A 63,785-nucleotide genomic window follows, 5' to 3' on the forward strand; every position below is an offset into this window, starting at 1 on the left:
AAGACAAGAATGTCATTTTCAGGGCTGGAGAGATGGCATTGACTGCTCTTCCAGCGGGCAGAGGTTCTATTCCCAGCACCTGCATGGCAGCTCACAACTGTCTGTTATTCCAGTCCCAGGACCTCCAAGGGCACTAGGCACACATGTGGCACACAGACATGCATGCAGAGAAAAGATCCACACATATGAAATAACTTTGAAGTACCATTGCATTTTAGTCTTGTCAAGGGTAACGATTCCAAGATGTCTCCCAAATGTGTCAGGTGAGAGAATAATTTACACAAAGACTCCTCTTCCTTTTGTTCTTCTCAAAGGGCTCTGTGTCATGGCCTTTTCCTGAGAGCCTGGAGTCATGCTGGTTTATAACAGGCCTCTAGCCCCTGACATATGTCTTTAGAGGGCTTCTCCTTTGAGTGTAGAAAGGCAGTTTCATGCAGAAGTCTCCCACATAGAGAACCTCTTTCTAGCAGGGACCCTGCAGTGTTGCCCAAGTTGGTTGGACCAAAAGTTCACGTTGGCTGCCCTAGGCTGCTGCAGAGGGATGACACCTTGGGCAGGGTGCTTGCTGGACTCAGGATATGCACAGGACCCTTCTTCACCTCGATGACCTTCCCCACCCCAAGTTTTTTCTTTTTTTTTTTCATCTTAGATTAGTTGCTGTGGGTTGTAGTCCTCATGGAGAAATCTTTACTGCCTGCATAGAGACTCACTGCTGTGGGTTTATGGCACGTGGAATTTGGTTCCTTGTTGAGTGTCCTTTGTATACATAGATGCCAGTCCAGGGGCAGACTGGCCCCTCTTGGTACCAGGGAGGCTGGGAGGTGGAAATGTTGCTAGACAGTTGAAGATCTGGACCAGGAGGGCAAGTAGTAGACCGTATCAGAACATCAGCTAGGGGACTCTGTCTTATGCTTTGTAGGACACCATTGCTTGTCTGTGTGAATTTTCTGATGGTCAAGCAAGCTGGAGGTCAAACTGTATAAAGGCGTGTGTTTCTCACCCACGGGTGCCCCATGCCCAGCTCTAGTCGTCACCACGCACTCTGTAGCGTGCTCTATGTAGACGCTCCCTAGTGATGAATCACAGAGCAAAGGTTTCAGGGCAGAGCATTGCTATAGGCGAGAAGCATGGTGAAGCATAAGATCTTGTGATTACATCCACAAGCTTCTGATGATCTTTCTACAGTGTTTGCTCCCCCCCCCCCCCACAGGTTGGTCTGGAGCTTGGGCTCCTTCTGCCTCAGCCTGCCAATTGCTGGAATTTCGGTCCTTTGCCACCATGTCCCCATCCCTGGGATCTCTCTACTTGGCATTTGCCAAATGACTATTTCCATCTCTTTTTCAAGAGAAAGGAAAACACCATTTTTCCTTCCAGTTTCTTCCCCTGGTTTGTTTAGTTACACAAGAAAACATATAATCCATGGCTGCTGCATCATGTGAACAGGAGAATCTGGCTCATTAGCCGTCAAGAATGCTACTGAACTTGTTTTAGCAGAAGAGTAGAAAGTGATTAGATTGTATGTTATCATATCCCCAGGGTCACATTCTCCGGCATTCAAAGCTACACCTGGGCTGTTTTCTGGCTCCCTTCTGTATGAACTGAAGGTATGACTGCTCCGTAGTATCGTTAGGGGAAAGTTTTTTTTTATTGTAGATAGGAGAGAGAGAGAGAGAGAGAGAGAGAGAGAGAGAGAGAGAGAGAGAGAGAGAGAATAGCAGAGGCATCTGGAAGAGTGTCCAGAGCAGAGAGAGAAAGCAGACTGAACATGGTCAGGGCTGTCTGCAAGAGAGAGGAGAATAGCAGGGGGCAGAGAATAAACAGTGAGAAGCAGGAGCAGGAAGAGAGGTGGAGGGGGGAGGGGGAAGGAGAGAGAGAACAAACAGTGAGAATAGCGGGGGTTATAAGGAGAATGTGTAGCTGGGGGGGAGGAAGCCAGTGAACTGGATGGAATTTAGGGTACGGAGGTGATACTAGCATGGACTTTGAAATGTGTAACGGGTACTTGTGATACCAGTGCTTTGATATGCTTTTGATAGGTGCCACAGCTATGTCCCTGCCAGAGGTAAGGGACATGACTCCTTTTGGTAGAGAGGCACCAGCTTCACAAAGCCCCCGAGGAACGCCAGCTTTTATCTAACTGCCAGAAATCCTCCTATAATACATGTTGAGCTCATTTCTGGATATTTGGATCGTGTTTTGTGTTTGGGGTGCTGGAGTTTCCTTTGAACTCGATACCTTCCTTCCTTTACAAGCCTCCATGCGAGGCTTAGAAGTTGAATCCTTTCTATCGGATTCCCTTCGGGAAATCTTCAGTGTCACCCTCACCTCTGAACAATCCTTTCATGCTTCTGAGAAAACCGGGCTTTAAACTGAACTCATTATTTGGGAAGGTGAGAAATTAAACATCGTCCTGTGTTAGCATCTCTGGACTAGCCTCTCAGCACCGGTAAAACCCGAGGGCAGACGGAGTGTGGAGCAGGAAGGGGGTCTAGCCTGAGTCCTAGGCTTCCATTCTTCATAACAGAGGACAAATGGCGCGGGGGAAAGTTCTGAAAGCACAGACCCAGCTCGCGGGAAGACACCTGACACCTCCCTCTCTCATTCCCGCTGGCATTTCAGGCCGACAGGAGTCGGAAAGGCCTGAGCGCTCTCAGCTCAATTAGACCAGCAGCCCCGGTGACCGGCGGCCCTTATAAGGAGGTGGGAAGTGGCGGCAAGAATGCCAGCCGCAGCGGCCAATCGTCGGCGGAGTAGGCGGCGCCTCGCAGCGCGGAGGCGGGGCTGTCGCCCTGGCAACGAGCCCGCCGCGCGGAGGGGGAGGGTAGGCCGTGGGAGGAGGAGTGGGTGCGGGTGCCACTGCCGTAGTTTGGCTGGCTGGCGGGTTCTGGGCTTCGGGGCCTGGAGATGCGGTCAGACTGGCGGCCGTCCACATTCCCGGGCCAGCCCGAGTGAACCCCGAGGCCGAGAGGAGCTAGCCGCCTCCCCCGCTGGCGCTAGGAAGCGTCGCTCCTTCTCGCTGACCTTGGTCTCGCTTGTCCCCTCGCCCTTGGCCACCCTCAGTGACCGGCACATGGTCCGAGAGGTCTGCAGACAGGTCCTCTTACAGGCAGAGACTCGCGATGTAGCCACACAAACTGCTGTCGTCCTCCCCTCCGGCTCTGGGGCGTCGGGTCGCCCCCGCCCCAACGCCCGGGCGATCCAGTCCAGGGTTAATGCCAACGAGTTTCCACCTCCAGCCGCTCCTAGAGAGGCCGCGGCGCAAGCCAGCGGGGGAAACTGGCCAGGGACGGACACTTCCTGTGTGGGGGGAGGGGGCGGGAGAGCAGTGGCCCAGCCGGGGCTGGGGGCCAGGGCGAGGGGGTCTCGGGCCGGCGGTAGTGGCTGGGGACGGCCGGAGGCGTAGAGTAGCCCCTCGCCTCCGAGGCCACGGCGCGCGAGGGCCGGTGAGGGCCACAGGACAATCGGAGACCTTGGCAGGGGGCGGGGCCGCGGGCAGGGGCGGGGCCGGGGAGGCCCAGGGTCAAGACGTCCGGCCTTCGCGGCCCAAGCCAGGCCGCCGGGTCTCCTGGGCGGCTCTGAACCGGGGGGTGGCGAGGGCTCGGGGCTCCGGGCACTCGAACTGGGTCGCAGGATCGTCCGCTATCGCCACCGCCGCTGCACTGGGAGCTGGCAGGGATGGAGCGGGAGGCGTCGTCGTGGGGCCTCGAGCCCGGGGATGTGCACGGTCCTGACGACATGGGCAGCCCCGAAGGGTCTCTCAAAGGTGAGGGAAGGACCGCGCCTCCTAGGAGTGTGCCAGGAAGCCGGGCTGTGGCCTGTGGGAGGAAAATAAGGCCGGAAGCTCAGACACTTGGGAGTGGGGTTGGGGGTGGAGACTTGGGTGTCCCGGGTCTTTGGAGAGGAGGTGGGAAATTTCAGCACCTTGGTTTAGGGCCAGCGACCCCGCCTGGGGAGTGGGGGAGAGAAGTGTGTGGCAATCACTGGACCAGATGACCTTCCAGACCCCCCAGTCAATGTGGATTTTCTGTACTCTGATCCTGCAGGCAACACCAGTGAGAACGAAGGAGGGGAACTTTCTCAGCAAGAAGGCAATGGGAACTATGAAGTTGAAGAAATACCTTTTGGGCTTGAACCCCAAAGCCATGAGTTTGAGCCACAAAGCCCAGAGTTTGAATCCCAGAGCCCCAGGTTTGAGCCTGAAAGCCCAGGGTTTGAATCCCGAAGCCCTGGGTTTGGGCCCCCAAGCCCCGAGTTCGCACCCAGAAGTCCTGAATCAGATCCTCAGAGCCCCGAGTTTGAATCCCAGAGTCCTAGGTATGAGCCCCAAAGCCCTGGCTATGATCCCAAGAGTCCAGGCTATGAACCCAAAAGCCCTGGATACGGTTCGAAGAGCCCCGAATTTGAATCTCAAAGCCCCGGGTATGAATCCCAGAGTCCCGGGTATGCACCGCAGAACTCTGGAGATGAAGCTCGGAATCCTGAGTTCAAAACCCATAGCCCTGAATTTGAAACGCAAAGTTCCAAATTCCAGGAAGGTGCAGAGATGCTTCTGAACCCTGAGGAAAAGAATCCATTGAGCATCCCCTTGGGAGTTCACCCCCTGGACTCCTTTACTCAGGGGTTTGGGGAGCAGCCCACGGGAGCATTGCCTCTAGGGGCACCATTTGATATGCCTGCAGGGGCCCTGCTGGCCACACCCCAGTTTGAGATGCTCCAGAATCCCCTGAATCTGACAGGGACCCTTCGTGGTCCAGGCCGTAGGGGTGGCCGGGCCAGGGGTGGGCAAGGCCCTCGGCCTAACATCTGTGGCATCTGCGGGAAGAGCTTTGGGCGAGGCTCTACCCTGATCCAGCACCAGCGCATCCATACCGGCGAGAAGCCTTACAAATGTGAGGTGTGCAGCAAGGCCTTTTCCCAGAGCTCTGACCTCATCAAACACCAGCGCACCCACACCGGCGAGCGGCCCTACAAGTGTCCCAGGTGCGGCAAGGCCTTCGCCGATAGCTCCTACCTACTTCGCCACCAGCGCACCCACTCTGGCCAGAAGCCCTACAAGTGCCCACACTGTGGGAAGGCCTTTGGCGACAGCTCCTACCTCCTGCGACACCAGCGCACCCACAGCCACGAGCGGCCCTACAGCTGCCCCGAGTGTGGCAAGTGCTATAGCCAGAACTCGTCCCTGCGCAGCCACCAGAGGGTGCACACTGGGCAGCGACCTTTCAGCTGCGGCATCTGTGGCAAGAGCTTCTCCCAGCGGTCAGCACTTATCCCCCATGCCCGCAGCCACGCCCGTGAAAAGCCCTTCAAGTGCCCGGAGTGCGGCAAGCGCTTTGGCCAGAGCTCGGTTCTGGCCATCCATGCCCGCACCCATCTGCCAGGTCGCACGTACAGCTGCCCCGACTGTGGCAAGACCTTCAACCGCTCCTCCACACTCATCCAGCACCAGCGCTCCCACACAGGCGAGAGGCCGTACCGCTGCGCTGTGTGTGGCAAGGGCTTCTGTCGCTCCTCCACGCTGCTGCAGCACCATCGCGTGCACAGCGGGGAGCGACCCTATAAGTGTGATGACTGTGGAAAGGCCTTCTCGCAGAGCTCCGACCTCATCCGCCACCAGCGGACCCACGCAGCCGGCCGGCGCTGACCAGTCGAGGGTGGGGAGGTGATGGGCAGAAGAGAAGGAGTCAGGGAACTAGAGAAACAGCTTGAGAGAATAATGGAAAAAGCTGGAGGAGAATAGAAGGGTAGAATATTCTAGAAGGTGGGTCAGGGTGCAGGAAGTCACATGCCCTCGACAAGTGGGCTACGGAGAGGGGTTGGAGGGAGGCCCGACAGGCAACAGGAAGCACCAGGAGAGGTCCATGCTGCTTACCTCAACAGCAGCACCCTCCTTAGCTGGGAGGCCTGTCCTGGCAAAGTACTAGATGGGGAGGGGGGAGGGCAAGGGAGTGTCGGTTAGAGTAGGGTAGCTTAGACTGGTAGCTGCTGAGACCCCTGTGAAACCAGGAAGAGGGCAAAGGGTAGGTCGGTGGGGAGTGGGGCCCAAGGGTGGGGCCTGGACCTCTCAGAGCAAACCTACCTTGTCTTCCTCAGGCTTTGGAGCCGTTTGAGTTCAATAAAACTTTTATGTGGTAAGAGACCTGTCCCTGAGGTGTGTATGTGGCCGCTTCCCTGAGCAGTGGGAGACGCCAGTCAGAACTGCAGCTGTGGATCTTGCCTGGGAAATGCTTTTGTGCTCAGTGGTTCAGTGGACTCTCTGCACCCAGAGTTCAGGGCATGGTGTATTCGCCCATGGACCTGAAGTTCATGTCCCATGGTTTTGCATGCTGCACACATTCAAAGGGACTGATGGTGGGAGGTGTGAGAAAGTCAACTCTTCCTAAACAAAGGGTCTGTGCTCAGGCCAGAAAGCAGAACTGATGCTCATACCTAGGTACAGCTGTTCCCTATCACACGTGGCTTAACCCCACCCTGCATCCCCAGTGGACACTGTAGATCTTTTCTTGGCTCCTGAGACTGGAGCAGGCAGCTACATTTCGGCCCCACCCAAAGAGGGGGTACCTGTTTGACCAAGTATGAAGGAGTCACTTCTCAGCCCCTCCCCTCCAGGGCCTGACCAGCTGGGGTTGGTCGGTCACAGCTCTGCTTTCTCTGTACCCCTGTATCAACTGAAGGGACCACCTTGCCCTACCTGCTTTCCCATCCAAGTTCCAGACTCACGGACTGATGTAGACTTAATATCAGTGAGACTGGAGGATTCTGGAGTACAGACTTGTGACCTTAGCAGAGGAGAGCAGGCCACACCTTGGGGAATCTTTGCTGTTGGCACATTTTGAGACAAGGCTTACTGGGAGGACCTGATGGAGCCCTCTAAAGGTTTGCTCCTTTCACAGAAGAAGAAACAGCCACAGAGGTCAGTGGTTGTTCAGTCACTGTGCAGCTAAGACCAGATTTGGCATTCGAACTACATTTACCTGGCTCCACCTCTGCCTAGAGCTTGGCTACATGGGCGCATTTGAGTGTCTTTGGGTCCGGGTGTCATTCCCATCCTTAGGACCTTCAAACTCATAAAGAACAAGTAACTTCGAAGACCATTTCCATCCAGCTGGTCATGATCTGCAACTCTGGAAGGGACCATATGGTTCAATTCCATTTGCTGAGTTTTCAAAATTAAAAGTACTCTTGAAAGTAGACGATTATTGTTCAAGTGAAATCTTGCAGTAATTGAAAGACCTTTATGAACTTAATCACTACTTAGCTGCCCCCGCCCCCGCCCCTTTCCCTTCCCCCTCCCCGCTGAAATGGAATGTCACTCGATAACCCAGGCTGGCCCCAAACTCAAGATCTTACTGTTGAAGTCTGTTGGGGGTTAGGAGTACAGGTGTGCAGCACACACCTGGTTTCTTTACTGCTGGGGCTTGAACTCAGGGCAAGAGAGTGTCACTTAGAGTAGCACCCTGCTTACATGCTGAGGTGCAGTTACTGAGACCTTCAGCACTGGACCAATGGAGCTGTATCCAAAGACTTCGTACCTGGCTTTTTTTTTTTTTTTTTTTTTTTTTTTTTTTTTTTTTTTTTTTTTTTTTTTGAGACTTGGTCTTTCTATGTAGCCCCGGCTGTCCTGGTATATTTTATGTAGATTAAGCTGGCCTCAAATGCACAGAGATTGACCTACCTCTGCCTCCCCCAAAAAAAGGCACATGTCATTATGCCTGGCTTCATACCTGGATTTTAAACATAATTCTATCATTTTATCTTATATTTGGATTTATTTATTATAGTAATGAAGTTTTTGAGTGCAGGGCCTTGTATTTCTTAGGCAAGTGTTCCAACACTGAGCTACATCTCTAGTTTCAAATATGTATTTTTTAATTTATTTTTTGAGACAGTCTCACTCTGTGGTCCTTTTTAACTTGTAACTCCCAATGTAGACCAAGCAGGCCTCAAACTCACAAGAGTTTCCATCTGTCCTGGTGAAAAATGCATTTATTTATTTATTTATTTATTTATTTATTTATTTATTTATTTATGAGGCAGGGCCTTACTCTGTACCTTAGGCTAGCCTGGATTCACTATGTTGCCCAGGTTACCCTTGAACTCATGCCAATCCTCTTGCCTTTGCTTCCCAGTGCTGGGGTTACAGGCTGAGCTTTGGGGTTACAGGCTGAGCTTTACTTGGAGTCAATTTTTATTCTATAGATTTTATTTTTTTTAATGTGAATGAGTGTTTTGCCTGCATGCGAGGATGAATAATAAGAATGTACCTGGTGCCAGAAGAAGGGATTGGCTTCTCTGGAACTGGGATGACAGATAGTCGGAAGCCACCATATGGGTGCTGAGAACTGACTCTGGGTCCTCTGTAAGCAAGAAATGCTTTTGTTTTTCAAGCCAGATGTTTCTCCCTAATGGTTAATGTAACAAGTGTTCTTGACCACTGAGCCATTTCTTCAGCACCTAGATTTTTATTTTCAAATCCACTGTTTACTTTGTGTGTGTGTGAGAGAGAGTGTGTATATATATAGGCATGGACATGCCATGGCTCACTTGTGGAGGTCCGAGGACAACTTGCAGGAGTCTGTTCTCTCCCTCCTCTGTGTGGTTCCAGGGGGTAACTCAGGTTGTCAGGCTGGGCAGCAGGTGCCTTGGACATGATTATACCCTGAGCCAAACAGTTTCCATCTTCAGAAGTTCAGCTGAGCCCACTTTCAAAAAAGCATCCCAGCTTGAGTTGCCTGATCACACCGGGGCAGGAAGGGCCGGGGGACCCCACCTGAGTGTCCAGCTGTGCCATACTACTGTTGTATGTAACTGTCACAATTGCACGTGGCCTCAGAGAGAGGCTGGACTATCTAGGCTGGGGAAGTCTGGAACAGGTGATGCTCTGTGTATATAACTACGGGGAAGACCCTCCCTGCTAGGTTAAGACTTTCCTTGCAAACTCGTTTTCAGGAGGAGCACCCACATTCCTCTAAGTAACCCTCATCTATGCTCTGTAAGTCCACTAAACTCATTGCTTCCCCAGACTGACCTTTGTGGAATAGTGCCTGAGTTTGTGGTTGGGGCCTTAGGAGGAGGAAGGGTACGTGTTTACATCTCCCTTGAGAAGGAGTTCAGTAACACATCTTTACCTTCTGGGCTGTTTTGATGGCTCCTGGAGCAGGTGGTTTTTTTGTGTTTTTGTTTTGTTTTGTCAAGACAGGATTTCTCTGTGTAGCCCTGACTGTCCTGTAACTCGCTCTGTAGCCCAGGCTGGCCTCAAACTCACAGAGATACACCTGCCTCTGCCTCCCGAGTGCTGAGATTAAAGGCGTGCACCACCATGCCTGGCAAGGGGCAAGTTTTTTAAATTTATTTTTCTTTTTTTAATGAAATTTTTAAATTTTTTATTTACTTTTATTTTATGCGCATTGGTGTTTTGCCTGCAGGTCAAATCTTTGAGTTACAGACAGTTGTTAGCTGCCATGTGGGTGCTTGGATTTGAACCCGGGTCCTTTGGGAGAGCAGGCAGTGCCCTTAACCACGGAGCCATCTTTCCAGCCCCTTTAAATGAATTTTATACGTTTTATTTTTAACAATATTTTGTTTTGGTTTTTATGTGTCTGAGATTTCGCTTTCATGCATGTGGACCTCATGTGGACCTGGTACCTCAAGGGGCCAAGAGAGGACACTGGATCCTTTGGAACTGTTACAGGTGGTTGTGAGCCACCGTGTGTGTGTGTGTGTGTGTGTGTGTGTGTGTGTGTGTGTGTGTGTGTGTGTGTGTGGTGGGAGTGCTTGCTTGAAAAGCAATGGCTTTGTGTGCACAGGTCCTTTGTATTATTTGTCTCTCAGTATGTGGGAGTGGGATTGATTCCAGATCCACCCTAAGACACCCAAATCACAGGATGCTCAAGTCCCTTATAACAGTGGCATAGTACTTGTGGGTGACTCAGGCATGCCCTCCCTCACACTGTTTGATTGTGGGTGACTTAGGCATGCCCTCCCTCACACTGTTTGATTGTGGGTGACTTAGGCATGCCTTCCCTTACACTGTTCGATTGTTTGTGGTATTGGGAATGGAACCCATGCCTCTTGTAAGCTGGACAAGTGCTCTGTCTGCTACTAAGTTATGTCCCCACCCCCTTACACTTTACCCTATTTCTAGATTCTTCTAAAAACCAGTGTAGTATAAATGCTACGTAGCTGTTGTATTAAGGAATAATGACAAGGGAAGAGACATTCAGTATAAATTTAGTACAAATGCAAATTTTTGATGGTGCTGAAGATAAAACCCAGGGCTCTCAAGTGTGCTAGACACTCACCTACCACTAACCTCTGTCCCTAGGGTCCTGCACATTTAACTTGTGGGTGGTTGAGTTGGCAGATATGAAACCTGAGGACGGAGGTCAGACTGTGTCTAAAAACAGATCAGACAGGTGAGTGTGGGGAGAAGCCGGTCAGACTCCGCTTCCTTCTTTCCTGCAGCTCCGGGGGCCTCCGGAGTCCATCTGGAGTAGAACAACCCAGCCAGGGCACATTTCCCAAGATTCCGCAGCAAGGTCATGAAAGAACTCTGAGTACTCTAGCTCCAGCACTAGGTCTAAACCGTTTAAGGTCCCACATGCTGCCCTGGGGCACAGTGTCCTACACAAGGAAATGGTTGTTTGGTACTGTTGGCAAGTACAGGCTAGCGGCGTGCTAACAGTTTGCGGCTGCCATCTTGTTCAGTGTCCACAGCACTGGGTAAAGCTTTTTCTTTTCTTTCTCTTCCTTTCTTCCTTCTCCTTTCTTTCTTTCTTTCTTTCTTTCTTTCTTTCTTTCTTTCTTTCTTTCTTTCTTTCTTTCTTCCTTCCTTTTTCTTTTCTTTCTTTCTTTCTTTCTTTCTTTCTTTCTTTCTTTCTTTCTTTCTTTCTTTCTTTCTTTCTTTCTTTCTTTCTTTCTTTCTTTCTTTCTTTCTTTCTGTGTCAGGGTTTCACTATGTAGTCCTAGCTGGGCAGGAACTGACTATATAGACAAGGGTGACCTCAAACTCACAGAGATCTGCCCACCTTTTCCTCCTGAGTGCTGAGATTAGAGGAATCAACCACCATGGCCAGCTTGGCTGACTTTCCCCTGGGACTTTCTGTTCAAAACAGGAAGGACTTGAACTCACTCTCCTCCTGCCCTGCTCTCCCACATCGCTGGGATCACAGGCACACACCACTGTGCCACATCGCTGGGATCACAGGCACACACCACTGTGCCACCCCAGTCTTTATCCTCTTCATTCTCTCTTTCTTTCAAGTGGAGGATTGTCTAGGGCGCACGTGACACGTGCTGACATATGTCGTTATTCTGATGGCTCACAAATCAGGGCTGGGTGGTTGACATGGTTAGGGTTTCTGTTGCTGTAATAAAACACCATGACCAAAGCAGCTTTTGGAGGAGAGGGTCATTTCATCTTACAGCCTGGGAAGTCAGGGCAGGAACTGACTGATACAGGGGCCGTAGAGGAGTGCGGCTTACTGGCGTGCTCACCTTGGCTTGCTTGGTTTGCTTGTTGGTAGCGTCCAGGACACCAGTCCGGGGTGGCACTGCCCACAGTGACTAGGCTCTCCTGCACCAATCACCAATCAAGCTTGCGCGCTGCAGCTTCGTCCACAGGCCAATCCGGTAGGGGCATTTTCTCAACTGAGGTTCCTGTTCCAAAATACCTCTAGCTTGGGTCAGGTTGACATAAAACTAGCCAGCACAATGGTGTATTATTTTATTTCTATTTTAAGTTCTAACTTAATAAAGACAATAGATCTAACGCATGTCGAAAAGCTTTTGGGGTTCCTCAATATCCTTAAAAACTTACGTCTTTGTGCGTTTTTGCGCATGTGAATGTAGGTGCCCGGGGGCCAGGGTGTTGGATCTCCCTGGAGCTGGATTTATGAGCAGTTGAGAACTGCCTGATGTGGGTGCTGGACCCTCTGCAGGAGCAGTGTGCTCTCCTCACTGCTAAGCATCTCTTCAGCTTTTTACAGAGTATAAAGGTAGAAGGAAAAATGTCACTGGACCACTTCCAAGAATGTACTGTGGTACACACACACACACACACACACACACACACACACACACACACACACTAGAACATAATTAAAATACATTATCTCTTCTTCTTCAATGCTAGTGTCTTGTTAATGAACCCTTCCCATGGTTCCTTGGGGTCATATCAAGCGAAGGCTGGTATAGGTGGAGAGGCTGTTGGGCTCTGTATGATGGTCAAGTATTGCCAAGACAGCTGGGGCAAAAGCTGGAACATTGGCAGGGACCAGGGAGGAGCATGCTGGGCCAGGGAGTCTAAGAGTGAGAACAGACCTCAGCTTACCCCGTCTTTCTACAGATAAGGCTATAGAACTGGTAGGCTCAGACAGACTGACAGTCTTGTGTCTTTCATGACAGGCTTGGAAATGTTCATATTCCCCCTTGAGGCAGAAGAGGACCATCAAAGTCACTGCCTAGGGAATCTCTCACTGCTTGCCTTATCCATATGGGTGCAGTGTTCTCCTTTCCAGTGCTGAGGTCCATTCTCTGGGAGTCCTACTGACCACAGACGAGGATTAGTGACTGGCTCCTTTTATGACTTCTAGAACTCTATGGCTTCCATCCTTGCTTTAAATAAAAGACCGGAGTCGCCTTACCTCTCTTGCCCTTGACAGAGCCAGGGCCTCATGAGTATCAGGCAAGCTCTCTACTCCTGAGCTGTGCCGTCAGCCCTTAGGACCCATCCATCATTTTAGTTTGATCAGATAACCCAGGCTGGCCCAGAATTCTAGATCTTCCTGCCTCCCTCTCGCAGAGCTGTGATTACTGGCGGAACCATAATTCCCAGCTTATATTTCCCACATCCTAACAAACTGCCAGACTGCTTAGTCTCTTCTTCTGTTTAGTTTCTTTTTCTGCGCTTCTGTTTGGAATTAACCCACAATGTTAGGGGCAGGTCAAGGGCAGCAGCCTGAAGGTCATGATGGCAAAGGGGGGGAGGGGTATTGAGAAAAGACATCCCTGAAGGCTCATCTATTTGAACACTTGGTGATGATGTTGTTTGGGAAGGACGTGGGACCTTCAGGAGGCGGAGCCTCACTGGAGGAAGTGGGTCGGGTGGGTTTTGAGTTTTTATATCCTTCTCCACATCCTGTCCACTCTCTGCTTCCGAACTGCCCATGGAGTGGGACAACATTTCATGCTCTCAGCATGCGCCTCCCCTACCATGGTGGTTTACAGCCCTTCAGGAAGTGTAAGGCAAAAGAAACCTTTCTCGTGGAAGTTGCTTTTGTTAGGGTGCTTTAATTGCAACAGTGGCCACAGAAAAACAAACAAAGAAACAAAATAAAACCTAATACCGGAGAAAAGAAGCGGGGGCTTATTATTTTGGTTCTACTTGCTACAATTTTGAGGGGGATATATTCATTTAAATGAGCCAGGCTGGAATGCTGCACTTGGACATAATTCCCCACGTACTGGATAAAGAGATGCAGGCATGTTGTGTTCCTTTTCTGTCGCTGTGATAAACTTGCACACTCAAGGCAACTTATGGAAGACAGTTTATTTGGGCTCATGGTTCCAGAAGAACAAGGGTCATTTGGGCTCATGGTTCCAGAGGAACAAGGGTCCATCACGGTGGGGTGGGGAGGCTCGGCAGCCAGACGCTGGCAGGAGAGCAGGAGACTGAGAGATCACATCAACTGCAAGCACAAAGCAGAGCTAAACTGCAAATGGGGCGTGGCTTTACCCCTCACAGCCCTCCTGCAAATGGGGCGTGGCTTTACCCCTCACAGATCCTCCTGCAAATGGGGCGTGGCTTTCCCCCTCACAGCCCTCCTGCAAATGGGGCATGGCTTTAACCCCTCACAGCCCTCCTGCAAATGGGGCGTGGCTTTTCCCCCTCACAGCCCTCCTGCAAATGGGGCATGGCTTTAACCCCTCACAGCCCTCCCTAGCCACATCTTAAAACAAGGCTGCACTTCCCCACAACCTCTCTGAACAGAGACCAAGTGTTCAGATGCCTGAGACTACATGGGGCACTTCTCATTCAAACCACCATACATGTGCTTTGTATCGGGGCTCCTGAAGCTCCTTCTGGGTGGGAATTGGGGGGCTGAACAGGGTGTGAAGGAGCCTGGAAAGGCTGAGGTTGCAGGATGCAATGCCCGGGGCTCATCTATACTATTTCTCTATCTTCCCGCAGCCTTCATCATCAGTCACTGAAACGGTATCAAGCACCTTCTGTATCCCTACCCTGTGGTATCACCACGTAGTGCCATGGTGAACAGGATAGGTATGTATGCCCTAACCTCAAGGCGCTCACTAGAGGCAGGAATCCAATCATCAAAGAGAGAACAAACACAGCCGGGGGACCAGAGACAAGTGCGGGCTGGTGTGAAGTGCACCGTGTGGAATCCTCCCTGAGCCAGGACAGGAGGAGGCAGGAAGGTTCCAGGCAGGAGAGGACAGGGGTGAAATGCAGCAACACAGGAAGGGGAATGCCTCGGGGAAGGGCTGGAGAAGCTGCAGCCCCGGAAAGAGAGGCAGGAAAGACAAGTAGGAAGAGGCGGGTTTTCTCCAGCAGAGGCTGGGAAGGCCACGGGGGGGGGGGGGGGGGGGGGGGGGGGGGGGGGGGGGGGGGGGGGGCTGGTTTGGCAATGCCTTCTAAGGCTCATCAGGAATTTTGTCCTCGACTCAAGAAGAAGGCGTCTGCAGCGGCAATGCAATGCCACAGGTGGGATTTGCAGTCTGTCAGCAGCGTGCAGGCTGGAGTCCAGGCAGGGGAGAGTGTGGGGCAGATCCAGACGGCTGGGACGTCGAGGGCAGCAGGGAGGACTGGAGTATAATGGGGTCCTGAGATGACAGTTTCTCCAAGTTTACACCAAAGATTCTCTCTGGGGGACAGCAAGGCAGGCTAACAGAAGACAGGGCTTCACCTCTGGCCCCACTGGCCTCCCTCAGCAGAGTCACATCACGCACCTGTCGATAAGGTAGGAACGAGCTTTATGCTCACGATAGGGAAACTTAGGACTAGGAACAGCCATGACTAAGGGACGCAGTGGCATGTGGCTGAAGCTGGTCAGTGCCAGTGCTCGAACGTCTAGTCCTGGACCGTCGGTGTATCAGGCCTAGGCCTTAGTCCTTGTCATTCTCCTGGAGGGGCTCTAGGCAGCCCGGATCTTTGGTTTCTTCTCCAGATACTGCCAGAGGGTCAGCGCCTTCACCAGGGCTTCCGTTAAGGACACCTCCATCAGCCTCCATCTTCTCCTTCAGGTTCCGTTTGAAGAAGCCAACCTGTCGGAAGCACACATTGAATGGACACACGTCCAGAGACCGGCCACCCCCGAAAGACCTGAAGACGTCCAGAGACCGGCTGCCCCTGAAAGACGTGATGTCTTATGCTGACAGATAGGATACAATGGCACCTGCTTGGAGGATGGGGGATATCTGCATGTTTGCTTCTCAGAGATATTTATTTATTTATTTATTTATTTATTTATTTATTTATTTATGTTTTTCGAGACAGGGTTTCTCTGTGCAGCTTTGGAGACTATCCTGGATCTCACTCTGTAGCCCAGGCTGACCTCAAACTCACAGAGATCCACCTGCCTCTGCCTCCTGAGTGCTGGGATTAAAGGTGTGCGCCACCACTGCCTGGCAGAAATATTTATTTATTTATTTATTTATTTATTTATTTATTTATTTATTTATTTATTTATTTTTTTGGTTTTTCGAGACAGGGTTTCTCTGTGTAGCTTTGCGCCTTTCCTGGGACTCACTTGGTAGCCCAGGCTGGCCTCGAACTCACAGAGATCCACCTGGCTCTGCCTCCCGAGTGCTGGGACTAAAGGTGTGCGCCACCACCGCCCGGCTAGAAATATTTATTTTTAAGGGGCAGTGAGCTGGCTCCAGGTAAAAACATTTGCCGCACAAGTCTGACTACTAGAATTTAGTCCCCAGAGCCACAGTGGAAGGAGAGAACAGACTCCTGAAAGTTGTCCTCTGACCTCCACCTGGGGCTATGGCATGCTTCCCCCGCCCCCATCAATAAGAGGGAAAATTTAAAAAAATTTTTAGATTTATTTTTATTATTTTGCATGTATGAGTGTTTTGCATGTCTGGTGTGTGAGGAGGTGGTGAGTCTCCATTTGGGTGCTAGGAATCGAACCAGGGGCATTTGAAAGAACACAAGTGCTCTTAACCACTGAGCCAACTTTCCAACCCACAAATAAAAAAACGTTTAGGCCAGGTGTAGTAGTGCATGCCTTTAATGCTAGCACTCTGGAGTCAGAAGAAGGAGCATTTCTGTGAGTGTAAGGCAGCTTGACCTACATCAGAAGTTCTAGGCAGCCAGGGCTGCATAGTGAGACTGTGCCCCCTCCATCCCCCACAAAAAAGAATAAAATTAAAGAAATAGATGTTTTTGAAATCTTGTGACTACTTTAAAACGCTTTAAGTTTGGTAATTTCCTTTTTAGACTCCTTAGAATGCCATGCATCAGACAGGCATGGTGGCCCGAGATCACAGTCCCAGAATTCAGAAGGAAGGACAGGAGGATCTTGAATTTTCGCCATCTGGGCTACAGACTGATACTCTCTTTAAAAACGTCATGTGGGCTCATGCTGTAGCTCAGCTGATAGAGTGCTTGCCTAGTGTGCACGCTGACTCCCACACTGCAGAGCCCAGTGTGGGGGCCGGCCTGTGTTCCTAGCACTAGGGAGGTGGAGGCAGGAGGTTCAGGGATTCAAGATTATTTTCGGTGACTTAGTAATTTGTCAGGTCAAGGCCAGCCGAAGCCTGTCTCAAAAAACAAAACAAAACACAGAATAGGGGTTGGAGAGAAGGTACAGGAGTAAGGAGTACTTAATGCTTTTGTGGGGGGCCTGGGTTCCATCCCCAACACCTCCTGTAACTCCAGGAGATCTGACTCTCTCTTCTAACCTCCCTCTGTGGGCTCCTGTATATATAAGGTGTACACACACACACACACACACACACACACACACACACACACACACACACACGTCACATATAAATCTGTTAAGTAGGTGGTTTTCTTTCCAGGGCTAAGACTAGGACCCAGGGCCTTCTGCATGCTTGCCAATTGCTCCACCACTGGCAGATACTCTTAGATATCAGGTGGGTAATCTGACAATACCTTCTAACAGGAAGAATCTATAGTGTAGTGCTTAAATATGTGCTGTGCACACTCTCCTGAAAGCTTAACATTGTGTGTGCACACGTGCGTGTTCCAGTGTCTCCATCTCTGAGAATTAATTCTAAGAATATTTGGATAAGTGTGGAGAGTGGATAACAACGGCTGTTTTTGCCCCCACGGTTTAGATAGATGCAAATGAGAAACCGTCTACAGTACAGATGTTATATGATCCATAATAGGGCAGTTGTTAAATAAAGATGGAGCACTGGGGCAGCAGGAAATTAGACAAGTTCAGGAGGAGGTGGAGGAGGAGGAAGAGCTGACGGTGGCCATGGAGAGGGAGACATCAGGATAAGGCATTGTGTGGGAAACACAAGCCAACAGGCTGTGCAGCTCTACCCCATTTTTGCCTGTCTCCTGCTGTGGGGTGTCCCATATGCTGTCAATATATGCTGCTATGATTGATTGATAAATAAAACGCTGATTGGCCAGTAGCCAGGCAGGAAGGATAAGGTAGGCGGGACAAGGAGAAGAAGAATTCTGGGAGGTAGAAGGCTGAGGCAGAGAGACACTGGCCGCCATGACAAGTGAGATGTAAGGTACTGGTAAAGCCACAAGCCACATGGCAACTTATAGACTAATAGAAATGGGCTAATTTGAGATATAGGAACTAGATAGCAAGAAGCTGAGCCATTAGGCCAAACAGTTTAAATAATATAATATGTACATTGGTGTTTTGCCTGCATGTATGTCTGTGTGAGGGGGTCAGATCCCCTGGAACTTACAGACCGTTGTGAGCTGTTATGTCGGTGCTGGGAATTGAACCTGGGTCCTTTGGAAGAGCAGCCCGTGCTCTTAACCATTGAGCATCTCTCCAGCCCCTTTCTATTAACTTTTGAGACAGGGTCTCCACAGACACCTTGTGCTGGCCTTAAACTTTCAGAGAGTCTACTCTGACTGTCGGTGAGCACCATTGCACCCAGCTTCATTTCTGAAACTCTGGAGCCTTTCTCATGGAACACCTGTCCTCTGTCCCTCTTTGTCCCTAATTTTTACTTCTCGTCCAGACTTCAGTTCAAATGCCACCTCTTCTCGGTGGCCTTCCCAGGTCCTCCAGCCTGCGTCAGGTGCCTCCATTACAGGTTCCAGAGTACACAGGCCCGGCACAGCCTTCATTAGCTCACTCCTGTCTGTGTCCTGCATTCGACTGTGAACTTCATATGAGTGGGGGCCACGTTTATATTGTATGGCTCTGTTTCATGGGGCCTTGTACAGTACCTGGCACCAGAAGGTCCCCAGTATATGGGGACCTCCTTTCTCTCCTCTCTCAACCTGGTCCTGGCTGGCCCAGTGCTGAACTGAGTGATGGTGAAGTCTCTCCCACTTGTTCTTTGAGGTTTACAGCCCGAGCCGTAGAAGGATGGGGTGAGCTGAGGCTTGCTCTGTCTCTTCTCCTCCCTGGCCTGGCATGCTCCGCCCTGGTCCCTGCCAGTGTCCCCACACCCCCTTTGCCCCAGCTGTCTTGGCAGTTCTTAACCACCCGGAAGCTCCTACCTTGTAGAGCGCTAGGAAAATCAGCACCAGCAGCACTAGACCCCCAATGCCGCTGAGTACATAGAGGTGCAGCATCTCCTTCTCGAAGACCACATCAACCTTCGTGAGGACCTGGGGAGGAGAGCTAGGTGAGGGCAGGAAAAGGCCACCCACCCTAAACGCCCCTGTGTGCCCAGTCCGCCCCCAGTCTTATTTCTTAGGTGTGGGTTGCATCACAGCGTTGGGCTCTGGCCACACAGCCTTGTCCATAAATGTTGTCACCCTCTGCCCGAACCAGCCACTTGGCCACATGTACCACAGGCTGCCCTGAGACTTACGTGGTTTGTTTGCCGTTGGCCCCAGTAAGAAGCACCTCAGCTGAGCACTCAAAGCCCAGAAGAACCTGCTCTCTGGGTTTAGGTCCATCTTCTGGCCACACTGAATTGCCTAATCCTCGAACCCTGGGCCTCCGTGCTCACTGCTGGGCTGGTGGCCCTTTGCTAAGTACCATTGCGCTGATCTTTAGCAGACACCTGGGTCTATGACATCTCAGACAAGTGACCCTGCGGTTGACCTGCTTCCCAGTGAGGCGGGACCGCCCACTTCACAAGGATTTGGATCAGAGGAGGCTCTGACGGGGGCCAAGCTTCCCTTCTCCCATGGGACCCCTCCCATGAGCTCTGCACGGGCTCCCGAACCTCTCTGAGGTCTGTACCTGGGCCATGGAGGCTTTGCTGCCATACAGATGGAAATGCTTGCCGCTGTTGAAGGAGATGGAGAGCGAGCTGCAGAGGCTGAGCGTGGAGGAGGCCTGTGGAGGAAGGAGGGTGTCTTCAGAACAGGCCTGAGACCCTGGACTTCCGCCCATGTGCACAGGGTAGGAAAGGGCCCAGTCTTCTGCCTCATCTTATTTCTCTACTGTGATGGTCTAACATATCACTCTCTCCCCAGTGTCGGAGTGGCGTTTCCCAGAAGGAACATGTAACTACCCTTGGCAACCGTGGGGCATGGCTCTCCTCCCAGTGCTTGGGAGGAACGGTTGGAAGATCATAAGTTGCAGGCTAGTCTGGCTACACAGTGAGACCCTAACTTAAAAGCGAGCAAAGCTGGGTGTGGTGATGCATGTCTTTAATCCCAGCAATCAGAGACAGAGGCAGGTCCATCTCTGTGAGTTGCAGGCCAGCCTGGTCTACATAGAGACTTCCAGAGTGACATAGAAATCCTGTCTCAAAAAACCAGAACCAAAAAAATAAATAAATAAAAATAAACAACCTCCCCCCAAAAAAACAATCCCATAAATTTCAAACAAATCCCGGTGGTTCATTGTGGTTTGTTTGCACCTGTGAGAACCGGGGTGTTATTCAAGAAGAGACCAGTTGAGGGAGCCCAGGTGGGAAGCCCATCCCCATGACTCCTAAGGCAAATGGATCCTCAACATGGCCAGCTACAAGCAGGCAGTACCTTGATCTCCTCCGAGAGTTCCACTGTCCCGTTCACTTGGATGAGGGTCTCCCACCTGAAGACGACTGGGCATCGGAACAGAATTCCAGGTAGACAAGGCTGCTGTGGTCAAGAACACCAGTCAGAGAGGTCCACCATTCCCAGCTTATGCCCACCTCCAGCCTCATTCCACAGCTCACACCCCCATACCTCAGCCTCACTAGAGGGCATCTTCAGGTCCTCACGGTGGCAAGTGACAGGAGGATCCTAGGAATTGGAGGTGGGGTCTTCAGTAGGTTTGAGGCCTCTTCCTCCCCCACAGAACTCAGGCACCCCAAAAGATAATTTTGTCTAATTCAGACATCACTGAGTCCACGGAACTGGGGTCCATCTGTCCACGCTCCCCTTCCTACATCTAGCAGTTTTATGTTGTTCTTTCCCACCATGCACCAGCAGCTCCCTTTGCCCTCTTCTGAGTGGTACTCACCATCTGCACACTCCATGTGTGTGTGATGGGGCTCCCGCTGTGAGGCTGTGGCACCCCAACCAGGGCCTCCAGTGCGGGCATGCTGTGGTCATAGGCAGAAGGCTGAATCCTCACCTGGGAAAGGGCAGAGACTGCAAAGCTAGAGTGGCGACCACTCCGACTACCACCCACCCTGTGCGACCCGAGGCACTGCCTGGGTGAGTCATCCTTGTGTACTGCCTGGGGCCTGTCATCTTCCAGGCCGTACACAAGGATGGACCATACCTGGCCCTGCTACTGTGCCTTCTTGCCAGTGTGGTTAAGAGCACTGACTGCTCTTCCAAAGGACCCAGGTTCAGTTCCAAGCACCCACATGGCAGTTTGCATCCACCTATACCTCCAGTGCCAGAGGACCCCACACCTTCTTCTGGTCTCTGGAGGTACCAGGCATGTAAGTGGTACACAGACATACATGCAGGCAAAACACCCACACACATAAAAAATAAAAATAAAAAATAAGGAGGCTGGAGAGATGGCTCAGAGGTTAAGAGCACTGACTGCTCTTCCAGAGGTCCTGAGTTCAATTCCCAGCAACCACATGGTGGCTCACAACCATCTGTAATGAGATCTGGTGCCCTCTTCTGGCCTGCAGTCATACATTCTGTATACATAATAAACAAACAAACAAACAAACAAACAAATACATCTTAAAATAAATAAATAAATAAATAAACCTTAAAATAAATAAATAAATAAATAAATAAATAAATAAATAAATAAATAAAAATAGAAGAAAGCGAGGCTTCGAGGACCCTTCCCCGTGGAAGTTTGTACCTGGTATATATGCTGGACTTGTTGGGTCTTGGGACCTTTAGGGGTGAAACTGGTGTACAGTGTGGAGTTCTTCTGGCTGTGGAGAGAGATGTGCGGGGATGGAGGGAAGGAAAGCAGTCCAGACCCCAGAAGCCTCTGCGCCTCCAGCCCTGTGCTGGGGACTTCACAGGCATCTTGTCATGTGGTCCTACTATGACCAGGAGAGGCAGAACTGAAGCTTTGGAAGTAAGGTCCTACCTGGGGAGCCATGTCTCACTCCCACACGCCACCCTCATTTGTGTCTCGGCTCAGCTCAATGTCTAGATAACCATCTCTCCCTGCGAGTCCTTCCCGTGTGCACAGCCCTCTCTCTGAGTTCCAGGGCTTCACCCCTGCCTGCAGCTCCCCTGCTCACACACACTGCCCCCCCCCCCCCCCCCCCCCCCGCTCTCCTGCACACACTGCCCGTGTTGGAGGCTGCCCACTCGCTTTCCCTGAGTCCTGCCTCCTTGCCTTTGCCTACGCTCTGCTCCGTCTCCTCCCCTGCCCTCATCCCGGGGCCTCTAGATGGAGGGCCAAGGCCAACTTTCTCCAACACCTGCCCCCCCCCTTCACCACCCTGCATGGCACTTACGTTCAGAGGTCCTGGAGACTTGAGCTCAGACACTGGCTCTCTCCTCACCACAGACCCAACTTCAAAAAGCCACTGTGCTCTCTCTCTACTAACCAGAACATCCAACTGGAGACCCTTGAGTCCGCTACCCGCTGCTGCTAACGCCAGTGACTCCATGTGTGCTGTGAGTCTGCTCTGACTAGACGCTGAAGGGCTGGAGGGCAAAGGTCACCCTGGAACTGTCCCTCTCCTCTCTTCCAGCACTGCAACCCCGGGAAGAGAGGGGATCCAGTGCAACTGGACCCAGCCAAGTGCTTTGGAGTAAGACAAGCTTGAGCTTAGTCCTTCCTAGCCGCGTGGCCCTGGGCAAACGCCAGCCTTCTCAGAACCTGTTCATTAGTAGGGTGCAGAGCGGTGAAGCTCCTCACAGGGGTAAGGGAAGCTTCAGAGAGAAAGAGAGAGAGAGAGAGAGAGAGAGAGAGAGAGAGAGAGAGAGAGAGAGAGAGAGATTGCCACCAGTCAGCCAACAGCATGCTTCTCCACAGGTGAACGCTGACCTGAACACAGAGTTCTGAAACGGTCTCCTACTTTGGAACCCTGAAGCCTGTTGTGGCAGGGATGAGTTCTGACTGAACCCGAGACATCCAAAAAGGAAGAGGGCTGGGGGCGAGGGGTCCCTGGGTGACAAGGACACCCAGGTGGGAAGGCTGGGGTAGAAGGAGGGAGTGACTGAGTTCAGTGGCACTCACTCTTCGACAAGGATGTTGATTGGGTACAGGACGGGGATGCGGATGGTGGCTGAGTTGTCCTCCAGGAGGCTTGAGTTCTCATTCTCACTGCATGGGCAAGGTAGAGAGGCACCATCAGAAGAGATGGCCAGGCTTCCTGACCATCTAACCCCAGCACAGGCATGTGGGTGGGCCCGCTCACCAGTGCACGGTACCGTTCAGCTCGACAACATCTCCAAAGGAGCTGTTGAGCAGTGTGCTAAACATCACCTGGAGGTTGACCTGGCAGAGGAACAGAGGTGAGAGAAGATGGAGGTGTCTCAGGGTAACCTGAGTGTCTCAGGGTAGCCTGAGTGTCTCGCCAGCCCTACAGTGACCATGGAGTGTGTGCTTCCCACGACTCTGGCACTGGATAGGCGTCTCATTTCCACTGGAGAGTTGAGGAAAACTCTGGGAGTGGGCTGAGTGAGGTGTACCAAGCCATAAAATGAATTAACCCCGTCTTGGGCTTGTCTCATCCCAAATCCAGGCTCAGAGATGCAAAGCAGCTCTGTATACCTCCTCTTGTGACAGGATAGACCCTTCCTGGCCAACTACCTTCCCTTCCCCAGAACCAAGATCTCCTCCCTGTGTGCCAGCTCAGGCCCCATGGGAGAGAGTTGCTGGACACTCACCTGCCGGCCTGCTTTGAAGATGGGAGAGCTTACGTTGCAGGCCAGTGTCTTGGTCAGGAGGCTCGACTCGTCAGCCAGCTCCTGGCAGCTCACAGGTACTTGTGGCTGGGAATGAGGAAGCTTTTTGGTGAACAAGGTCTAAGGTCCCCAGAGGCCACTAACTCTCAAGGCTTGTAGCTCCCAGGACACATGCTCAGAGAGGCAGTGAACCTAACAGTGAATGTCTTTAGTTGTTGTTACTCAAGAGGCTGAGGCAGGTGGATTGTCTGCATCCAAAAGTCTGAGTCCGACTTGGGCAACACGGAGATATAATGTTAAAACAAACCACATTAAGTGAAATAAGTCAGCTGTGCAGGACACGTGTGGTGAGTCCATTGCTACATGCAATCCAATATGTAAATTCACAGAATAGTGTATTTGAAGTTGGCAGGAGACCAAGAACAGGGAATAGTACCTAGTGTCCAACAGGCTTGAGAGGACGTAAGAGTTCTGGAAAGAGAAAGTTGTGTGATACTGTGACTAGACTCAAAGTCAGTGAACTGTATGCCTAGAAATGTTAGAATGCTAAAACTTAGATACATTCACACAATAAAAAAGCTAAAAGTAAGCCAGGCAGTGGTGAGGCACGCCTTTTATCCCAGCATTCAAGATGTAGAGGTAGGTGGATCTCTGTGAGTTCAAGGCCAACCTGGTCTCTATAGTGAGTTCCAGGCCAGCTAGGGTTACATGTGAGAACCTGTCTCAAAAAAAAAAAAAAAAAAGAACAAAATATATGCATACTTATTTGTTTTATGTATATAAGCATGTAGTTGAATGTGTGTGTTTGTGTGTGTGTGTGTGTGTGTGTGTGTGTGTGTGTGTACACCACATGCATGCAGGAGTCCACCAAAGTCAGAAGAGGCAACAGAATTCCTGGAATTGGAGTTACAGCAGTTGTGAGCCACCAAGTGGAAGCTGGGATCTGAACCTGGGTCATTTAGAAGAGCAGTCAGTGATATTAACTGCTGAGCCATCTCTTTAGTCCCTTTTAATTTTATTTTTAAGTACGTGTGTATATGAGGGTGCACACATATGTGAGCTTTTTACATGGAGACCAGACTCAGGTCTTCAAGTGTGCAAGAGAAATCCTTCACCTACTGGCTGAGCCATCTCCCCAGCCCTATTCCAATTTCCCAGCTCCAAAAAGAGAATTCAGGGCCCAAAGAGCTTATGCCTCAGCTCAGAGTTTGATGAGCACCACCAGGCTGGGAATGCAGCTGTGACCCTCAGAGTCCTACACATAAGTTTGCCATGCCACCTCCCCTGGCCATCCGGGCTACCCATTGCCGGAACCCGAGCCAGTGCAGGAAACGACTCAGGCAGGTGGTACCCTCGGGCTCACCTTAAGCATCTCCACCTTGCGGAAGGAGAGTCCCAGAGGGAAACTCAAGCCCAGCTGCACCCAGTACGCGTCTTCTCCCAAGTTGCTCAGTGTCCAGTTCACGGCAAGGCTGGCAGAGGACGTCAGATGCAGGACTCCAGAGCTGGGGGATTTGGGGTGACCAGAAAAAAGTCATGGGGGCCAAGATGGCAGGAGACAGCACTAGGTGAGGATGTCAGAGCTGAGGGAGCTGGCTGACCATAGATACCAGCTCCTATGCTCAGGCTCAGTGTCCCAACACTAGCTAATCTCAGTGCAAGCGTTGCTAAAGACTGCCTTTCTCAGAGAAGGAAGGTGAGACCCAGGGAGGAAGTCCCCTAGTGGACATAGCCCATGGGTGAAGGGTCTTGGACACTGCCTTGGTATTCTTTGCAGCCACCTCAGGAAGATGGAGTTGAACTGAAGGGTCGAGGGACAAAGGCTTACAGACCTGGCAGGGGACAACAGGGCCAGGTTTGCCTCACACTTCTTGTCCTCACCACAGTTCTTCTCAAAAGGGACCTGAAAGACCAAGACAGGACCCGGAAGGAGGCTCAGGCCCCGGACCCCGCAGAGCTGGACACGGACCCCATGTGTCTGCCTCCCCTTCCTCTCACCTCCATAGTCACTGCGTGTATTGAAGGTCTCAGGATGGGCTGCGTGTTCCTGCCCTGTTGAACATGGAGGAGACAGAGTACTCGGGTGAGTGAGCAGGCCTTGTGATGGGACATGAGCGGCTTGGGGCTCAGCTGGAATGACTGTGGCCTTCCCACACCCCGACCCACACCCACGGCCGGGTACACGGTCCTTCTCCAGTGACAGCTTCGTGGTGGGCGGATGAGGTTTGGGGTGCCTCTCCCTCCCTTGTCTGGGCTGGGACAAAGCAGACTACAGTCCTGCCCTTGGCAGTGGCCCCTGGCCGCTCAGCATCTGGCCTCACGGGCCTGCCAGCGGCCCTCTCTCTGTGCTTTTCCTCTGCCGACACCTGTCCTCCCAGGCCTGCTCTCCAACTCCTAGAAATTCGTTCCGTTTTCACAGCATTTCCTGAACTCCCCCTCTAGACCCCTGGGCACTGGGTAATTCGTCTGAGCATAAAACAGACACAGAAGCAGAAATGACCAGACGGTGCCCACGGTGGTGAGGGGTTACGGTGAGACACATACAGGGAAGCTCCAGAGCGTGGAAAAGGGACTCCTAACCCAGACAAGGACGTGTCCTGAAGCAATGGCATTCCTGCTAATTGCGGTATCTGGATCTAGAATGCCCGCCTCTCCGTGTGCCAAGGGCTTGGTCCCAGCCTGTGCTACAATTGAAAGGCGGCAGAATCTATAAGCGCTGACACCTAGTTGAAGAATGTCATGTCATTGGAGGCGTGTCGTTGAAGTCGGCACTGGCACCCCAACTCTTTCCTCCTCTCTTTACGTCCCAGCCACAACGATGTGGGTAGGTGGCTTTACCACGCACTCCCCACCATGATATGTGCTCATCATAAGTCCGAAGCAACAGAGCCAGCAGATGATCAAGGACTGTGACCTCTGAGGTCATGAGCCCAAATGAACCTTTCTATTTTATAAATCATCTCTGAAGTATTTGTTACCAGAACAGAAGGGCCTCTCCCAGGAGCAGGACTAGCTGGAGCACCATGCTTCAGAAGGAGCAAGAAGGCAGGGCAGAGTCCAGGTTCCACGGAGCCTCGTGGGCAATGCCAGGGCCCTGAGATTGTCTTCTAAAGGTAAGGGAACCCTGGGAGGGCTTCAGAGGTTATCACAGCTGGATCTAGAAGACTTCATCCTCCGGACTCGTCTTTGAGTGGACAGAGTCCTAGTGGTCTCTGCTGACACTCCCCACCCACCTCAACATTCACACAGGTGCCCACCACCCATGGAACCATGAGCCAAATGGATGACTAGGGCCTTGAACCCCTCAGCTGTTTTTCTGAAAGAAACAAGGTCCATTGTCCATCTCCCTTGACCATATCAACATACACCACCCCCACATCCCATCCCACCCCCACTGCCTCTACCTAATCTACTCATTTTGTAAAATCCAGAACTGATGACATTTCCCAGGAAGGCTGTCCTGACGTTGACTGTGACCTCAAGTACCCGGCTGATGTGCTGGGTTTTCATTAGAGGCTGCTGGCAGTCCCTGAACAGGGCTCCTTACCTCTTGCCTTAAGAACAGTCTCCACATTTTTTTCTGTCTATTTATTCTTCTCTGTACAGTACATCCTGACTGCAACCTCCCCTCCATCCTCTCCTCTCAGCCCCCACCCCATCACTTCCCCTCCCCCAGACCCACTGCTGCTCCACTTCCCTTCAGAAAACAGCAGGGCTCCCAGGGATATCAGTCTCTACTCCCCCCCCCCCCACCGACAGGGTCTCTCTGTGCAGTCTTGGCTCTCCTGGAACTCGCTGTGTAGACCAGGCTGGCCTTGAACTCACAGAGATCCTCCTGCCTCTGCCTCTGGAGTGCTGGGATTAAAGGCGTGCGCCACCACTGCCCAGTGAGTCTCTGCTTTTCTTAGTTTTTCTTGCAGCTGAGTGTGAGCATGTGACTCAGTTCTAATCCTTGGGATGTCAGTAAACATGTTATGTAGATTTTCTAGGAAATATTCTTCAAGGGAGGCTGTGTGTGCTACTCTGTCCTCCTTGGCCAGGTGCACAGACATGATAACCAGAGGCCAGGCGTCTTTGAGCACAAGATGTCATCACCACAGAAACCACCAAACCGGTCCCACCTGCCTTGTACAAAAGAAAGACTTCCCACATGATGGAAAGAGAGAGCTGATCTACACACACACACACACACACACACACACACACACACACACACACACAAACACATCAATATATGTAATAGAATTTTGATATCACACTTAGCTGGGTATGATGGCTTACACCTGTAATCCCAGCAATTAGGAAGTTGAGGTAGCAATAAGAATTATCAAGCAGGGCTGGAGAGATGTATGGTGGTATTCTATTTGTACTGAAATGTGATTTTAATTGTATGTTAATAAATAAAGTTGCCCGGGGGTCAGAGCTACTAGAGCCATAGCAAGAGCATGGTGGTGGTGGCGGTGGTGATGGTGGCGGCGGCGGCGGCGGCGGCGGCGGCGGCGGCGGCAGCAGCAGTGGCAGTGCACGCCTTTAATCCCAGCACTTGGTAGAAGAGCTAGGTAGATCTCTGTGTGTTCAGGGATACAGCCAGTATTGGAGACATACGCCTTTAAGACCTGGAGGGCAGTACTTACAGGCAGTGATGAGGCAGTCATGTGTTTGGGTTTACAACCAATGATAAGGCAGAACAGAAAGACTATTTAAAGACAGACACACAGGAAGTAGCTCTCTTTCAGGGAGGTAGGAGCACCGCAGGAGTAAGCATGAGATTTTAGCTCTGAGCTCTGACCTCTTGGCTTTCTCTTTTACATTGGTTCTGTGTTTCTTACTTAATAAGATGGTTGGTTACATCTACAGAGATGGCTCAGAGGTTAAGAACACTGGCTGTTCTTCCAGTGTTCTTCCAGAGGTCCTGAGTTCAATTCCCAGCACCCATATGGAGGCTCCCAACCATCTGTAATGAGATCTGGCTCCCTCTTCTGGCCTCCCTCTTCTTCATGCAAACAGAAACACTATACATAATAAATAAAGAAATCTTTTTTTTAAAAAAAATTATCAAGCATTCCAGATCAACCTGGGCTACAGCGTGAGATGGGGAGGGGGGGTGTCTCCAAACAAACAACAAACCAAACAAACAAAAACCGAACACGAAAAAAGCCATTTTAAAGTAGACCTCTATCATTTGAAGTTGAGTAGGCCTAGCGGATACCTTGGCCTTGAAGAGAGCTAGTCACCTCTTGTATGATTCAGAGGCCCAGAGACCACGTGTTCTGAGGCTGAACTCTCTAGTCCCGCTCCCTGACAGAGCTGTGCTCTCTCTTGGGGCTTCCTGCTGTGGGTGCCATCATCCACCCAGATCCAAAAGACAAACGGCCACTATCCTTTGCCTCTCTGCGCATCTCAAGCTCCTGGCAATCTTCCTCTAGAGACTCTTTAAGGCATCTCCTCCTCTCCACTCCCACAGAGCACCATGCTTCACACCTGACTATTGCCCGGTAGAACCCCCCACCACAGCATCCTCCCTGCCTCCAGGTTCACGCTGCCCACATCAGTGCTGGACCTAGCTGCTTAAATATCCATGTGACAGTAGCAAAGTCTCCTCCCTCTCTCGTAAATATCAGTTCCCACCCTCCAGGCTTTGGTTGCCTCCGTACATATTGGGTATATATACCATCTAGGTCTGCTCCCTGGCACTGGCTTAGGGTCACAACAGTGGGAAGGTCTCTCTCCTTTACTTGATTGGCACAAGTCTGACAAAGAAGGCACCAATCAAGGGCAACAAGCTGCACACAATGAAGAAAGCTTCCTGAGTTTGGCAGCAGGCCATGTTTCTGTGATCAGGATTTAGGGAATGGAGGCAGGTATACCAGGAGTTGGAAGACAACCTGGGCTTCATAGCAAGCTCCAGGCCAGTCTGGGCTATATGAAGGAGGGGAGAAAAGAAAAGAGAGAGAGAGAGAGAAAGAGTCTTGATGCCTCTGTCCAGGGTCTGGATACAGATGCACACAAAGCTAGGCCTGTGCCTCCGTCTGATTTGGTCAGTGCCCCTTCTTGCTCACATCAAGTTTTAGTTAGGTTCCTGACACTTGGCACTAAAACCACCCGTGAGGAGCTGGAGAGACAGCTTAGCAGTCAGGAGCACTGACCTCTCTTCCAGAGGACCCAGGTTCAGTTCCCAAGAGCCATGTAAATGGTGGCTCAAAACTCCAGTTTCAGGGCATCTGATGCCTGCTTCTGACCCTCATGGGCACATATGTAGTGCAAATACATACATACAGGCAAAACACTCACACATAAAAATAAAATTAGTAAATGTGAAAAAATTAAACTCATGAATATACAGCATTTCCTTTTCCCACATACAAATTCTTTGATGTCTCCACAATGCCCTTGACTAGACCCTAAGACCATCTGACTCCCCTTCCTCCTGGCACCCATCACCCCAGAGTCCCCAGTCTATGCCACATTATGGTCTTTCTGAACACTTACCTCCCCTCTTGGGGACCTCTGGGTCACCTCTACAGGCAGACTTGCCTTACCCCCCCAGATCTCTGGCGTACATCACTGCAGCCTGGCCCGTGATTTGACGGCTACACCTCTGGAGAGGGCAGTGACCGTGGTTTCTCTGGCAGCAGGCTGTGAGCTCCTCCAGGGCAGGGTCACACTTACAGACCACAGCAGAATGAGCGCCCGGAGGCGGCACAGCACAGAATGGGCCTCGGTCAGCTTTGCCCAAGTGCATGTGGAGCAGCCGGTACCCTGCCCTTACCTCCAAATCCCAGGATTAGAGGGGGTGCACCCATCGTATGACACTAAAGGCACAGAATGAGCTTGAGGGTCACCCCACGGCCTCCTCTGGAAGACCCTCACTAAGAAGAGCTCTCTACAGGGTAGAAAGCAGTCCCAGGAGACGGGTGGGGAGAGAGCCCGCTGAGGCCTTGCTAGGAAGGTCCACAACTGAGTTCCCAGGTCACTTTCTTTCCCCCAGGCCTCTCACCAGCCCAACCACCAGCCGACCATCAAGCATTTCCAAAGAGGGTGTCATACTTCTGCCTGGGGAGCATCTGATCAGGAATTAGGATGGATTTTTCCCCCTACTAGCTCCACAGCACCCCAATTTGACATTGATTGACCACACAGAAGGGAGAAGGCTAATTCAGGTGCCCTGTCTTTGTAACCTCAGGGGACAGGCCGAGTCCAAAGCTAGGCCTTCTGGGGTTCTCCCTGGAGTGGGTGTTGAATAGTGCTGGAAAGCAATGTGGTTGGGCTGATGCCTGCAGGGCCTAGAACAGCTTCACTGAAGAGACCCTCCAGACTCACCCATTACCTCTTCTTCCTCAGAGCCCTCAGAACCTGGGGAAGACCCTGCCCCACAAATCAGTTTTAAATACAAACTCCTATGAATTCCCTTCTTGCTTAAGTAACACATATTAGCTTTACCGTTGCTAACTAAATTTTCCAGTCTTCCCTTTAAACATCCATCCCTCCATTAATCTTACCATCTTTTGGTTCCTCGGTGTTCCTTCTTCCTCCAAAAGAGAGAAATTCAGAGAGACATCGATAGGGGAGATGAGGTCTTGAATGCAGATCTGAGTGTGAGAACATGGCGTCATGATGAATCTAACCAGAACCACGACCCCAACTGAGAGCATGCTTCCTCTGTACTTCACCAGCAGTAACATTCTAGTAGTTATGTGTTAAGAGCTTACCATTCTCCACCACATACACTTAAATACACTAAACACATTTATTATAGATCAGGAGTTTATAATGTGCTTCCCAGTACAAGAGCTCATTCCTCATTGCCAGACATCATTAATCAGTCCCACAGTTTTCCACGGGTTGTAATGGAAGCACTTGAATCATTTGTGGAGGTTTGAATGAGAGTGAACCCCATAGGTTCATACATTTAGATACTTGGGCTCCAGTTGGTGGAACTGTTTGGGAAGGATTAAGAGGTGTGGCCTTGTTGGAGGAAGTGTGTCAGCTTTGAGGTTTCAAAAGCCCATGTAATTCCCACTTAGCTCTCTCTGCTTCTTGCTTGTAGATCAGATGGCAGCTACTCTAGTGCCATGCCTGCTTGCCTGCCTTCCTGCCTACAGCCATGCTCCCTGCCATGATGATCATAGACTCACTCTCTGAAACTGTAAGCTAGTCTCCAACAAACTCTTCTATAGTAGTCTTGGCCATGGCGTCTCTTCATAGCAATAGAAAAGTAACTAAGACACCATTATTAAATTGATCCAGGCAGGGTGGTTCATGCTTGTAATACCAGGACATAAGAGGCTGAGGCAAGAGCATTATCTATCACTCCATGCCAGCCTGGGCTACAGAGTGAGACCTTTTTCAAACAAACAATGTTCTAAAGATTGCTCTAGGGAACTGAAAGATGGCTTATTTGTTAAGAGCACTGGCTGCTCTTCTAGAGGACCGCGGCTTGATTCCCAGCACCCACAGATGGCTCACAACTATCTGTAACTCCAAACCTAGGAGAGCCAATGCCTTCTGTCTTGCTTGGGCATCAGGCATGCAAGTGGTACAAAGACATACATGTAGGCAAAACACTCATATACATAACATGTGTACACATATATAATACACACATATATAATATATACACATTTATTTAATAATATATATTATGTATATATCTATCTTAGACAGCCGTTATCAAATTTCATGCAGGAATGCTCCAGAACAACTAGGCTATTCCTTCTCTGACTACAGACTTTGGTTTAATCTTTTGTTATTACTAGTGGCCATAATAGCCTAGGTAGGCTGTCAATTTGAACTATGCCTAAGGAACCTGCTGATCTTCAGAGTGGGCACAAGCATTCCCTATTCAGAATGAGGGGGAAGAGCTCTAAAAACTGACATGATTGTCTTCACATCTAGAGCTGAGAGGAACAGAGCCAAGAACCCACATACCCAGATCTAAAACTCAAGGTTCCCTGTAACATGCTGCTGTCTTCTCTGGCAAATTTATGTTTTAAGTTTCCAGAGTTAGAAGACTGGGGTGCGAGGAGCAGAGGGACATGGTATTAGTCAGGAACAAACCGAGACTGGGAGTGGACAATTGTCCAGGGTGGGTGCCGACCACCTGGGTACTGTTTCTAATTCTGTGGGTTTGCCATCCCAGAGAAGAAACCTAACACAAGCAACAAGCAAACTCCATTTGAACATTTCAGCAACTGTCCAAAATAATATTAAAAAAAAATGGGCCAATGGCTGGTGAGATGGGTCAGGGGTTAAGAGCACTGGCTACTCTTCAAAAAGTCCTGGATTCAGCTCCCAGCAACCACACAGTAGCTGACAATTGTCTTTAAGGATCTGATGCCTCTTCTGATGTGCAGGTGCACATGCAGATAGAGCACTCATAAAATGCACCTACAAATAAACCTTTGAAAAGCAAAATTAATTAGTTAGTTAATGAATTGGGGAGGGGGCTAGGTGTGGTGGTGCATGCCTTTAATCCCAGCACTCAGGGGGCAGAGCCAGGAGGATCTCTGTGAGTTCGAGGCCAGCCTGGTCTACAGAGCAAGATCTAGGACAGGCACCAAAACTACACAGAGAAATCCTGTCTCAAAAAAACAAAAACCAAACCAAACAAAACAAAATACCAGGCCTGGGCGGTGGTGGCACACGCCTTTAATCCCAGCTCTCGGGAGGCAGAGGCAGGCGGATCTCTGTGAATTTGAGGCCAGCCTGGTCTACAGAGTGAGTTCCAGGACAGACTCTAAAGCTACACAGAGAAACCCTGTCTTGGGAAAAAAAAAAAAAAAAAAACAACCACCAAACTAACAAAAAAAAAAAAAAAAAAGGAATGAGTGTCATCTGTCACAGCTGTATGGTGACAGAGCTAAGCCTGTACCCTCATCGCTTCTCACTTCGGTCAGCCCTTCCCAGAACACCAGCATCAGCTCCCTTACCGGGAAGTGAAACCTGAAGTCCATGCAGGATTTAACTGGGGTGACAGATGTGTTCCCACTGAGCTCGTGGCTCCCTCCCGAGAACAGACCTCGTCTCCGCGTCCGATGGCCATCCAGCTGCAGGGTGTAGCTAAGGTTGGCAAGCAGGCGACCTGGGCACAAAGGGAGGCTGTTGAATGATGGGAGTCCTCCCAATGCTGGGAGCTCTTCTGGGAACAGGAGGATGGCAGTGACCTTGAAACTGAGTCGTGAGGGCCTGGATCTGGAAGCACACCGTGAGCGTGACTCCTTTCTTCTGCTCCTGACTGGCTGGGAAGGAGCACTCCACCTCATGCACTGGGATTTCATTTGGGGAGAAGGACATCTCGGTGACAACATCCACCACAGGCCTCGAGCTGCAGAGCAGAAAACCACAAAGTCTCTCCCTTGAGCACCACAAACCACTGGGCTTGTGACTCACATTTGGGAGCTCTGTCCAGCAGAGACAGAGGACTCTCTTTCCATGTCGCTGTGAGAAGTCCCTCAATAATAGCAGCAGTGACAACTAGGGCTTCCCTAGTTCACTAGCCTTGTGATCCATTTTTCCCTAAAGAAATGATCTTTGAGGAAAAGAGAAACCAGGGCCAGTGAGATGATGGTAAAAGCACTAACCATCAAGCCTAATAATGATGAGTTTGGTCCCCAGGACCCAAATGGTACAAACAGAATAGACTCCTACAAATTGTCCCCTGACCTCCACATTGTGCCATGGCACACATGTGTGAGTGTGAGCACATATACACACATGCACACACATACATATAATGCACAAATATATAAACAAACATAATTTCTTGGTTTTGAGACAAGGCTTCACTATATATCCTTGGCTGGCCTGGAAACTGCTCTGTAGGTCAGGCTGAACTTGAACACACAAAGATCCACCTGCTTCTGCCTCCCAAGTGTTGGGATTAAAGGAATGCATCACCACAAATAGCCCAATAAACATAATTTTTAAAAAGGCCATCAATGATGTGGCTCAGCAGGTAAGGGCACCTGCTACCAAGCTGGATCACGTGGGTTCAGTTTCAAGAAACTCCATGGTGGACAGAGAAAGCCGACCACCATCAGTGTGGTGGTAATCTAATTGTACTGAAATGTGATTTTGATTGTATGTTAATAAATAAAGTTGCCCAGGGGTCAGAGCTATTAGAGCCATAGCAAGAGTGTGGCGGTGGTGGCACACGCCTTTAATCCCATAGATCTCTGTGTGTTCAGGGATACAGCCAGCATTGGAGACATATGCCTTTAAGACCTAGGGGGCTGTACATTCAGACAGTGACGAGGCAGTCACGTGTTTGGGTTTACAACCAATGAGAAGGCAGAATGACTGGAAAATCGACTTACAGATAGGAAGTAGCTCTCTTTTGCGAAGCTGGGACAGCAGGAGGAAGGGTGAGATTTTAGCTCTGAGCTCTGACCTCTCGGCTTTCTCTTTTACATTGTTTCTGTGTTTCTTATTTAATAAGACGGTTGGTTACATCTACACATCAGTTGTCCTCTGACACCCCCTAAGCGCACCCCCCCCCCCGTGCACACATAAATAAATAAATGGTTTTTTAAAGAGAGAAAGAGAAGAAGAGAAATCAGAGGGGGGCAGTAGTACACACCTACAATCCCAGTGCTGTAAGCATAAGACAGAAAGACCACAACCTAGGCTTGTGAGATCCTAAGAGGGAGGGAGGGGAGAGAGAGAGAGAGAGAGAGAGAGAGAGAGAGAGACCCACTTATACCACATGACACAATGGTAGGTTACATGCTGGGGTTTGTGGTATTAGGAAATAGACTTAGCGACTGTGCTCATTGCCATATGATAGATAGATAGATAGATAGATACATACATACATACATACATACATAGATAGATACATAGATACATAGATACATAGATGATAGATAGATAGATACATACACACATAGATAGATAGATAGATACATAGATACATAGATACATAGATACATAGATGATAGATAGATACATACATACACACATAGATAGATAGATAGATAGATAGATAGATAGATAGATAAAGATAAGGTCTTACTATAGGCCTTGGTTGACCTGGAAATCACTATGTAGACCATGTCATGCCATATAATATTCAGAATAAATTTCAAGCTTTTTATTACCCATGATGTATTTATTACCTGTCCTAAAAGTCTAACTTCCTACCACAATGCCCCTGGGACAACCACATTCTAGGCACATTTCCCTCTTTCCTATCAGTCTTCCACCTTCCTTATGGCCTTGACACAGGCTGGGATTTCTATAAACCTCTCAACCTGGGCTTCTGCCAGCCTACACATTCTCACCTTTCAGTTCTCAGCTCCAACACCAGCCCCTCAGAGAGGCCCTGATCTGCGATAGGCCTGTCTCTGCTACTGCCTTACAGAGCCTGTTCGTCTCCTTGTGGCCCTCAGCAGTCTACCTTCAAGTTTTCATTATACCTGTTCTCACACACACTCAGTGCTCAGTGTCTGCCCCAGTGTTCAAGGTGGGGCAGGTGCTGAGCATGATGGTAAATCCCTGGAATCCTGGCAAAGGGAGGTAGAGGCGCAAAGACCTTGACTTCAAGGACAGCTTGGGCTCCCATTCTGAGCTCTAAGCCAGCCTGTACTCCACTGTGACCCTGTCTTGAAAAGACAAAACAAAATCCCCCAAATGAAAAACAAAACAATGTGGACCACCAAACCAGGCCATGGACTTTAAAAAACAAAACAAAACAAAACAAAAGCAAACAAACAGACAAACAAAAACAAGACAAAAAAGTTTTGGCAACCACACTAAGGGTGAAGTGCAGTGATAGAACGCCTTCCTAATCTGCACAAGGCTCTGGATTCTATCCCCACCATACCCTCAAAACAGAAAGGGGGGCAGCAAGTTGGCTCAGAGGGTAAAGGAGTTTGCCTCCGAGCCTGGGACCGGAAGGACAGAGTCGTGCTCTGATCCCCACATGTGGTGTGGCATTGCATGAGAGTAAACACACACAGAGACATACAAATGAGCATAATTTTTAAAGGCATAACATCTATTCCCTGTACCATGTCACTAACAAAGCAGAAAATGTCACCAGTGCTTCAGAAATGGAGAAACCTGGGCTTCAAGAACCCACGCCTTCAGATCCAGAGACTTGGGTTCAAATCCCTTCTCTGTCTCTGAGTAGTGGCTGCTGAGCCTGGGGTAAGATGTTGAAACCGTGAGGGAGGGCTGGCTGCCCAGAGTTGGAGCACAGCGCCCCTGAGGCTCCGCGAAGGAAGAGAGCTACATTGATCCGGGCCACTCGGGAAGTCCGTCTTACCTCAGCACAATCACCCGGCCCTGGGCTCCGACAACTACATCTGCCAGCCTGTCCCCTCCGAGGTCCTTCACCCCATGGATGGAGCGTCCAAACCACTGGATTCCTGGGGACACCTGGGTTCCTTGGATTCTCTGGGAGGGAGCAAGAGAGAAAGAGATGCTAAGCCGAGAGAGGTCGGGTGCAGGAAACAAAGTCAAGGCTCAGGCTGGGCCATGAGCCTTGAGGTTTCAAGGTGCATGAGGTCCCAGTTCGATGGGCAGGCAGGGTACCTTACCTGGCTTGGCTGGGGATTCAGCCCACCAGGCTGCCCATTGAAGATATACACGGCCCCCTGCTCCTCCAGAGGGGCTCCCACGGCCACGTCTGTCAGCCCATCCCCATTGATGTCTGTCAGGGCGGTTATAGAAGCTCCAAACCGACCAAGTGGGTAGCCAGGGTTGCCCTGCAGCTCTGAAACCATGCTGAACACCTTCATGGGAAGGAGATGGATCACACCTTAACCTCTTTTTTGTTTTTATTTTGTTTTTCGAGACAGGGTTTCTCTGTGTAGCTTTGGTGTCTGTCCTGAAACTTGCTCTGTAGACCAGGCTGGCCTCAAACTCACAGAGACCCGCCAGCCTCTGCCTCTCAAGTGTTGGAATGAAAGGCATGTGCCACCACTGCCCGGCTTACACCTTGACCTCTTAACTTCAGCAAACTTTCCCAGAATGTGGCATTGTGGTTGATACATTGAAAAGCACAAAAGAAAGGTGTGACCAAGTCCTCAAAGCATCTCAACGCTGCTGTCAGGCTGACAGCCCAGTCCCTTTCCATCTACATGACCTTGTGGCTCTGAGACAGGAGGAAGCCTCCCTAGCCTTGCGCTCCCATCCGGAACACACGGCTTGTAGGTCTTAGGAGACCATCAACAATGAAATGAGGCCATGTGTACAACACTTGGCGCCGGGCTTTGCACAACATACCACAAAGACTACAGTGCTGTTTGTTGTTTAAAGGGTCTCGTTGGCGTAGCGGAGAAGTCCTTCAGAATAACCCAGACCCGAGCAGAGCTTCCCACCTCGCCCCCCTCCCTGCATCACTGGGAGTCCTGGTTCTCACCTCTCTTCTCTGGTAAATAAACACCCGGCCTCCTCTCTGCTCCCCATAGAACAGGGGCACGCCAATCAGTAACAGCTCTGCCTCCCCATCGTGGTCCAAGTCAACGCTACAGAGCTCCCCACCAAAGTAAGATCCAATCTGTGGGGACAGGAAGGCACCCCAGGAAGAGTCATCAGGGGCCGGCAGGAAGTGCGGGTCCCCTCCCACCCCTCAGCTGCACCACATCCACCTTCCCCCACCTCAAATGCAGGACCAGGTCTAGGTTCCACCCTTGAGCTTATGTGAATTAAGATGCGTTGGGCCCCTGGAGGGTCAGTGTCTTTTTTTTTTTTTCTATTATCAGCTTGATACAGTATAATTCCCCCCGCCATGTCGTTTATTGAAGGAGGGAGGAGGTCTTAAATACAGGCTTACAGCACAATGGGAGAACCCCGGAGGGGAGAAGTTCACTGCCGATGTTTTACAATCTTGCATCTAAGCTGTTAACGAGGGTCAGTGTCTTAAGGTGGAGAGTGGAGAAGGACGATTTGCCTCCGAGTCTGTTCTAAGCAGCAAACGCGGTTCATCCCACACAGCACAGTATTTGCAGGGCACAGGAACCATCATCACTCATGTTGCCCTGGTGGACACCCTTCCGGCCACTCTCACCTGAGTCCCCTCTATCTTCTGGATCTGACTCCAGGGTCCTCCGGTTTTGGGTGCTTGGAAGAGCAGTACTTGTCCAACATGGTGGTACCGTGGGGCTCCCACTGCCAGCAGTGACATGGAGCTATGGGAGGGCAGCCAGGCCACAGCGTAACCTAAACCGAGGTGAGGAACTTGGAGTTAGAGGTACAAAGGCTGCTGGGGGAAGGAGAGCCCACACCAGCGAGCTCATAACAAAGATACAAAGAAGGGGGCTGGAGAGATGGCTCAGAGGTTAAAAGCACTGACTGCTCTTCCAGAGGTCCTGAGTTCAATTCCCAGCACCCACACAGTGACTCACAACCATCTGTAATGAGATCTGGTGCCCTCTCCTGTATACATAATAAATAAATAAATCTTAAAAAAAAAAAAAAGATACAAAGAAATAGCCAGAAGACCTTTTGCCGGAGAGCGGCAGTCATATGCACTGAAGAGCCTTACCACCCCAGAACTTCTCAATTGTGGACAACCCGCTAAGCCAGGGGACAGTCAACCATGTGCCGATGGACAAAGAGTCTGCTGAGGCACAATTTAATTTCATGTATATGAGTGTTTTACCTGTACGTCGGTATGTGGCCCATGTGTATACTTAGCAACCATGGAGACCAGAAGAGGGTGTCAGACTCCTTGAAATTGGCATTACAGGTGGTTGTGGGCCACCATGTGGGTGCTGGGAATCAAACTCCAGTCCTCTGTGAGAGTAGTAAGTGCTTGTGGGAGCCCACAACTGACTCAGTTTCCCAGTTTGAATCTGAAGTCTATTCTAAGTCAATAGAGTTCAGGGTTGTATGCTCCGAGGCTGTGAGAAAGTCCTGATTAGCCCACAGAGTCTCCTTGAAGGGCTGTGAGAAAGTCCTGATTAGCCCATGGGAAGGAACACACTGTCTAGCTAGACACAGGCTGCTGATGCCAGCTGGGGGTATACTGAGATAGAAAAGAAACTGCCTGCTCCTTGCTGCAAGGCAGGATAGATAGTGGCTGAATGCCTGCGCTGTGCGTTGTTCTACCTCTGTCCTTCAAGACTGTGTATAAGCTGGCTGTGGAATAATCTCGGGGCTGTCGGGCACTGACCGGCAGACCGCTCGACTCTTTTCTGTCTTCTTCGTTGTCTCTGCAGTCCGCACACCTCTACCCAGCTACCCAGTTGGCAGGCTCTGACAAGTGCTCTAAATAAATGAGCCATTTCACGCACCCTTCCCACAAGGTTTAACCAAGGAGGGAAACCCCACCCTGATGTGGGCGGCACCATCTCATGCTGCGCTCCAGGACTGAAGGAAAAACAGTAATTTTTTTTTAACTACAGATGAATGGTGACCTCAAACTCCTGCCACCGTGTCCTCCCCGCCGGTGTACTGTGTCCCTTCCTAAGCTGTGAGCCAAAAATAACCCCTCCTTCCCTGTGCGCCTCGTCAGGGATGTTGTCAGAGCAACAAGGTGAGTAACTCACACAATCTCCTCAGAAGGAGGCAGAGCAGAGCGTGGTGGCGCACGCCTTTAACCCCAGCACTTGGGAGGCAGAGGCAGGTGGATCTTTGAGTTCGAGGCCCGCCTGGTCTACAAAGCAAGTTCTCGACAGCCAAGGCTACCCAGAGAACCCCTGGCAAAGTTGATGTGCGTGTTGAAAATGAAGAGCTGGAGTGCTGATGCATGATGCACACTTGTACGCAACAGCACAGGGAATCTGCAAGTTCCACATCAGCCCAGCTACTCACATCAAAAGACACGGGAGGGAAGGAGACGTGAGGAACGTCCATGCTTAAACATGTTACTTCAAAACCCTCTTTGAGGAGGGAGAGCTGGTTCGGCAGTTAAGAACACTGGCTGCTTTTTTTCAGAGGACCCAGGGTCCCAGTACCTATGGTGGCTCACAGTTCCAGGGTGTATGACTCCCTCTTCTGGCCTTCAAGGGCACTGCATGCACATGGTATACAGACATACATGCAGACAAAACTATACTCATAAAATAGAAATATGTATGTCTCGGGGTTTGGGACACCCCCATTGATAGAGGACTTGCCTAGCAAGCACAAGGCCCCGGGTTTGGTACTCAGCTCCGGAAAAAAAAAATACATATGTGTGTGTGTATATATGTGTGTGTGTATGTATATATGTGTGTGTATGTGTGTGTGTATGTGTGTGTGTGTATGTATATATGTGTGTGTGTATGTATATATGTGTATGTGTGTATGTGTGTGTGTGTATGTATATATGTGTGTGTGTGTATGTGTGTGTGTGTATGTGTATGTATATATGTGTGTATGTGTGTGTGTGTGTATGTGTGTGTATCTCAAAATGTCTCAAAAAGAAAAATCTTTTCACCAAGACAGCAGCAAAAGTGAAAAGGAACCCCTATCCCCCAAAGCTGAAGCCACAGCGATGCTGAATGACATCCACAGCCACCCAAAGATGACCACATGTCACCCACTTCCTGGTGGCCCAAACTGCTGTGGCTCTGGAGGTAGAAGAGCACCCCAGAAGAAACACCGCCACCCAGCTCCCCTGGTCACTGTGGACGACAAGACCAGAGCAAACAGGCTGTGAAGACCTCGAAGCCACTACCAGGTCAAGATCAAATCTTGATAAGGCTTGACAGGAAGAAGACACGTGACCCCAGCTACTGCTCTGGGTGTTACCACAATAAATAAATAAATAAGGTAAGTATGGAGCCGGGCACTTTAACCCCAGCACTTGGGAGGCAGAGGCAGGTATATCTTTGAGTTTGAGGCCAGCCTGGGCTACATAGTGAGTTCCAGGTGGGAAACTTTGTCATCCCCCAAAACCAGAAGTAAACAGCTCAAGAGTCTACCCGGATCTTTCTGCAGAACAACTGAAAACAAGAAAAGCACAGGAAGGGAGGGCAGAGAGGCTGACTCTCATCCTGTTCAGTGTGTGAAGCACAGCCTGAAGAACGCCCTGGGAATCAGAGATGTGGCTTAAATCCCAGGGCCATGACTTCCTAGCTGTGTGACCTGGTAAAAATCACTCCAGCCTCTCAGTCTGTTTATAATCCTAAAAAAAATAAAAAGGGAACAGCACCAGCTGCATGGAGATGATTCTGAGAATCAGATAAGACCACAGATAAGACATGAGACATAAGTATGTCTCATTCCGCTAAAGAGAGCTAACGTCGGAAGGACAGCAAGAGAGAGGAAAGGCCTACTGTACAGAGTCAACTGAAGAGCATCAGGGTATGGCCCTGGGGCAGCCTGGGAAGAGCTCCTCAGACAGAGCAGCAGCCTGGAGCTGTGCAGTGAGATCTCAGCAGGCCATGAGCAGAAACACCCTGGCAACTGTGACCAGACAGATACATTTCTTTTTCTCTGTGCTTAGCATGATTTCTTTTTTGAGGGGGAGGGGATCGAGACAGGGTTTCTCTGTGTAGTCACGGCTGTCCTGGAACTCACTCTGTAGACCAGGCTGGCCTTGAACTTAGAGATCTGCCTGCCTCCGCCCCCCCAAGTGCTGAGATTAAAGACATGCTCCACCACTGCCCAGTAGCTTAGCATAGTCTTTTTTTTATTTAGTTTATGTATTTGAGAGAGAGAGAGAGAAAATGAGAGAGAGAGAGAGAGAGAGAGAGAGAGAGAGAGGGAGAGAGAGAGAGAGAGAGAGCGCCCTGGGAGGCCAGAAGAGGGTATCAGAGTCCCTGGAGCTGGAGTTACAGGTGGTGTGAGCTGCCCAGTGTAGATGCTAGGAACTGAACTCTGGTCCTCAGCATGAGCAGCAAGCACTGTTAATCTCCCCACTCCCCCCAACCCCACTTCCTTTCTGAGACAGACTCTCTCTGTTTGAGTCATGATGACCTCTGAACTCTCAGTCTTCTTGCCTCGGCCTCTCAAGGTGTTGAGATTACAGGCCTGCACCATCATCGTGTCTAGCTGAAAAGAACTCTTGAAATTAAATTAAACCGGGCTGGTATGATGCCTCAGCAGGTGACAGCTGTTGCCACCAAAGCTGATGATCTCTCTGAGCTGGATTGCTGGGACACGCATGGCAGAAAGAAGAACTAACTCTTGCAAGTTGTCCTCTGACCTCCACACATGCCCTGTGGCCTTCACATACAATCTATCCTAGAATACAGAACAGCTTGTCTCAAAAAAAAAAAAAGTCCACACCTGTCATCTAGCATTTAGAAAGCTAAAATAACAGGCTTGCGGTGAGTTCCAGACCATCTTGGACTAGGTCAGACTCTGCCTCAAATCTTCCTCTCCCTCGAAAAGGAAAGAAAGAAATCAAGAGGTAAGTCTGTTTCCACTGTCATTTTGAAAGCTAGTCTGAGTGACTCTCCAACCTCTCCAATCAGAACAAAGCAGCAAGCTCACCCAGATAGCCTGCTCTCATATCTGAGGTTAGTGGTTCATTCCCAACAAATGTGGCATCCTGCAAATCTTCCTTCAGGTCCAGAAAGCCCCCAGCCCAGTCCTTGGCTCCAGCTGCTCCCACAACTGCACGGCCCTGCTCGGAAAAGGAGAGGAACAGGGTGAGTATCATCCTGTGCCAGCTGAGCCGACCGCATCCCCACAGCACCCTCATCTCATCATTCGGCACCTCGCTGAGGTCTGCGCTGATTCCACTGGAGGAGAGCTCCATGTCAAAGGATGTCATGTCTTGTCTGCTTGTGCCTGTGGGACAAAGTAGACCCAAGGAACAATGAGAAGGGGGACATCCGTGGGAACAGTGAGCAGGAGGCACAACACTGACCTTGGGACAGGCAGGAAGCCTAAACTTGAGCGTTACCAAATCATGGTTTTTCAAGGGTCTGACCACACAGTGGATTTGGCCCCATACCTATGTGCACAGAGGCAGCACTATTTGGACCCAGTGTATTAGGTTTTTTTTTGCGGGTTTTGTTTCTCTCTAGAAATTGAGAGAAGGCATGGTGAGGGGTGGATCTGGAAGGAGTTAGAGGATGAGAGTCGGGAGTGATTGAAATAGACAGTATATCGAGTCAGGAGTGGTTCCACTACTCGGGAGGCAGAGGCAGGCAGATCTCTGTGAGTTTGAAGCCAGCCTAATAATCTACACAGTGAGTTTCCAGACACCCAGGGCTAAAATAAAATTGTATATATTTATATAAAATAAAATTTATGCATGAAATTCTCAAAGATTAAATAAAATACTACATGTTTTTCAAAAGAGTTCTACAGTTGTGGGATACCTAGGCCATCATTGTATCATAGCAACAGAAAAGTAACCAAGACAAGGTTGTTTAATGTAGTGGGATTTGCTCCACCCGTGACCTTGGGCTATACAGCCCAAAGGAGGAGATGAAGCAAATACCTCCACTAGCTTTTGGTACTTTGTTACAGAGGCCACAAGGAACTAATACAACAGCTGAGTTTTACATCCAAAAATAACTGGTATTGCCTTCTTCTATTTATTTATTTATTTATTTATTTATTCATTCATTCATTCATTCATTCATTCATTCATTTATTTGTGACAGGGTCTCTCTATGTAGTCCTGTCTGTTCTGGAACTCACTATATAGATCGAGCTGGTCTTGAACTCACCGAGATCCTCCTGCCTTTGCTTCCTGAGTGCTGAGACTAAAGACATGCACCACTCCGACCTTACTGTTCTCATGTAACAGAAAAGAATGAAGTGAACAGAGAAGAAGAGATCTGTCTGAGGTCACACAGCAAGCAGGAGGCAGCAAGGATCCTTGACCAAGTCCACCTGGGCCCACCCTATGCACCACAGTGCGTCTTCCTCTGAGCTGGGCACTGAGGCCACGTCCCGGCACAGGGGACTGCCCTGTGGATCCTGATTCCTACAAGCACACTCGGCTGCCTGGAGAAAGTCTCCGTTTTCAGTCCTCCATCTGAGGTCTTCATCCAAAAGCGCCTCTTATTCCAGGTCAGGAAAGAGCGCCTGTGGGCTCCTCTCCTAGCTTCTGCCAGGTTGCCCATCTTATGTCATGTGGGGCCCGCAATCAGTGATGGTGAGGTGAGCCATCTGCCCAGCCTCTCTCCTCTCCACCTGCTGCCAGGGCCTGGGACTCACCCTCAATTGTGTAAATCCTCCTCTGCAGCTCATCAAATAGACCCTTGAGCTTCTCAAATTTGTCCAAAATCTTGACAAAATCCTTTGTGGGTTTTGAGGCAAACATGTGAAGACTCTCCTGACTTTTTGGAGTCTTAAAATGCTTTCCAGCCTGTGAGGGAAAAGAGCGAGAGCTGGAACACCCCAAATCTCTGACCAGTTTTCCATCGGTCAGAAGACCTTGGCACACTGAGGAAGGAGCCTGGAACTGAGAGGAAGAGGGGCCATACCCCGATGATGTAGCGGATGATGTCTTGGGCTGCGTCGATGTTTCCAGTGTCAGTAGCCTCTCCATCGGTGATGATGATAAGCACCTTGGTAGCATCTGGCCGGGCACCAGACTCTTCTTTGAACACGTTGGTCCTGTGTCCAAGGAAGGGGAATGTGAAATTCCTCTCAAAGCAGAGCCCAAGGCTTCCCTCCCCCACTGCTCACCGGATCATTGCCCGGCCAATCACGAGAAAGCCTTTCTCTAATCTACCAAGCAGGTCTTCCAAGCCTTCAAGTGTTCTAGCCCCAAGCCCACCCTTTGGCCACCCTCTCCCTCTGGATTGGTGGGCTTCGCTCTGTCGTGAGTAGCCCGGTGGCATGTCCCAGGGTTCACGTGGAGCAATGGGGACGTCTGAGGAGTGACTCTGGGTTTTGCCTACTCTCCATTCTGATCACGTGACAACCACAATGTAGTCAGCTGTAGCCGTTTGTCTATATGAAATTCCAGTGGGGAAAAGGACTCCGTGGCCAGAGAGATGTGGAGTCGCTTTTTCCAGGCAGGCAATCCATCAGTCCCTTCTTCCTTCCCACCACGCCCAGCTGCCTTCACCTCTGCTACAGCAGAGAAATGGTTTTCTTTCTTTTTTATTTATCTATTTTGAGACAGGGTCTCGCTACTATGTTGCCCTGGCTGGTCTGGAACTCATTATGTAGACTAGACTGGCCTCGAACTCCCTGAAATCCACCTGCCTCCACCTCATGTGCCACAACACTCAACCCAAGAAGAATCTTCCTAAGAATGTAAATTAGTGTTGGGTGCCATGGTATATGCCTTTGATCCCAGAACTTGGGAGGTTAAGGCAGGAGGATTGTGAGTTAGGAGCCAGCCTGGGCTACACGAGTGAGACCCTATCTCCCAAAACAAAGCAAAACACAAATGAAGATAAACCAGACCATTGCTTCTCTGCTCAAAACTCCTCATGACTTATTCTGGGGAAGTCAAGACCTCACTACAGATTCAGTCCTCACTCATCTGAACTCCCACTACCACGATCTGACCACATCTTCTGCCATGTCGCCCTTCTTTATTCTCTCCAGCCACAGAGATGGCCTGGTTCCCTTTTCTTTCCTCAAGATTTTAGTTTAATTATGTGTATTCACATGTGTTGGGGGGGGGATGTGCACATGAGTGCAGATGCCTGAAGAGGCCAGAAGAAGGCATTAGATCTCCTGGAGCTGGCGTTCCAGGCTGCCCAGTGTGGATGCTGAGAAATAAATTTGGGTGCTCTCCAAAGTAACGCATGTTCTGAACCACTGAGCTGTCTTTTTGAGACAGTTTCACTACTTAAGGTCTAGCTGACTAAACTCCCTATGTAGCCCAGGCTGACCTGGCACTCCCTAGTAGCCCAGGCTGACCTGGAACTCCCTGTGTAGCCCAGGCTGACCTGGAACTCCCTGTGTAGCCCAGGCTGACCTGGCACTCCCTGGGTAGCCCAGGCTGACCTGGAACTCCCTGTGTAGCCCAGGCTGACCTGGCACTCCCTGTGTAGCCCAGGCTGACCTGGCACTCCCTGTGTAGCCCAGGCTGACCTGGAACTCCCTAGTAGCCCAGGCTGACCTGGCACTCCCTGTGTAGCCCAGGCTGACCTGGCACTCCCTGTGTAGCCCAGGCTGACCTGGCACTCCCTGTGTAGCCCAGGCTGACCTGGAACTCCCTGTGTAGTTCAGACTTTCTTGGAACTTGCATCAATCCTCCTGCCTCTGCCCCCTGAGTGCTGGCATCAGAGCATGTGCCAGCACATCTGGTTCTTCTTGAACATGCCAGATTTGCTGAAGTTGGCTCTTAAGTGTCCTCCCCAAGGCTTGGTCTCCTGAGTGGCACTCTTGGCAGCTGGAGGAACTTTCAGGAAGTGGAACCTAGTGAGAGGTCTCGAAGTCATTGAAGGGGACAGCAGGACCCTGACTCCTTCCTCTTTCTCTCCTTGACGTCCGAGTCATTCGGTGAGCAGGTTCTTCCTGCCGTGCCCTCCTGTTAGGAGTGCTGCTCTGACCTGAAGCAGTAGAGCCTAGATGGTCGCAGACTGACGCTTCCAAACCTGAGCAAGGGTGGGAACTTAATGGTAGCACGCTCGTCTACATGGAGGCCCTGGGTTCCAATCCCGTGGCACACACATAAGCTGCCAAAACTATGCACCTAAGCAACCTTTCCTTTATAGGTTCATGGTCACAGATGTTTGCGAGTGATGGAAAGCTTCCTCTGGGCCTGCATGACTCAGGGCCTCGCATCCAGGAAGTCGTCTCAACAGGACCCCTCTCTAGCTGAGTGTAGTGGTACAGGCCTGTGATCCCAGCACTTGAGAGAGTGAGGCCGGAAGATCAGGAGTTCAAAGCCAGCCTCGTCTGCACAGTGAGTTTGAGGCCAGCCTGGGGCTATCTGAAGAAAGCCTGTTTCAAATCATCGTTCTCTGCCAAAGTTCCCTCTCCGGTCTCCCCATGCAATTTCTTTACTTCTCTGTACAGCACGTTCATCTGCTGCGCTACGTAACTCGCTTACTTATCTCGTTTATCACGCTTCTCTCTTACTGAAATGTTAAGCACCAAGAGGGCAGACGCTTCACTCACTGGGAATATGGATGCCTAGTACCTAGAACTTGACAACAGCCCTCAACTGGCAAAGTCCAGCCTGTCCTCAGTTTACTAGCTAAGAACAACTTTTTTTTTTTTTTTTAATCTTGAAAGAGTATAAAGTCGAACAATGAAGAATACGGAACAGATGCCACCTCCAGACAGAACACTACAGGATTTATTCTCTGGTCTTGTGCAGAAAAAGTTGGCCAAGTCCTGACTCAGTCACAGGACTCTGCCCAGGACAGTCAGAGGTCAAAGTGTTTATGACACACATCTCCATGACCACTTTTGTGTCCTCTCATAATCGACACCTTTTAGAGTGTCTTGTGACCATGTGGGGACCTCTTCCCCTAACAAAACCCCTTCCAAAGATGGACAAGGTGGGTATGCCTGTCATCCTAGCAAGAGGCAGGCTGAGGCAGGAGGATTGCCATAAGTTTGAGGCAAGCCTGGGCTGCATAGTAAGTACCAAGCTAGTCAAGACTACATAGCAAGACTGTCTCAAATAAAGACCCCTTCCCATAGCGGGGAGACTCCAGTGTCTGCGTTTGTATCATTTGACCACACTATCAAGTAGACCCAGGCCACAGCTGAGCGGACCTTGAACACACAAATCAGGTCAACTAGTTACATTTTCTCCCCTGGAAAATGGAACTGGGGTTTGCACGTCTCAGTTGAGGGACAGAGATTGCTGACTTTCAAACCCATGTGGCTCAACCTTGTCCCCACCACAGCCTCTACAGAGAAAACAAAAAGGCCACACAGATCAACTAAGCCCAGAAGAAAGACACAGAGCAGCACCCAGAGCGTCTTCAAAGGCACAGTGCACGCTGTTTATGTTCAACTTACACAAGTGTGGCAGAGAAGAGAAAATGGAAAAAAGAAAAGTGAGATGGCAGGGACCTTTCCTCCTAGTCACACAGTCTGAGTGTGTGTCCCGGGATCATGGAAGGAAATGGGGGTGTCGGTCCTCTGGCCCTCAGTCTAGTCTGAGCTCCCATCCCTGCTGGCCACTCTAACGTTCCAAGGCAAGCTTTTGCATTAGTTTTTAAAAACATGTATGTGTGTATCTGTGTGGATGTGTTCATGTGTGCGGATATGCACATGACATTGCACACGTGTGGTCAGAAGACAGTCTTGGTGTGGGTCCTCAGGTCTTGTTTGGCGCAGGCCTCTGTCCTGTTTGCCGCTGCCCCATGTCGTCAGGCTAGCGGGCCCAGCCACCTCTAGGAGGTTCCTCTGTCTCTTGCCATCTTGCCATTACCTCAGATCTTCACAGGGAGTCTAGGCATCTGAACTCATGTCACCAAATGCATATAGCTACCATCTTTACGCCATCTTCCTAGCCTGTTTTACCTTTTGTTTTGTCTTGGTTTTGGTTTTTTTGGTTTGGTTTGGTTTGGTTTTTTTGAGACAGGGACTCTCTACAGAGCCCTGGTTGTCCTGGAACTTCCTATGTAGACCAAACTGATTTCAAACTCACAGAGATCCTCCTGCCTCTGTCTCTTGGGTGCTGGGATTAAAGGTGTGCGCCACCACACCTGGCTGCTGTGTTAGATTTTAGAGATGGGGGTCTCACTATAGTGTCTGAACTCCTGGGCTCAAGTGATTGGCCTGCTTCAGTCTCCTGAGCAGCTAGGATTACAAGGAGGCTCCCTATGCCTGGCTCAAGGTAGACTTGGGGGGATTTTCTAAAGATTTTTGTGTGTGAGAGCTGTACTGTGGTGGCCTTTAATCCCAGCACTCAGGAGGCAGAGCCAGGCAGATCTCTGTGAGTTCGAGGCCAGCCTTGTCTACAGAGTGAGATCCAGGAAAAGTTCCAAAGCTGCACAGAGAAACCCTGTCTCAAAAACCAAAAAAAAAAAAAAAAAAGGGGGGGTATGGGTTAACCACATGCTGCTCTCCACCTGAATTGATACAGTAAACTGCCACACTCGGCACCTGCCCACTGACTTCCTGCATCCCGCTGCTGGAAGAGCAGGCTCTCATAGAGCTGGTGAATAGACACGGACGGACACGTCTCTCCTCCAAAGGGCACTTACACTACATAGTTGATGGCGCCAAAGGTGTTGGTCAGTAAGCTCATGTGTTGGACACCGCGTAGCAGAGCATCGGGGTCCTTCTGTTGAACGTAATCCAAGAACGTAAATTCTGTTCGGTACGACGTGGAAAACTGAACAGCAGCAAACTGGGGCAGAGAGGAAGACATGGTATGGGGTTACTAGTCGTGCCACCACGCTGTCCGGCTCCAGCCCGCTTTCCTCCCCCGCTTGCAAACTGCCACCCAACCCCAGTCTCTGCCTCTTATGCAGACCTTGAGGAACCCTACTCCACACCCCTACCCCAAATCGTTCTGGAAAATGAACATAAACATAAACAGATGTAGAAACCTCTGCTTTACCTAGAGGTGAGTGCTAGGCTCCTGATCTCTGGGCCCACCTAACTCACCGGTAGGGATGCCTCCCAGTAACCCTGTCTGTGACGCCACTTAACCAGGCAGAGTGAACTCTGCCGGGGACAGCTGCGTCAGTCAGAATCTCTTTAGAACTGGGGCTTTGCAGGAGGAATCAGCTGAGAGGAAGTTGCTCTTTTGGAACTTTATCATGCAAGTTTAGGAGTTTGCTACAGGCCAGGAAATCTCAAGAGAAGCCTGTCTACAGAGAAAGTGGAGGGGAAAGGCGGAGACAAGCACAAAAACCTGCCACTGAGAACTGGGCCGCTTTCCACTCGCTTTTGACTTGGTGCTGCCAGGGGTCTGGGCACAAACGTGCCCACGCGTTCTGGACACACACCTCATAATACTTTTCCTCGATTGGCGTCTCGGGTCTGCAACTAAGGATCCCAGTGTGTGGATGTACCTGGTAGGAAGTGTTGGATGTACCTGGTAGGAAGTGTGGATGTACCTGGTAGGAAGTGTGGATGTACCTGGTAGGAAGTGTTGCTGAGCTTCCTCATCACATCCTTCATGAAGTCCAAGATCTTTTCAAAGTCCTGTTTATTCAGGCTTCCTGAGCCATCGAACAGGAATACTAGGTCCACCTTGCTCTTCATGCACTCTGCAGAGACCACATGCAAACAGGCCTAACTGACCACGTTGGGCCTGCTGTGCTGGCTGGCTCCTGTGGAAGCCAGCTCCTCAGAGGTATTTCTACCCACAAGATCTCCAATTCCTTACCCTGATAAGCAGGATACCCTTGTAACACGGGTCCCCCCAGACTCTGGGGAAAGAAGAAACACTGGCCACTGAGGTAGGTATTCTGATCACATGTCCGAGACAGTCCCGGATCACAGGCCTGAAGGCAGCAAAGGGGAGAAATTAAGGCTTCCCTGTGTTGTGTTTTTCAAGTGCTGTCACCAGAGAATAAAAGCCTTCGGGATCCCGTCCCCCTCCCTCACTTCCAAACCGCTTGCTTTCCTTTCTTCCTTCCTTCCTTCCCTTCCTTTCTCTCTCTCTCTCTCTCTCTCTCTCTCTCTCTCTCTCTCTCTCTCTCTCTTTTTCTTTCTCTCTTTTTAAGACAAGGTCTCTCTGTGTAACCCTGACTGTCCTGGAACTCACTCTGTAGACCAGGCTGGCCTTGAACTCACAAGATCCACCTGCCTGTACATCGTGAGTGCTGGGATTCAAGGTATGTGCCACCATACCCAGCCCAAATGGTTTTCAAAGTAAAGCCTTTCTGCCTCTGAGGGTCTCCACATCCCCAGTGCCAGTGTTCTGTAACGGTGGATGCTCACCACCTGTGGAATGACATCTAACCTCCTTAGTTCATCACAGTGCCCTACATTTCCAGGGCTACCCCTCCCAACCCTTCATGCACCAAATCGAAACCTCACCTTTCCAGAATAGATAGTACTGCTCTTTGCCTTTATAACTACAGACTGAAGTTTACAGACAAGGCTTTTGTTCTTTGTACATCTTTGTATCTTACAGCCTTACCCCCATGGAATCTAACACAGTGCCTGATCTGTAATAGTAGTTAAGTAAACAAGTCACAAGTAAACACAACATCGCATGGAGGCACATGCCTGTAATCTCAGCATTGGGGAAGATGAAGCAAGAGATGGCCAGCCTGGGCTACATATCAGGGCCCTGTATCAATTAAAACAACAATAACAACAACAACCCACTAACTGTACAAATCTGTAACTATTGGAACATTAAAAATAATTGTGGGCTGGAGAGATGGCTCAGAGGTTAAAAGCACTGACTGCTCTTCCAGAGGTCCTGAGTTCAATTCCCAGCACCCACATGGTGGCTCACAACCATCTGTAATGAGATCGGGTGCCCTCTTCTGGCCTGCAGGCATACATGCTGTACACATAATAAATAAATCTTAAAAAATACAATAATTGTAAGTAGCCTGTATATAGATGTGCTGTGTAGCTCATTTGGAGGCAGAAAGACTAGTAGTTCAAGGTCAGCCTCAGCTATGTAGTGAGTCTGAGGCCAGCCCAGACGATGTGAGAAAGGCAGGAAGACACTGACTCCTAGTCAGTTCTCAGAAAGCATCAGCTGAACCCAAATCTCTGATGCTGCTAACATTTTATCAGGTCTTTTATCTATTTCTTTTTCCTTTCTGAGACAGGCTCTCATTATGTAACCCAGGCTGGCTCGTAACTATGCAGCCCAGGCTGTCTCAGCTGTCCTGTGCTGGGATTACAGGTCTATACCCCCATATCTGGATTCTCTTTCCCAGTGCTCAGCTCCCCAGACCCTAATAACATCACACGAAATTCTTACCAAAAGGCTTCCATCGGTGGCGTCTGTCACTAGGGTCATTCCCAAGTATTTGGAGGTATAATTAGAACCTGTACACACCAGAAAGGCAACATGGAGGAACTCTGGCCACCAGGTGTGTTGGGGTCAGCCTCAGTTTCCCCAGGACCCCACTTCCCATCTCCTTCCTCCTTACTCACCTTGCAGGCTGAGTTGCTGGCAGGAACCACTGCTTGGATGACACTGATAGAGACTTCCTGTGCTGTTTCCCTCACCGGGAGCTCCCACAACAACCCTGACGGGAAATCTCACTTGTGAGATGAAGTTGCCTAGGCCTTTGCCTACCCAGTGCTTCTTTTCTTATTTCCTACCCATTCCTTCTTCCTTCCTTCTTCCTTCCTTTCTTTTCTTTTCTTTCTTTCTTTCTTTTTTTTTTCTCTTCTCTTTGAGACAGGGTTTCACTATACAGGTATCCCTGATTAGCCTAGAACTTGTATGTAGACCAGGCTAGTCTTGAACTCACAGAGATCCAACTTTTCCTCTCTCTCTCAAGTGCCAAGAGTACAGTTGTGCACCACCACACCAGGCTCTTTTGTTTTGTTTTTTGTTTTTTCAAGATGGGGTTTCTTTTTGTTGCTGTGGCTGTCCTAGAACTCGCTCTGTAGACCAGGCTGGCCTTGAACTCACAAAGATCCGCTTGCCTCTGCCTCCTGAGTACCAGAATTAAAGGTGTGCGCCGCCACCAACCAGCTATGTATCTTAACAAGTACTTCAAAGTGGTGCAAGGCTGATAGTTCTGTGGGTAAAGGTGCTTAACCAGCTTGACAACCTGAGCTTGATTTGCTCTCCAGGACCCAAATGGTAGAAGGAGGGAACTGACTCCAGCAGGTGTCCTGACTTCCACATGTGCAGTGTAGTATTCATGTACACACACACCACCAACGATAATAATCATATGCTAAAAAACTTGCTGCCAAAGCCATTCAGCTCTTACTCTTCAGGGGAGCTCCTCCGTGTCCTCTTTCCAAATAGCCAAATAGCATCATTCTAGAACATTAAGACTTCTTTCCATTTGCAGTCTAGAAGAGTGGTCTGTCAGATGGACACCTTAAGATTTCATTCCCTTAGTCATCAACTCCAAAGTTATTTTGTGACGACACAGGCCTGGCATCTCCGCTACTCAGAGATTGAGGCAGGAGGAGAGTAAGTCCCAAGCTAGCCGTGGGAATTTAATAAGACTCTGTCTCAAAATAAACTTAAAAAGAAACCAGGTCCGGTGGCACCCCAGAGGTAGAGGCCAGGGCATCAGAAGTTCAAGACTATGCTCGGCTACAGCAAGTGTGAAAGCTGACTGATCCACAGACCCTGCCTCCAACCAAAGCAAACAAGGAAATGAAGACTGAGAATGCAGCTCAATGGAGAGCTTGCCTGACACACAGATCAGTGTTCAAACACCACCACCAACAACAACACCACCAAAGCCATCAATGACCAAGCTTGCCTGACACACTGATCAGTGTTCAAACACCACCAACACCACCAACACCACCAAAGCCATCAATGACCAAGCTTGCCTAACACACAGATCAGTGTCCAAACACCAACACCACCAAAGCCATCAATGACCAAGCTTACCTGACACACAGATCAGTGTTCAAACACCACCAAAGCCATCAATGATGAAGCTTGCCTACTATGTGCTCAACTAGGTTATAAATTAGGAAAGGGAGGGGAGAGGTCCCCTAGACATTCATGCAGCACATTACCCATCACCCTCATTGTGTGGTATTGGAGAGCCTTCCCCTGTCTCAAAGAGTCCATCTAGCAGATACTTGCAGAAGTGAGGCCAGCTCCTGAGAGATGACACGCCACCCCACCCCTGGCTCTCTGACCCTGGGCAGATGTGGGGCCCTGCACACTCTGCTGGTGGTGGAGGGGGGTTGAAAGGGTAACAACTCACCCATTTCCAACCTGCAAGACCCGGTACCCAAAGTGTCTTCCAGCGTGTGCCAAGAAGCTCTGCGCATGCCGCGTGTCCAGGTTGTAGCTCCAGGCCTTGACTGGGGGAAGTAAACTTCAATCAGCTGCTTCCTGTCTGGACCCCACATCCCACGTGCCGCCCCAGGGCCTCTTCCTCAGAACCCAGAGGCTGCCAACACCCCAGCAGAGATGGACTGGTGCCAGGACTTTCCCTCCAAGAGCCTGGACTGGAGACCACGAGATGACATCGTCTGTCTCCCACAGCACAGGCAACTCCTCCCAGACCCGAGGACTCAACTTCCCCCTGGACCTACTGGCAAAGAAGGAAGGGTAAGAAGGCGGAGGCCCTTGAGAAAGCCAGGGAAAGAGGCCCCCAAGCAGAGAACGACCAAGTTCCCAGGCAGGGACCAAAAGAGGGTGCCCTGATGTCCCACGGCTGCTCTACACACTGCTCTTTCCTGGGGGTCTTGCAGCCTAGCACCTGAGAACCCCAAGGATCAGCCTCATTGAATCTCCATCTCTTATGCCCAGCAGGGGACTCAACTCAAGCTCCCCAGCTCTACCCACCAGGCACAGGTATCTCCTGAACCTTTAGAATCAACACTCTCCTCTTCCAGCAAGAGTGTCATCCTCAGACTCTGGCCCAGCTTTCCTTACAGTCAGACTTAGCGCCCTGTGTCCTGGGATGTCAGGCATGAGGGTACCCTTATTTATTCAAGTGAAGGTGGGGTGGGGGGTGGGGGTGATGCTTCTGAAAGGGAAAGACTTGCCTAAACTTCCAAGGAGAGCTAATACAGTGGAGGTGGAGCAGTAACCCGACCCCAAATTCTCCTCCCAACCCTGGGTCCCACCAACCATCTACCTAAACCCTTGAAGCCTGCTCCGCCTCCCCCACAGCTTTCTTCCCCCGTCTTTTCTCTCCCTGACTTCATGTGGTTCCCACGATCTCTCTGAGGCTCCCGGGGCCCACATCGCTTGTGCCACCCGACCCTTAGAGTGGCTCCTCATTTTCTTCAGCTCTACAAAGCCTTCTAGTTTCTCCTGTCCCTTTCCCCATCCCTCCTGGATTTCCTACCAAACAGCTGGAGTCCCAATAGCAACAGTCTGGGGTCGGTGATGCGGAAACTCATCTGCGTCAAGGAGGGACCTGTGGGTCCAGCCTCAGTCTCTGAGAGCTCTTGAGATTTTCTGGCAACCTAGACAGGGTGGAAGAGGGAAATGGCGGTGCCTCCTGCATGGGGCCCCTTGCAGTGTGACTTTCTCAGGGCCACCAGGCTGGCGACACTGGGTGGGGGTGGAGGGAGGGGTATGCTCCTGCCGGGGTTGTGAAACCTCTCGGTTCAGAGAGGAAGTATAAGCAGGTTAGATACACTTCCTGTGCCTACTTGCATTTTCACATCATCCGAGAGCAGACAGCAAGGCGGGTAAATGATGGCCTCTTCAGCTGCGCAGCCTCAGTCCCCGGAAGACGCGTGGAGGCGCGATAGAGGGGGAGGGGCACACAAGAGGGTCTGGATGGGGGCAAGAGAGGGGAGAAGTGCTGTAATTATAATCTAAAACAAAACACAAAAAAAATAAGAGGTCTGCTCAGGAAACAACCCTTAAGCGATGCTGCTGAACCACAGAGGAAGAATGTGGGTGATAAGAAGATGGGGAGATAGAGCCTGGAGCGAGCTACAGAGTGGAATGTTCCAGAGCTAATTTTGTTTCTTAAAAAATGAAATAAAATCCTTAGAATGGGAGGAAACATTTACCAGAAGCACAGATGATGATGCAGGAGAACTCGAGACAATAGATGGAGAACTTGGGACACAAAGACACCTCGACGACAACAAGACAGCTTTGGAGCGCTTCTCTTCTTTATTAATTTCCTTTTTAAAAAAAAAAATCAATTACAATTTACTAGCCGGGTGGTGCGGGGCATGTCTTCAGTCCCAGCTAGCTCGGGTCTAGCCTGGTCTAGAGAGCAAGTTCCACGACAGGCAGGACTACACAGAGAAACCCTGTCTTAAAACAAAACAAAAAACCAAAAAGTAACAACAACAACAACAACAAATTCAACTACTGAGCCCGTGAGATGGCTGGGTGGATAAAGAGACTTGTGGTGCCCGCCTGACCACCGAGTTCCCCCCAGAGACCACATAGGTCAAAGTTATCCTCTGACCTCCATGTGTACTCACTCATCACACACATGTGATAATTTAGAAAATCAAGGTTTTATAAATGAATATACTTTTAAAAATTAAAAATAAGTCATTCTTTTTTTTTTTTTTTCAAACTGACGGCTTCATACTGATGCAGGACTTGCTCTGTGGCTGAGCCACACCCCTCAGTTCAGGTTATTTATGTTTCAAATGAGCAAAAGGTTTGGGAAGACATTTCTTTCTGTGATGCGGGCATTGATTCCAGGCCCTGTGGGCTAAACAAGCATTCCCCCACTAGCTACATCCCCCCCGCAGCCCAGGCAGACATTTCTTTACAAATGATATGTGAATGGCCAACAAGAAGTTGAGGGGATGCTCAACAATATTAGTCCTTAAAGAAAGGGCAGAGCCAGGCAAGGCAGCCTGTAATCCCCACGCTTGGGTATGGAGGCGGGAAAGAGAGCCAATGCATGCCACAATGCAGACCCTGAAGACAGGCTCCGTGAGAGCAGCCAGGCACAAAGGCTCACATGTGGAATTTCCTTTGAGTCACAGGTACAGAACAAGTATAAATTTTTTGTATGTGTGATGTTGGTACTCAAATGTAGCACCTCAGGCTGCTGGTTAAGTTATCTACCATTGAACTACAGTCCCAGCCTGGAGAGAGAGAGAAGAGTAGCTGAGAAGGAGCCGGAGAGAGTGGCTGCTAGTGGGTTCGACCTCTGTAATTAATATTTAATGTTCTGGGTTTGATAGTCGAGAAGATTGTACAACTTTATAAACATATATGTTTTGTTTGTTTTGTCTTTTTTTTTTTTTTTTTCTCAAGACAGGGTTTCTCTGTGTAGCCCTGGCTATCCTGGAACTCAGCTCTGTAGACCAGGCTGGCCTCAAACTCACAGAGATCCGCCTGCTTCTGCCTCCCAAGTGCTGGGGTTAAAGGTGTGTGTGTGTGTGTGTGTGTGTGTGTGTGTGTGTGTGTGTGTGGTTTTGGTTTAAGATAAGGTCTCTTTTGGCCCAGGCTGGCCTCATACAGCAATCTTCCTGCCTTGGCCTTACAGGAGCAACACACCTGGTCTGAATATATCAACAGAGACTGGATTGGCCACTTACTCTCTGACATGTGTCAAAAATGTGCAGTGGAAAGAAAGAACACAGCTTAGTCAACAAACTGCTTGCAAAGCTGGATGTCTCCTGCCGAAGGGTGAAATGAGAGCATTCTTCTACCTTGAAGAAAAATCAACTCAAACTGGATCAAAGTCACTTCAAGATGTGGGTGTAGGCTAGTGGTGGTGGTGGTGGTGGTGGTGGCAGTGGTGGCAGCAGCAGCAGCAGCAGCAGCGCCCGCCTTTAAGCCCAGCACTTGGAGGCAGAGGCAGGGGGATCTCTTTGGAGGCAGAGGCAGGGGGATCTCTGAGTTTGAGGATGGCCTGGTCTACAAAACAAGTTCCAGGACAAATAGGGCTATTGATTACACTGAGAAACCCTGTCTTAAAAAACCTACAAAAAAGGGGAAAAAAAAGATTTACCCTTTCTTGGTGAGTGGATGAGGGGTGGGAAGGGGAAGAAAGGAGGTGGGGGAGGGAACAGGAGCAGAGGAGAGAGGGGAAATTGTGGTTGGTATGTAAAATAAATTTTAGAAATTTAATTTAAAAAAAGAAGAAGAAGAGACCAGCATCACTGAGGTGAAATCTTCTGGCAAGTGTTTCCTGAGAGTCAGCACAAAGGAGCTGTGTTCCAGAGGCGGCCAAGGTTGTACCTCAGGCTGGGAGCTGGACTTGCTAATGTGTCACAGATGGTACAGGTTTTGAAGGCATGAAGGGGTCATGGAGAGCAGCTGAGGCTTGGCACTGAGAGGCCAGGAGAGGCCACTGGTGAAGGTGCAGCCTCAGTGGCAGTTGAAGGCCCAGGACTGAAGGGGTCATGCGAAGAAGTTGAGGTTTGGCACCATGAGGAGAGCCTGTGAGAGGCTATTGGTGAAAGCGCAGTCCAGCTGCAGCAGAGACCCCAGCACTTTGGAGATGCCAGCACCTGGGATGACCACCAAGAACAGCAGCAGCAGGGGAGTGGAACCTGCTGGGGCCTAGAAGACGAGCTGTGTGTGCTGCAGAGGGCGGAGCCGGAGAGGTGACCCAGGCACTTCGGAGAAGCCCAGAAGATTGGGAGTGGATCCCAGACACTGGACACTCCATTATTTACACGTTGGGGGATTTCGTTTTGCTTTGTTCGGATTGTGATTGTGTCCTGGTTCTTCCCTCTTGAAGTAAGAAAGTACTTAATTTGTTTTTGATTTTACAGGAGTCCCCAGTTGAGAGATTTTAACCTTGTTTAAAAAGAGGTTTTGGAGCCGGGCGGTGATGGCGGACGCCTTTAATCCCAGCACTCGGGAGGCAGAGCCAGGCGGATCTCTGTGAGTTCGAGGCCAGCCTGGGCTACCAAGTGAGTCCCAGGAAAGGCTCAAAGCTACACAGAGAAACCCTGTCTTGAAAACCAAAAAAAAAAAAAAAAAAAAAAAAAAAAAGAGGTTTTGGAGTTTTACAGAGAATTTGGATTTTAAAAAAGACTGGATATTTTTAAGGAGTTCAAATGTGTAAGGCTGTGGGACTTTTATGTTTGTAAAGTGGTTTATATTGTGATGTGTTTATTAATGTGTGATCTCGGGGATGAGCAAGAAAGGAAACGTTGTGGCTTAAAAAAAAAAAGAGTTCAAGGTCACCCTCAACTGCTTTGTGAATTCAAGGCCAACCAGGAGTACACGAGACCCTGTCTCAAAGGCAAAACAAAATAATATTCGCATGTGTGTGTTTTGAAAATCTAAAGGACGAGAGCGGTGCAGTGGTTCAGTGTGCTAAGGCCTTGCTGCCAAGCCTGACGACTTGAGTTCAGTCCCTGGGATCCACACAGTAGAAACTGAAAACCATCTCCTCCAAAAGTGGTCCTCTGACCCACACATGCAACCCCTCCACTACATACACAATAAATAGCAAACAGATTAAAAACAAAAAACTTGCCCGGTGTGGTGGCACATGTCTTTAGTCCCAGCCCTCGAGAAGCAGAGGCAAACAGATCTCTGAGTTCAAGGCTAGCCCGTTCCTACACAGAGAAACCCAGTCTTGACAAAACAAAATAAATTAATAAATGAAAATCTAACAGATAGACAAAAATGTTTTCCCTTTGAGACAGACTGGTGTTGAACTCCTGGACAGCGGAGGGTGACTCTGGACCCTCCTGCTGCCAGCACTGTTGTGCTGGGATTACTGCCATGTGCCACCATACCTACTTTACAGACCCGGGGCTTCACGCCTCCTAGGTAAGCCACAGCACTACATCCCCAGCACCTCTACAACCCAATTCTAAATAGTGGCTACTTCTGTAGAAGCTTTATACATTTGTTTGTTATCTGATTTTTTACAATAAGAATGCATAATTTTACTATTTTTTTTTTAATCATAAAAACATGGCATCGTGTCACAGAAACCTATAATCCCAGCTGCTTGAGAGGCTGAAGCAGGAGGGTGGCAAGTTTGAACCTTGGTAACTTAGGAAGAGCCTATCTCAAAAGCAAAAGAGGAGGAAAGAGGAAGAGGAAGCTGGGGTCATAGCTGAGGGGTGCACTTGACAAGTACACACAAGGCTCTAGGTCCAGTCCCCACACTGAAGGAAGAGAGACATGAGAGGCTGGAGCACTGTCTTTACTCACTGGACATTGGGAAAGACATTTTCATTCTATTTGTGCTGAGCAATCTGCTCAGCCTGCAAGGTCAGAGGTCAGAGGCTTCTCTCACCCATCATCCCAAATCTCCCCGAAGCTGCTTCATGACACGTTGGCTATGGGATGGAATGAGCTCAATTTTTTTGAGAGGGGAGAGGGGTGGTTTTTTTTTTTTTTTTCAAGATAGGGTTTCTCTGTGTAGCCTTGGCTGTTCTGGAACTTGCTTTGTAGACCAGGCTGGCCTCGGAACTCATAGAGATCCCCCTGCCTCTTCCTCCTAAGTGCTGGAGTTAAAGGCATGCATCACCACTGCCTGAAGATCTCAATCTTTTTAAAAAAAATGTTCAGTTAAGGCCAGGCATGGTGGTGCATGCCTTTATTTCCATCACTCAGAAGGCAGAGGCAGGCAGATCTCCATGAGTTCAAAGACCAGACTGGTGTACAGAGTGACTTCCAGGCCAACCAGGGATACAGAGTAAGAGCTTATCTCAAAAGAAAACAAAATGTAAGCTGGGCAGTGATGGTGCATGCCTTTAATACCAGCACTTGGGAGGCAGAGGCAGGTGGATCTCTGTGAGTTCAAAAGCTACATAGATAAACCCTGTCTCAAAAAACAGAAAAGAAAAGAAAATGTTAGGTTAAGATCAGATAATTCAGAGTAATCTAGTCTTTTTGATCTTCTGTAGAGAAAGCAGCTGTTACAGCCAAACACTCTTTTGAACTTTCAAAAAGCATGTACATTTTAAAACTCAACTGCACACACACAAAAATGTGTAAAGAAAAAGAATAAAGAGGTTACTGGGGGCAAGAAGGTCAGTGGAAGAAGTACTTGAAAATGGCATGAGTGGGTCCTGAGGAAGGAAGGAAAGGGAGAACAGGAGGAGAGGTGAGAAGAGAAAGGGAGGAAGAGAGAATAGTGTTAGGGTCCTAGAGAGAGTAAAAGTGCCAGCCTGCTGGGGCTGCACATCACAGACAAAGGAAAAAGTATTGACCCGAGAGAAGCTTGCAGGCTCTTTTATGTACAGGTAAAGGAATTCCAAAGGCAGTGAGATCATTCTATCTGGGATTGGCTTGCGTGAGAGGCAATCATATTTGTACATTCCTGATTGGTTAAGGCTAGCAGGAGTTAGCTAGGGCTACAGTTTTCCCATTTTGGGACAAGTACCAGGCTCTGTCCTTATTTGGTTATTGCCTTGAGATACTGTGGGGGCTGGTTCAGGCAGGTAAGTGCAGTTCCCTTTGTCCTTTGCAGTCAGGGGCATTGGTGATTAATTGCCCTTTGTTCGTGTCTTCTTCAAAAACTGTCTGTCCAGTTTCAAGAGGCGGGAACTGAGGCTTAGTTCTTAACTGAGTTATTAGGAGCCTGTCTTGGTATTTGCTTAGCCTTCTCAAAAAGGAAGGAGGAAGGGAGAGAGGTGGGGAATAGAGATGGGGGAGGAAGAGTTGAGAAGGGAGGAAGTAGCGAGAGAGAGAATGAGAAAAGGGGGGAAAGAGGAGAAAAGGGAAAGAGAGACAGAGAGAGGAGATGGAGGGAGAGAGATGGGGTGGGGTGGGGGGAGACAGGGAAACACAAACAAGCAAAAGGGTAAGTAACTGTTCTTTTGTTTTTAATTTTAACTTTTTATTTTTGAGACAGCCTCCACTGTGTAGCCCCGGCTGACCTGAAACTCTTAGGGATCTGCCCGCCTCTTCCACTCAGAGTGCTGTGACTAAGTGCCACCACGTCTGGCCTTGCTCTCTTTTCTCTCTTTCTTTCTCTCTTTCGCTCATGCGTGTGCACGCTCTCTCTCTCTCTCTCTCTCTTTCTTTCTTTCTTTTTTGTTTGTTTTTCTGGGTTTCTTTTTTTTTTTTTTTTTTTTTGGTTTTTTCAAGACAGGGTTTCTCTGTGTAGCTCTGTAGACCAGGCTGGCCTTGAACTCATAGAGATCTGCCTGCTTCTGCCTCCTGAGTGCTGGGATTAAAGGCATGCACCACCACTGCCTGCTGGCCTAGTTTTCATTTTGGTGTGTGTGTGTAGGCATGAGCACACCACAGCAGGTATGTGAAGGTCAGAGGACAACTTTGGGGCGTCTGTCCTTTGTTCCACCCTCACTGAGGCAGGGATCTCTGTGCCGCATGCTGCTTGCCAGCTTCTGGCATATTCTCTCCAGATGCTGGCCACTGTGTCAGATGTTTTAGGGGCTTCTGGAGATCGGGCTCAGGTCATCAGGCTTGGGCAGGCTTTTACACCTCTCTCTCTTTGTTTTGAATCAGGGTCTAGCTCTACAGCCCGGCCTAGCTTCACACTCAAAGTAATCTTCCCCCCACAGAGCACCACCTGCGGGGATTACAGGTGTGAGCCATCACATCTGGTGAGCACATTCATTTATTAACTTATCAGTCTAGTGTCTGCAGTCTGCTTGGACTGTAGAACGAAATACTTGGTGTCTTGGGGAGTTTTCATTTTCCTCAAAAATGGCCCTGTCTTCCTTCTGTTTCCTGAAGACCATACCTCCATATATCTTTGCATTGGGGCTAAACTTTAGCATAAAGTCTGGGGGAAACACAAATATTCAAACCCCATGGCTCCCAATATGCATGCTATTGTGGGGTTGTCACCAGAGAAGATTTCTCACACGTGGGTTTAGGCCGATAGGATGTCTTTATTAGTCAACCAGCAACTGTACCAGGTGTTCAGGATCCCAGACAAGCACCGAGCCTTCCTCAGGGTGAGCTTTGAAGCACAAAAAACGTGTCCTGGGTTGACATACTTCAGACAGCAAGAACATATAGCCAGAAGCAGAACTACAGAAGCCAAAAAGCAAGGTTAGTTCATTTAGAGACTTTCCCAGAACTGTGGACTTTGATGGATTAGGCCTCTGTTTTAGTTTTGACAGGTAGTAGTGTCTGTATGCTGAGCCTGATTCACAGAAGTCAGTTGTGCTAAGGTCTGGGGCCGTTCTACCTGCCTTTCTCATTTGCAAAATATATTTGCAAAAAGTTCTATCCCAAGATGGCCTCAAAAAATACCTCAATATCAGCTTTACAGCCTGAGCCCTAAATCTCTTCTCTCTTTTGTAGCAGGAATCTTAAAAGTTGTTATTAATAAAATCAAACCTGAGGCCAGTTATTGGGGTGAACACTGGAAAATCAGAGAGCCAGAACAAGCCACAGCTACCTCACCTTGTCAGATCCTCAGCTGGTCTTGTTTCCTCAGACTGGAGACTTCTGAATCCTCATCCAGAATGGATCTCAGCTGAATTGCTGCTCAAAAGCCTGAATGCTTAACCAGGCAAAAGCTTCTAGTTTCTGGTCCTCACACCTTATGTACCTTTCTGCTTTCCACCACCACTCCGTGGGATTAAAGGCTTGCTTTCTGGGATTAAAGGCGTGATGAGTCACCATGCCTGTCTGTATCCTTGAACACATGGATGTCTGCCTCTGGAATGCTAGGATTAAAGGCATGTGCTACCACTGCCTATCCTTTATGTTTAATATTGTGGCTGCTCTGTCTCTGACCCCAGGTAAGTTTATTAGCATGCACAATATTTGGGGGAATACAATAATACAATACCTCTCTCTCTCTCTCTCCCTTCCTCCCTCCCTTCCTCCCTTCCTCCCTCCCTCCCTCCCTCTTTCTTTAGACAGGGTAGGGGTTCTTGTGTGGCTCTGGCTGACCTGGAACTCTTTCTGCAGACCAGGCTGGCTTCAAACTCAGATCTGCTTGTCTCTGCCTCCTGAGTGCTGGGATTAAAGATGCGTGCCACTACACCCAGCTCCTAAATTGTCATCTCAATTGGATTCAGGTGGAACTTAATGTATGGTTCACCCTGAGGCCGAAGAGAATCGGTGTTTCCTCCAGTTTTGAACCTGTCACATCGAGCAAGTCATGAGTTT

General features: G+C 49.8%; 2 protein-coding genes and 1 long non-coding RNA gene across 5 annotated transcripts; 2 read left to right on the forward strand and 1 right to left on the reverse strand.

The window, feature by feature from the left end:
• Window positions 1–3,539: 3,539 nt before the first annotated feature.
• On the forward strand, window positions 3,540–6,136 carry Znf768 (zinc finger protein 768). Its single transcript, XM_028885569.2, has 2 exons — window positions 3,540–3,763; window positions 4,044–6,136. Exons 1-2 carry the CDS (start codon window positions 3,676–3,678, stop codon window positions 5,639–5,641), a joined length of 1,686 nt encoding a protein of 561 aa, XP_028741402.1. The 5' UTR covers window positions 3,540–3,675; the 3' UTR covers window positions 5,642–6,136.
• Window positions 6,137–14,591: 8,455 nt separating this feature from the next.
• Window positions 14,592–55,363, reverse strand: Itgal (integrin subunit alpha L). Of its 3 annotated transcripts, none has more exons than XM_037210412.1 (31): window positions 55,129–55,361; window positions 54,034–54,133; window positions 52,274–52,368; window positions 52,098–52,165; window positions 50,535–50,652; window positions 50,285–50,415; window positions 49,402–49,547; window positions 44,752–44,884; window positions 44,483–44,633; window positions 43,026–43,099; window positions 42,800–42,932; window positions 38,442–38,593; window positions 37,794–37,931; window positions 36,970–37,164; window positions 36,696–36,826; window positions 33,592–33,752; window positions 33,358–33,509; window positions 30,928–31,017; window positions 25,427–25,480; window positions 25,261–25,331; window positions 24,792–24,933; window positions 23,411–23,515; window positions 22,939–23,018; window positions 22,758–22,844; window positions 21,417–21,492; window positions 20,604–20,717; window positions 20,327–20,383; window positions 20,138–20,236; window positions 19,392–19,487; window positions 18,698–18,808; window positions 14,592–15,279 (listed from the first exon to the last, which is right to left on the reverse strand). In XM_037210412.1, the coding sequence occupies exons 1-31, from the start codon at window positions 55,181–55,183 to the stop codon at window positions 15,121–15,123; spliced, it is 3,474 nt and encodes a 1,157-aa protein (XP_037066307.1). In that variant the 5' UTR covers window positions 55,184–55,361; the 3' UTR covers window positions 14,592–15,120. The 3 variants fall into 3 exon arrangements, with proteins under 3 accessions (XP_037066307.1, XP_037066304.1, XP_037066312.1); XM_037210409.1 differs by having other exon boundaries at window positions 20,138–20,239; XM_037210417.1 differs by lacking the exons at window positions 14,592–15,279; window positions 18,698–18,808; window positions 19,392–19,487; ... (2 more) ...; window positions 20,604–20,717; window positions 21,417–21,492 and adding an exon at window positions 22,129–22,450 and having other exon boundaries at window positions 55,129–55,363.
• A 2,529-nt stretch (window positions 55,364–57,892) lies between these two features.
• Window positions 57,893–58,919, forward strand: LOC119087534. Its single transcript, XR_005091001.1, has 2 exons — window positions 57,893–58,535; window positions 58,722–58,919. It is a non-coding gene; the product is annotated as an uncharacterized LOC119087534 (long non-coding RNA).
• Window positions 58,920–63,785: the final 4,866 nt, after the last annotated feature.

The sequence above is a fragment of the Peromyscus leucopus genome, chromosome 1, assembly GCF_004664715.2.
Source record: "Peromyscus leucopus breed LL Stock chromosome 1, UCI_PerLeu_2.1, whole genome shotgun sequence".
Lineage (NCBI taxonomy): Eukaryota > Metazoa > Chordata > Mammalia > Rodentia > Cricetidae > Peromyscus > Peromyscus leucopus.

Excerpts from the sequence above, each read along its gene's own strand:
- Znf768 (XM_028885569.2), top strand. The coding sequence starts at position 3,676 with ATGGAGCGGGAGGCGTCGTCGTGGGGCCTCGAGCCCGGGGATGTGCAC. Across the intron at positions 3,764-4,043 it reads CCCCGAAGGGTCTCTCAAAG|GCAACACCAGTGAGAACGAA; the intron begins GTGAGGGAAGGA and ends CTGATCCTGCAG.
- Itgal (XM_037210409.1), bottom strand. The coding sequence starts at position 55,183 with ATGAGTTTCCGCATCACCGACCCCAGACTGTTGCTATTGGGACTCCAG. Across the intron at positions 44,885-49,401 it reads GGCGCCATCAACTATGTAGT|GACCAACGTGTTCAAAGAAG; the intron begins GTAAGTGCCCTT and ends CCTTGGACACAG. Across the intron at positions 37,932-38,441 it reads AGAAGATAGAGGGGACTCAG|ATTGGATCTTACTTTGGTGG; the intron begins GTGAGAGTGGCC and ends CTGTCCCCACAG.